This window comes from Chiloscyllium punctatum, chromosome 20 (assembly GCF_047496795.1).
Source record: "Chiloscyllium punctatum isolate Juve2018m chromosome 20, sChiPun1.3, whole genome shotgun sequence".
NCBI classification, from domain to species: domain Eukaryota; kingdom Metazoa; phylum Chordata; class Chondrichthyes; order Orectolobiformes; family Hemiscylliidae; genus Chiloscyllium; species Chiloscyllium punctatum.
The window spans coordinates 5,422,132-5,494,220 of NC_092758.1; the positions used below are offsets into that span (position 1 = coordinate 5,422,132).

Genomic DNA, 72,089 nt, shown 5'->3' on the forward strand with positions numbered 1-72,089 from the left:
GGTGAGATGGGAAACACTTAAAAGGGGCTTAAGGGATAACTTTTTTATGGAGAGGGTAGTGTGTGTATGGAATGAGCTGCCAGAGGAAGTGGTGGAAGCTGATACAATTGCAACATTTAAAGGCATCTGGATGGGTAAATGAATAGGAAGGATTTAGAGGGATAGGGGACAAATGCTGGCAAATGGGACTAGATTTATATAGGATATCTGGATTAGTGGTGCTGGAAGAGCACAGCAGTTCAGGCAGCATCCAAGTAGCTTTGAAATCGACGTTTCGGGCAAAAGCCCTTCATCAGGAATAAAGGCAGTGAGCCTGAAGCGTGGAGAGATAAGCTAGAGGAGGGTGGGCATGGGGAGAAAGTAGCATAGAGTACAATGGGTGAGTGGGGGAGGGGATGAAGGTGATAGGTCAAGGAGGAGAGGGTGGAGTGGATAGGTGGAAAAGGAGACAGGCAGGTAGGACAAGTCCGGACAAGTTATGGTGACAGTTACTGAGCTGGAAGTTTAGAACTAGGGTGAGGTGGGGGAAGGGGAAATGAGGAAACTGTTGAAGTCCACATTGATGCCCTGGGATTGAAGTGTTCCGAGGCGGAAGATGAGGCGTTCTTCCTCCAGGCGTCTGGTGGTGAGGGAGCGGCGGTGAAGGAGACCCAGGACCTCCATGTCCTCAGCAGAGTGGGAGGGGGAGTTGAAATGTTGGGCCACGGGGCGGTGTGGTTGATTGGTGCGGGTGTCCCGGAGATGTTCCCTAAAGCGCTCTGCTAGGAGGCGCCCAGTCTCCCCAATGTAGAGGAGACCGCATCGTTTCCAGCATCTGTAGTCATTGTTTTTACCTTATATAGGATATCTGGTTGGCATGGACAAGTTAGACTGAAGTGTATGTTTCTTGCTGTATATCTCTATAACTCTGGTGTTTTGTGTAGTTTCAACAAAAGCTTTTATACTCCATTCCCATTGAAATGACATTTAATTTGCCTTCTCCATTGTCTGCTGGACTTGCATACTAGCTTTTTGAGATTCATGGGTGAGCCCACTCCTGAATCTCTCTGATTCATAGCATTCTGTTGTGTGTCTTTATTTAAATAAGATTCAGGGTTAACATTTGGCCCTAGATAAAATAAACTGCATCTTGCACCAAACGGCAACACCAAACCAGTCAGCAACAGCATTCCAGATATGTTAAAAACCAATATAGCACAGTACAGAGCAAATTGGTAGTCATGCTCTCATAATCAAAAGAACAAACATTAACCCAATAATGGTGTTCACTTCCTGCAGCAGTTCCACTCCAGCCCCACTGAGCAAAGAACAAAGGACAGCAGAACAGACAAACAGACCCTTCACCCACAAGCTTTCACCAGTACATGATGCAGTTCTGAACTGAAAACCTTTTGCCTCTAAGCGCTTCATGTCCTTCTATTCCCTTTCTATTCTTGTATCTGTGGAGATGTGTCTTAGAAGTTGCTATTGCATCTGCTTCTGCCATCTCTGAGGGTGCAATCAAAGTATTTACGACCTTTCGTGTAAGAAATAACTTGCCTCTCACGTCTCCTTTAACCTTTCCCCCTTTTTCCTCGAGTAATTGACATTTCTACTCTGGGAAGAGCACTCCAATGATCCATTCTGTCCAACACTCTCATAATTTTGTAAACCTCTATTGGATAGCCCCTCAGCATAAATGTTGGCACTTTGGAACTGACCGTTGCTAATATTTGTCCTCTTCAGTTCTCTGAGCAAATGCAGGTCTGATACATAGCACTGCAACCTCATGGCAGGACTAGAATGCACCTCAACCAGATCAAGGTTCGATCCTCAAACTGCTTTTCATTCATACCAGGCATCCAGACAACTGCCCCAAAGGAGTCTGACCTGCTGCAATAACATCCACTTTACATCCATGCTTTAGTTGTTGTGGTTCTGTTCGCCGAGCTGGGAATTTGTGTTACAGACGTTGCGTCCCCTGTCCAGGTGACATCCTCAGTGCTTGGGACCCTCCTGTGAAGCGCTTCTGTGATCTTTCCTCCGGCATTTGTAGTGGTTTGAATCTGCCGCTTCCGGTTGTCAGTTCCAGCTGTCCGCTGTAGTGGCCGGTAATTTGGGTCCAGGTCGATGTGTTTGTTGATTGAATCAGTTGATGAGTGCCATGCCTCTAGGAATTCCCTGGCTGTTCTCTGTTTGGCTTGTCCTATAATAGTAGTGTTGTTCCAGTCGAACTCATGTTGCTTGTCATCTGTGTGTGTGGCTACTAAGGATAGCTGGTTGTGTCATTTCGTGGCTAGTTGTTTTCATGGATACGGATCGTTAGCTGTCTTCCTGTTTGTCCTATGTAGTGTTTTGTGCAGTCCTTGCATGGGATTTTTTACACTACATTGGTTTTGCTCATGCTGGGTATCAGGTCCTTCGTCCTGGTGAGTAGTTGTCTGAGAGTGGCTGTTGGTTTGTGTGCTGTTATGAGTCCTAGTGGTCGCAGTAGTTTGGCTGTCAGTTCAGAAATGCTCCTGATGTATGGTAGTGTGGCTAGTCCTTTGGGTTGTAGCATGTCCTCATTCCGTTGTCCTTCCCTTAGGCATCTGTTGATGAAATTGCGTGGGTATCCGTTTTGGCGAATACATTGTAGAGGTGTTCTTCTTCCTCTTTTTGCAGTTCTGGTGTACTGCAGTGTGTTGTGGCCCTTTTGAACAGTGTCTTGATGCAACTTCTTTTGTGTGTGTTGGGGTGGTGGCTTTCGTAGTTTAGGACTTGGTCTGTGTGTGTGGCTTTCCTGTATACCTTTGTGGTGAATTCTCCGTTTGGTGTTCTCTGTACCATCACGTCTAGGAATGGGAGTTGGTTGTCCTTTTCTTCCTCAACTCCCATTCCTAGACGTGATGGTATAGAGAACACCGAACGGAGAATTCACCACAAAGGTTTACAGGAAAGCCACACACACAGACCAAGTCCTAAACTACGAAAGCAACCACCCCAACACACACAAACGAAGTTGCATTAAGGCACTGTTCAAAAGGGCCACAACACACTGCAGCACACCAGAACTGCAAAAAGAGGAAGAGGAACACCTATACAATGTATTCGGCAAAAATGGATACCCTCGCAATTTCATCAACAGATGCCTCAGGGAAAGACAACGGAACGAGGACATGCCGCAACCCAAAGGACTAGCCACACTACCATACATCAGGAGCATTTCGAACTGACAGCCAGACTACTGCGACCACTAGGACTCATAACAGCACACAAACCAACAGCCACTCTCAGACAACAACTCACCAGAATGAAGGACCCGATACCCAGCATGAGCAAAACCAATGTAGTGTACAAAATCCCATGCAAGGACTGCAGAAAACACTACATAGGACAAACAGGAAGACAGCTAACGATCCGCATCCGTGAACACCAACTAGCCACGAAATGACACAACCAGCTATCCTTAGTAGCCACACACGCAGGTGACAAGCAACATGAGTTCGACTGGGACAACACTACTATTATAGGACAAGCCAAACAGAGAACAGCCAGGGAATTCCTAGAGGCATGGCACTCATTCACTGATTCAATCAATAAGCACATCGACCTGGACCCAATATACCGACCACTGCAGTGGGCAGCTGGAACTGACAACCGGAAGCAGCAGATTCAAACCACTACAAATGCCAGAGGAAAGATCACAGAAGCGCTTCACAGGAGGCTCCCAAGCACTGAGGATGTCACCTAGACAGGGACGAAACGTCTGCAGCACAAATTCCCAGCTCGGCGAACAGAACCACAACAACGAGCACCGAGCTACAAATCTTCTCATAAACTTTGAACATCCATGCTTTAGGTTAGTGACAGTATGAGGAAACTGAGATTGCTTTCTGCAAGTTTATGTTCTTGGATTTGTAAGTTGAACATATGGGGATTTCTTTGTGACCAAAAACAGAAATTACCAGAGAAACCCAGCAGATGTGGCAGCATCTCTGGAGAGAAATAAAGGCCACCAGACTTGAATTGTTATCTCTGTTTCTCACTCTACAGATGCTACCAGAGCTGCTGAGTTTCTCCAGCAATTTCTGCCTTTGTTTCAGATCTTCTGCATCTGCAGTGTTTTTATTTTTTTTTGGGTTTGTCTGCGTGTTTGCTGTTAACAATTAGCTTTTAAAAACTACATTGCCCACAAAAGTAATTGAGGAGAAGTTACCCAGAGTTCTAAGGAAACTATTTAACAATGACAGAACCAAATAGACTTGGACTTTCATCTCCAGTCTGTGCTGGGAAGTTGATCAAGAAAGTAGCACGTACTAAGCTATGAAGTGCTGAGAAGTCTTCCAACAGAGTAACCTATGCTAAGCATTCACCAGAAAAGGAATTTAAAACAATCAAATTATTTCGGTATTATCATGATCTTAATTATAAGGAGAATATTCTATTTTGAATCCCAAACCTGAGTGATGTAAAACAAATGAAGCGAGGTTTTTGAAGTTTTACAAAAAGGAAAATGAAGGAATTGAAGGCGCATTCGATACAAAATAAAACTGGAAGGAAGTTAATTCACAAGCACCAAAATAATAATTAAGAAAGATATATATGGTTCCAGCAGATGAACTAAAATTTTAATTACTTCAAGCTCATCAAAGTATTAAAATCAAAACAATCTCTCTCTCTTTCTCTCTCTTTCTCTCTCTTGGAAAAGAGCCACTCTGGGTTTCACGACAAACTACGCACGAGATGTTTCCAAAATTGTGACAATATTTGTAAAGCTGCAACAGAGTACACTGATGCCAAATCAAAGCTGTTTCTATGTAACCTACATACAGTGCTTGGTGTATTTCTTCTGTGTGTTTGAACTCTTTGAATCTGTGTTAAAAAGGAAATGTTACCTTGTTTATCTTCATTTCTATTGTTTATAATAAGCTTTAATTTTGCTGTTAAAAACTGCAACATTACTAATGTATCTTTTAATAAAATGTCACTTTAGTAAGAAAAATGAATATTTCACCCAGCCAGACCCCTGTCAAGAAATATTTACTGTACATTAACATAACATTAACACCAATGGATTGGAACAGAAGGGGGCTCATGTCTGGCATCTTATAAAAGTGATTCTGAGCCATAAAGTAGTTGTGTTGTGACAAAGTTTATTGCCTGACATTTAAAGATGGTTTTAAATGTTGTTAAGAGTTTTCTGGAAATGGATAGTATAACACTGAATTATTTAAAATCCTTAACTAAAGCTAAATTGATGGATTTAGCAGCTAACGTAAAATTAGAATGAAAAGTACGATCTCCTAAGCAGCATCACTTCAAGTGATTATGCGACATTCAGACATGAGAGAAAAGAAACAGAAATTGGATGTCACATCTGGAATTAGCTTCAATACAGTGAGAAATGTAAAGATTGGAATTAGTGGGGAGAGATAGAAATGTAAAACGGAGGATAATGGAACAAGAGGAAAGATACAGACTGAGACATGGAATAAAACTGGATTGAACTCCAAAGAGAACAGGGAATTAGAGAACATAAGTTAGCAAAAGAAAAGCTTAAAATAAAGAGTGAGGAAAAAGAAATGGTGATTTGGGTTCCAAGGAGGGATTTGATTAAAACCAAAAATCTACATTCAGTCCCCAAACAATGAGGATGTAGTTTATCAGTTTTTTTAACCCCATTTGAAAAGGTAGCCAACCAAATGAAATAGTCAAAAGAGTTTTGGGCTTTAATGTTACAGAGTCCACTGACAGACACAGCTATGACAGTGTATATCAGTTTGCCAGAAGAACAATTGACAATGTATGAGACTGTCATAGGTTTGCTCTCTCTGAGGGCTAGCATAGAACTCATCCCCAACTCCACCCAAACACTGTGTAACATCAGCTACGATGGAAGAAACACAACTTCAACATTAACTCCTTCAGAACTACAACCTTGTATAATATTCCTACAATTTGGAATGTACTGACTGCAAAACGAAAAGAAGGCAATGGACAAAAGGAAAAGGAAGCGTTCACTCAGGAAATTCTCTTTCAATATTCTGTCCTGTACGATTCAATCCGTATGGATGGTGGGTGAATCAGGCCATGTGCATCATTGCAGTGAAAGTGAAATACCACAATGTTGGAAATCTGATATTGCCGGAGAAACTCAGCAGGTCTGGCAGCACCTGTGCAGAGAGAAACAGAGATAATATTTGATCTCTTCTTCACCCAAATGCTTGTGAATCTATAGAATTCCCTGTCCAGTGAAACAGTTGAGGTTACATCATTGAATATTTTTAAGGCAGAGATAGATTTTTGAGCAGTAAAGGAATTCAGGGATATGGTGAGAGGATGAGTAAGTGGAGCTGAGTCCATAAAAAGATCAGTCATGATCTTATTGAATGGCAGAGCAGGCTCAATGGGCCAGCTACCTCCTCCTACTCTGAGGTCTTATGTTCTTACGTTGTCCTTATAAGGCCAATGTAACTCTTTCCAGAACTGAAGAGGTGCTTCCTTGAATAAGTTGTTAGTTTTATTCCGAGGATAATTCCAGGGAGGATAGAAATCTACTGTTTCCCCGAGTTGAAAGGTCAATTACAAGGGGACACAGTATAAAGATGAAAGGCAGGAGGTTGACCAGGGATTTGAGGAAACAATCTTTCACCCAGAGGGTGGTGGGGTATGTGGAACATGCTACCTGGAAGGGAGGGTTGAGGTGAGAAAACTTTTAAAAGTAACCTTCAAAATGTTCTTGGATGTGCACTTGAAGTGTCATAACATTGAAGGCTACAGACCTAATGAGGGAAAATGGGACTAGTGTAATTTGAATGTATTTTTGCTGGTGCGGACTCAATGGACCAATTTTGTACCATGTGATTCTGTGATCCTGTGATCTTCTGTTGTAACAGCTCGAAGCCACTAAGCTGCTAACTCAAAAATAATCTACCCCGCACAGTTTACTTTCAGGCAATGATATTTTACAGAATGTTTTCATTTGGAACCTGTGAGCTGATAATGTGAAATACTGTTCTCTTTATTATTGCATAATATTCACAAAGTGCTGGATTATTCTTCATGTATGACTGGTAATTTTGTAGCCAGCAGGGATTTTCTTTTGAATTAAAAACATTATTGAATTTTAATAATGAAGAAATATATAGTTCTGTTTCAACACTTACAGCGGTCTTATAAACACAGAAATGACAATCCCTATGGAAATATAAATTGCAATAATTTCTTATCAATATAATTATTTTTTTCCTCTTTAATTAAATCCAGTGGAACTAATCTAACTCCAATCTACTCTTGTACGAATTCAACAGAAAACTGAAGCAGAGATTATGCTTACACACCAAAAATGGACATTGTTCAAGATCCAGTCATTGTCCATGAAGTCCTGCCTAGCAGGCTTGATGGTCTAGTGGTCTTATCAGTCAGTTATTAATCTAGGGACCCAGATAATTGCTGGGAAGACCTAGGTTCATAATCCCACCATGACAGATGGTGGAATTTCAATTCAATAAAAATCTGAAGTTAAGAGTTTAATGATAATTGTCAAAATGAAAGGAAGCATCTGGCTCATTAACACTTTTCGGGGAAAGAACCTGTTGTCGTCTAGTCTACATGTGACTCCAGACCCACAGCAGTGTGGTTAACTCTTCACTGCCCTCAAATTCCAATCTGTTCAGCAGTAATTAATGCTGGACATTAACTGATGGTCTTATCAATAATGTCCACATTCCATGTCAAATACTATTGTTCAACAACCTGACTTTCCTGCAAACTTCCCTTCTCTAGTACACTCCAACCAACTCTGCCCTCATTCCCATCTAATTATCCTAATTTAAGTTATTTCCAACCCAGGTTCCTTATTCTTAAATACTGCATGCTAAATTCTACTTTGTAATGGTCACGTTCCCATTTACTCTGTTATCAGATCTAAAACACAGCATATTACACATCACCAACTCCAAAATAGCCTGATCCCTGGTTGGATCCACAATAGGAAACGATCCCAAAAATACTTTACAAATTTTCCTTGCAGCTACCTCTGCTACCTGTGACTCCAAACCCATAGCAATGTGGTTAACTTTTAACTTCCCTCTGGGCAATTAGGAATAGGAATGAATACCAGGCTATGATTTGGAGGTGCTGGTGATGCACTGGGGTGTACAAAGTTATAAATCACACATCACTAGGTTATAGTCCAACAGGTCCGAAAGCTAGCTCTTCCAAATAAACCTGTTGGACTATAACCTGATTTTTAACAATGTCAGGATAGCCTGTTATGCTCACATCTTGTGAATGAATTTTTAAAATATGTATCTGTGTCAGTGAGAAACACCCAGACTCCTGATCAGGTAGTCAGAATTCACATTCCTGAGATATGAACACAAAACTGAGGCAAAATCAGAAATTGCTGGAAAAAACTCAACAGGTCAGGCAGCATCTGTGGAGAGAAAGCAGAGTTAATGTCTCAGATCCAATGACCCTTCTTCAGAATGGGTCCATTTTGTTTCTGATTTCTGAAAATCACAAGAACATGATCTGATCCAACGTGTACTAAACCGACATTATAGCAGTGATGGTTAAAATGTTAAGCATTCTGAAAATAGAAGTCCTGTCCATTGAACAATAAAATTAAGATGACATTTTTGCAACTTTTTAAATGATTTCAGCGGGGTTATTTTGTTATTTTGTTTAATACAAATTGAACACTGTGGTGTTGTGGGGCTCATAACCAAGTCTGTACTTTCAAGTAAATGGCCCCATGACATTACTTTGAAGAGAAACAGAACAATTCTTCCCATGTCCTCATTCAATATCTTTCCCTCAAATAGCAGCACCTCAAAATATTTATTTCACCTTTTTCAAAATACCGGAGAAGCTCTGAAGAAGACTCACATTGGACTGGAAATGTTAACTCTGTTTCTCTCTCCAAAGGCATTGCCAGACCTGCTGAGTTTCTCCAGCATTCTGGGTTTGTTTATCACATTATTCTTGTGGAAGCTTACTGAAATCTCTTTTGCTGCTTTGTCTCCTACAGTGTATCAATCCTTAATTGGTTGCAAAGACATCATGAGGTCATGTAATGAACAACATAAAATGCTATTTTTATTTGGATGCAATTCTATGTTTTAACGTAAAGTTCTTTAAAGGGAATTGATAACCCCGCTGAAATCATTTAAAAAGTTGCAAAATGTCATCTTAATTTTATTGTTCAATGGGCAGGACTTCTATTTTCAGAATGCTTAACATTTTAACCATCACTGCTATAATGTCGGTTTAGTACACGTTGGATCAGATCATGTTCTTGTGATTTTCCAACTCCCAAGTTTGATTGAGGCTGATCATTCTCTCAACTCCCAGCAAATCTTGTTGTTTGCATCATTTCTGCATGGACGCTGTTGAGGTTTTATAAGCTGTAAGTTAACTTTACTCCCATAAATGTTGAATTTGAAGCATTTTCATTTTTCAGATTGCCAACAACTGCCCTGCATATCTTCTTGGGAATGTGACTTCCATAGAAATACCACTCATCTTTGACTGAAATAACTTAGCAGCAATATCTTTCTTTGAATGAGTCCAAACACCCATGTGATTTTTCGAGGTAGAGGAGCAACAATGGGTGAGTGTTAAGAAGTAGAGGTTCTCTTTTAGATTGTGTTATTTGAAACATTTCCTTTAAGAGATGAATATGTAAATGAGCCATGTACCTGGATGTGGCCACATGGCTACAGACATTCTGCTTCATAAGTCTCAATGCAGAGGCTGTGCTTAATAAATACTCTGTCACCTCCACATTAATTTGGCCTTAAAACTAACCCAGGGATTGGCTGGACAGCTGGTTTGCAATGCAGAGGATCCTTCCACATCCAAAAGAAATTAACCTGTACATCCACAAGTGTCATCTACTGTATCTGATGCACCCAATGTGGTCTCCTCTACATTGGGGAGTCAGGACGCCTACACGCGGATCGTTTCAGAGAACATCTCTGACACACTCGCACTAACCAACCCCACCGTCCTGTGACTGAATACTTCAACTCCCCCTCCCACTCCACCAAGGACATGCAGGTCCTTGGCCTCTTCCATTGCCAAACCCTGCCCATTCAGTGCCTGGAGTAAGAACACCTCATCTTCTGCCTTGGAACGTTACGGGATTAATGTAGATTTCCCCAGTTTCATCATTTCTGCTCCCCCACACCTTATCCCAGTCCCAAACCTCCAACTCAGCACCGCCCTCTTGACCATCCATCCGCTCCACCTCCTCTCTGACCTATCACCTTCTCCCCCCACCTCCACCTACCTATCGCATTCCCGGTTACATTCTCCCAACCCCACCCCCTCCTATGTATCTCTCTCCTGATGAAGGGTTTATGCCCGAAATGTCGATTCTCCTGCTCCTCGGATGCTGCCTGACCTGCTGAGCTTTTCCAGCAACACAGTCTTGACTATGTTCGAACAGTGTAGATCCAATTCTCACACTGTTTGAGGATGCTATGAAGGATTCTCTTCTTACTTGAAACATGATGTCCTTCAAGTTAAACCACCACCAGTCTCTCTCTCTCTCTAAAGAGAGAGTAGTCATCTCGAACTATGGCACTCCACTTGTAACCACTCCTTCAAGGAAATGTCATCCACATACCACACATGTGTTACATTTTGGGCAGGGCAAGAATACTTTTATACAATGTGAAGCTGGAATTTTTCTTCCCTTGAAACATTTATAAGCTTGAAAGTGGGGGAGCAGCAACAATTGATTTGTAAAAGCAATCAGGATGCTGCTACAGTTCAGAAAACAAAAGGAAAAAAGATTTCTTCCCAATTTGTGGATATCTCCAAGAAGTGTGGTGCTGGAAAAGGGCAGCAGGCCAGGCAGCATCTGAGGACCAGGTGAATCGACATTTCGAGAATAAGCCCTTCTTCAGGAATGAAGCAGGTGTGCCAAGCGGGCTGAGATAAAAGGTTGGGTGGGAGGAATTTGGGGGAGGGGCACTAGGAATACGATAGGTGGAAGGAGGTGAGGGGGATAGGCCGGAGAGGGGGTGGGGGCGGAGAGGTCAGGAAGATGATTGCAGGTCAAGAGGGTGGTGCTGAATCCAGGGGTTGGGACTGAGATAAGGTGGGGGGAGGGGAAATGAGGAAGCTGGAGAAATCTACATTCATCCCGTGTGGTTGGAGGGTTCCTAGGCGGAAGATGAGGCGCTTTTCCTCCAGGCGTCGTGTGGCCAGGGTCTGGCGATGGAGGAGGCCAAGGACCTGCATGTCATTGGCGGAGTGGGAGGGGGAGTTAAAGTGTTCAGCCACAGGGCGATTGGGTTGGTTGGTGCAGGTGACCCAGAGGTGTTCCCTGAAACATTCCGCAAGTAGGTGGCCTGTCTCCCCAATGTAGAGGAGACCACATTGGGTGCAGTGGATACAGTAAATGATGTGTGTGGAGGTGCAGCTGAATTTGCGACGGATATGGAAGGATCCATTGGGGAAGTGAGGGGTGAGGTGTGGATGCAAGTTTTGCACTTCTTGCGATTGCAGGGGAAGGTGCTGGGAGTGAAGGTTGGGTTGGTGGGGGGTGTGGACCTGAAGAGGGAGTCGTGGAGGGAATGGTCTCGCCAGAACGCTGATAGGGGTGGAGAGGGAAATATATCCCTGGTGGTGGAGTCTGTTTGGAGGTGGTGGAAATGACGGAGGATGATACGATGTATCCGGAGGTTGGTGGGGTGGAAGGTGAGGACCAGTGGGGTTCTGTCCTGGTGGCAATTGGAGGGGCGGGGTTCAAGGGTGGAGGTGCAGGAAGTGGAGGAGATGCAGTGGAGAGCATTGTCGACCACATCGGAGGGGAAATTGCGGTCTTTGAAGAAGGAGGCCATTTGGGTTGTTCGGTATTGGAATTGGTCCTCCTGGGAGCAGATCATGGAGGCGGAGGAATTGGGAATATGGGATGGCGTTTTTACAGGGGGCAGGGTGGGAGGAGGTGTAATCTAGGTAGCTGTGGGAGTCGGTCGGTTTTTAGTAAATGTCTGTGTTGAGTCGGTTGCCCGAGATAGAAATGGAGAGGTCTAGAAAGGGGAGGGAGGAGTCTGAGATGGTCCAGGTAAATTTGAGGTCGGGGTGGAAGGTGTTAGCAAAGTGGATGAACTGTTCAACTTCCTCGTGGGAGCACGAGGTAGTGCCAATACAATCATCGATGTAGCGGAGGAAAAGGGGGGGGGGTGGTGCCAGTGTAGCTGCGGAAGATGGACTGTTCCACATATCCAACGAAGAGGCAGGCATAGCTGGGGCCCATGAGGGTGCCCATGGCTACTCCTTTGGTTTGGAGGAAGTGGGAGGATTGGAAAGAGAAGTTGTTAAGAGTAAGGACCAGTTCAGTCAGTTGAAGGAGGGTGTCAGTGGAAGGGTACTGGTTGGGTCAACGGGAGGGGAAGAAGCGGAGGGCTTGGAGGCCTTCGTGATGGGGAGTGGAGGTGTACAGGGACTGGATGTCCATCGTGAAGATAAGGCGTTGGGGGCCGGGGTAGCCCCCCACGTCTATCTCTGCCCCCACGGCGATCTCCACCCCGCATCAATCTCTAACCCCACGGGCGTTCCGGAGAGACCACTCCCTCTGCGACTCCCTCGTCAGGTCCACACTCCCCAACAACCCAACCTCCACTCCCGGCACCTTCCACTGCAATCGCAAGGAATGCAAAACTTGCGCGCACACCTCCCCCCTCACCTCCCTCCAAGGCCCCAATGGATCCTTCCATATCCATCGCAAATTCACCTGCACCTCCACACACATCATTTACTGTATCCGTTGCACCCGATGTGGCCTCCTCTATATTGGGGAGACAGGCCGCCTACTTGCGGAATGTTTCAGGGAACACCTCTGGGTCACCCGCACCAACCAACCCAACCGCCCCATGGCTGAACACTTTAACTCCCCCTCCCACTCCGCCAAGGACATGCAGGTCCTTGGCCTCCTCTATCGCAAGACCCTGGCCACACGACACCTGGAGGAAGAGCGCCTCATCTTCCGCCTAGGAACCCTCCAAACGGGATGAAAGTAGGTTTCTCCAGCTTCCTCATTTTTCCTTCCCTCCACCTTATCTCAGTCCCAACCCCTAGATTCAGCACCGCCCTCTTGACCTGCAATCTTCCTCCCAACCTCTCCGCCCCCACCCCCTCTCCAGCCTATCACCCTCACCCTCACCTCCTTCCACCTATCGTATTCCCAGCATGCCTCCGCCAAATTTCCCCACCGCCCCCCCGCCCCCCACCACCTTTTATCTCAGCCCACTTGGCACACCAGCTTCATTCCTGAGGAAGGGCTTATGCCCGAAACGTTGATTCTCTTTCTCCTCAGATGTTGCCTGGCCTGCTACGCTTTTCCAGCACCACACTTTTCAACTCTGGTCTCCAGCATCTGCAGTTCTCACTTTCTCCTAGATATCTCCAAGAAGACCAGGTTTGTGCATTCAGCTGCTTTAAATCCATCACAACTGAAATCTGATTTTTAAGTGTGAATGGCCATCAGGGATCAGGCCCAAGGCTGAACTAAGAGAAAGTTCTACATCCAAGCAAGGAAGATAAAGGTTGGGGTTTTTCCAGCTATTTCTGTTTTTGGTTCTCTAACTCATCTCATTTACTCCAACTCAAATGAGCATCTCTGGGAGCTAACATGAATCCCAGTTATTGTCTCTTTGTGGGACATTTGGAACATTCCTTTTTCCAGTTTTACTCAAGCCCCCATCCACAACCCCCATTCACATGGGGCAGCATGGTGGCTCAGTAGCTGTGCGGGTTTCCTCCAGGTTCTCTGGTTTCCTCCCACAGCCCAATGTTGTGCAGGTTAGGTGAGTTGGCCATGCTAAATTGCCCATATTGTTCAGGGATGTGCAGGTTAAATGCATTAGTCAGGGATAAATAGGCAAAATGGGTCTGGGTGAGTTACTCTTTAGAAAGTCAGTATGGACTTGTTGGGCCAAAGGGACTGTTTCCACACTGTTTCTAAAAACTCTCCCTCCAATACATCAATGACATTATCAGTGCTGCTTCCTGCTCTTGTCTGGAACTGGTAAAAGAGAATCAATGTTGCTTCCAATTTCCATCCTTCTCTCACCTTCATCTGCTCCATCTCTGACTCTTCCCTTTTCTTCCTTGAATTTACTGTTTCCATTTCTGCGAATAGACTATCTAATGATATCCATTACAAAATATGCATTTGCTGCTCACTGTCCAGTCTCCCTTGAACACCTCTGCTCTATCCATCAGAATGACCCTGACCTCCTAGTTGCTTGCCATTTGGATCAGCCTCCTTGCTCTCATGCCCTGACCTTTCTGCAATATTCAAATGAAGTTCAACATCAACTGAAGGAATAAGACCTCATTTTCTACTTTGGAATTTTACAGCCTTAGGACTCAATGAGGGAGGTTAGCGTTTGACCTTTACACTCTATATTTCCAGCTGGGTCTTGTTTGTGGGATGATACTATGGCTTGAAGAGGTGTAGCTTGTCCTGTTTTTTTTATGGAGAGAGCTTGAGACAGAGGTGCCAAATGGTCTAGCGCCAGCCCATAGAATAAACAGCTAGTGAGGCCTTGGAGATTTTTTTAAAAATTTGGAACAATAGTAGCAGAATGAATGGGCCGGGTCAAGTTCCCACAGAATCAGGATTTTTAGTTTGACTTTCAATAGCTGTTGGGGTTTGGAAACTGCTATACACCTCTCCATGCTACAGAAAAATGCTTGAGTTCTCTTTCTCAGGATTTAGTCATGATGTTCTTTCCACCTGGACTGGCACATTGCATGTAAGGCAATCTATTTTACTGAATTTGCCTTTGCCAAGGGTTTGTTTAAGGGCTGTTGTTATATTGGAACAGTTGTTGTTCAGTAGTTAAATAATCTATTGTTCTGTTCAGTTTCCCAATAGGATTGCTTTTCCAATGCTTCCTTCTTTTGTTTGTATTTTGACTGTAGTGTAAGACTAAAGTGTGTTTTGCTTCAAGCCTAGTAGTTTGACCAATTGAGTTGCATCTGGAACACAGTAGCTTACACTTCCCTTTAAAAATAAGGAATGGTTGTGGTCTAGGTTATCTTCTTCATATTGTTTGAGGAGATTTAATATGGTCTATAATGTTTGTGCCATGCGTTGTCTTTGTTCACAGTGGAGCAAAACCATTTTTTTTTCCTTTCCCTCACACTCATCTCTTTTACATCTCAATCTTACCTTTACCTACATTATTGTTCCCTTCATCTTTTGTGCTAGGAATACTCTCTATCTGTTCCCCTCACTCTGATTCCCCCTTTGTCTAAGGCATAAAAGAAAACACCAGCTCCTCTAAGTTCTGAAAAAGAGTCACTGGACATGAAATGTTAATTTTGTTTCATTCTCCATAGTTGCTGCCAAACCTGCTGAGTTTCTCCAACACTTCATATTTGCATTTCAGATTTCCAGAATCTGCAATATTTTGCTTTTACAATGCCTGACACTCTCAGATGGTCTTATAGAGAGAGCTCAGTGTCTCTCAAGAGGCATTACCTTCAAAGGATAATAAACATTTGAGTGATGGTCTCTGCTAGTTTAATTACTGCACCAAAGAAATAATGAACAAAGAGTGAACAAAGCACCTGCCAAGCGTGAATTTTAAGCCAGTCTTTGCCGTTGACATTGAATTGTTTGTGAGGAGGTATGACACACACTGAGCCATCAGCCACACCCTCCTCCTGAGATTCCATTGGTCCTTTGGTGCAAAAGGATTCATCCAAAGGGGAAGTAGTTCATCCCCATCTCTGTTTTAAACCTTCCAGACCTTAGGCCTCTTGTTCTGGAAAGGAAAACTAGAGTATGGTACGCCAATAGTGTACCATGGAGACTAACAAAAACATCCAGATGACAATACCAGGACAACAATCAAAACACCGTGGGTGAAGCACATCCAAGGGTGCAATCCACACTCCCACATGGTTACACTCAAACACGTTGTGGAACAACTGTCACATCACTGCAATGATACATGAACTCTTACACTTCAGTACATATAAATTTCACAATCTCTACCTCTGCATAATAAATGCAGTTACTACTCAAAACTAATGATTTTAACATGTGACATACGAGACTTATGTTTGGCAAAATGGTGATGCATGATCACATCTGGAGTAATGTTGCATTAAAGATCAAAATACAATAAGCTAAAGTCCCAGATGCTGTCATGTGACTACAGGACACAGGCTGTCTGCATTGTTGCACTGGAGGCACAGGCCGTGTCTGGATGGTACTCTGTGCTGTTTATATTAGTTCAGCTGTAAAGAAACTCAGCAGAAATCCTCAAACAAACAGAAATAACACATATCATTTTTGGACCATTTAGATAACAAAAGAGTATTGCTACAATCTTAATAAAACATGGTTTATTGAAGGAGATGTAAGTTACATTAGCTAATGAGACATTATCATTAAGATCCTTAAGAGATGCAGATGACCCTTTGAGATAGAGAACCAATTCCCCTCCAAGACTCTATGACAGACACCATCAGATTGCCTGGAGCAGATGCCAATGTTAACTTTTATAGAACCATTACTTTGTGCAACATACTCTTTGAATTGGTGAAATGAATTCTGGATGCTCCCATTCATCACCTTGTCTGACATTAATTTGCCTCTCTATCTCCAACCACTTAAGGCTAAGGAGTTTAAAAATCAGACAAATCCAAATAATATGATGCTTGAGGTGTAGGTAATCCAGTTTGATTTGAGCTTATAATTATCATTTTTCAGTGTTACCTAATCCGTAATGTATGAGCTTGCAGCTTTAGGAGTTATTTTGACGCCCTTGAGCTCATTGGAAAATAAATTCACTATCACATCAAGATCTCTTACTGTCCATTGCTTAATATATTTGCAAATTAATGGGAGCATTAATTTGATGTTTATACACAAATGTAATGCTTCATGTTATGTCTCCATGCCACCCACAAAGTAAATGCTTTGAACTCTCATCTTCAGGGAATTGCAATGAGTCCACATTTGTTTCACAGCTGAATGAAACCGGGACATTAATTGCATTTGAAATGTCAGAATTGTACTCTGTACCACCTGGAGGCAATTCCCTCATTGTATTCAGGGGCACGACCGCTTCCATTTCTCACTGTGAAAAATGTTGTTGCAATAAATCTCTGTTCTGTTGGTACCTTTCCTTCTTTGATGATTTCTACAAGAAGAGAACTCCTAAAAGCATAGAGGCACAATGGTTTCAGTTCAACGAGAGACTTGAGTGTTGAAAGCCTTAAGGTTTGATCGAGTATATGCTTCAAGAATCTTTCCAAGCACCTGGAACATAGAACAGTACAGCACAGGAACAGGCCATTCAGCCCAACAAGCCTGTGCTGACCGTGATGCCATTCTAAGGTACTCCCATCTGCCTCTACAGGATCCATACACCTCTATTTCCTGCCTATTCATGTGTCTGTTTAAATAACTAAAACAGCTTGTATTTATTTAAATAAAAGCCAAACATACTGTGGATGTTGGAAATCAGAAATAACAACAGAAGTTGCTGGCACCCCAGCAAGTTTTGTTTTTGCATTTATAATATTCTTCTAATCTTCCCACTTTAGTTTTCTTTTATTTATTCAATTGTGAGATGTGGGCATCATTGATTGGCCAGAATTTATTGCCTATGCCGAGAGTCATCGAGTTTTATAGCACGGATACAGACCCTTCGGTCCAACTTATCCAAGTTGTCCAAACTAAACAAGTCCTATTTGCTGACAGAAACAAACTACAGATTACAGTTCGCATGCAAGGCTCTGAGGGGAGGTAGCAGCAAATCTGCAATGTGACTGGTAGTCAGGTGGCTGAGGCCAATGCTGTGGGAACATGGGTTCAAATCTCACCATAACAGCAGGCAAAGTTACATTCCACAAACTCTGGGATTAGAAACCATTTAGATAACATATATATGTGAATTCAGGCCCACAACTCGATCCAAATGGCTGATGGGTAATAAATAGCCTCCCCAGTGATGCCCATATCAAGTGAACAAATAAAGAAAAATGAGCTGGAATCAAAGTGTTAAACCCTTCAGTATTACATCACTGACATCTCATTGTTATGTTACAGGAGCCAAAATGTCCAACATCAGGTATACCGTAAACACCCTGCTGAAGATAAAAGATTCATCACTGTGTCTATGACTGATCCTGAGAGTAAAATGATTGGATCAAAGCAGTGGCTGTTTATCAAGAGACAATTCCCAGTTTCAGACTGATCCATCAGTTCAGATAATAAAACGTCCCAAGGCATTTCACAAGCTTGCAATAACACAGGATTTTACACAAAGCCACCCAAGGAGCTATTCAAACAGGTAAGAAAGAGACTTGGTGAAAGGGGTAAGTTTTAAGAAGTGCCTTAAATACTCAGAGAGAGGTGGAGAGGTTTAGGGAGGGAGTTTCAGAAGGGTCCAGGACAGATTGTCACCGTGGTAAACAAAAGAAAGACACCATAAGACGACAAGAATAGGAACAGAATTATGCCATTCGGCCCATTGATCCTGATCTGCAAGTCAGACCTTTCTCCTAGAGTGGAAATGTCAAATAGTGAGCAGTATAGGTTAAAGCTGAGAGGGGGTAAGTTGAAAAGGGGATGTGTGAATGGATTGTTTTACACAGAGAGTGGTAGGTACCTGGAACAGGCTGCCATTGGTGGTGGTACTGGATTAGTGGTGCTGGAAGATTGGTGGTGGTAGCAATGTTTAAGAGGCATTTAGACAGACACGTGAACAGGCAGGGAATAGAGGGATACAGACTATGTGCAGGCAGATGGGGTTAGCTTAAAATGGTATCATGGTCAGGATATACATGGTGGGTTGAAGGGCCTGGCCCTGTGTTGAACCGTTCTGCATTCTAAGTGTCCAAAACAGGTTGGTATCTCTGACAACACAACCTCCTCTTTATATTGCTCTTGATAATTTGCAAATCGAGCTTCTTTGAATAAAGCAACTTCCATACAGAAGGTATCACAGAGACTTAATTAAAATAATTACCATGTGCTGAACGAGTGGAGGAGGGTTCAGGGGAGCTGCACCAAGTGTTTCATTCATGAAATGTGTTTTTAAACATGTTTTAAATGGAGCTGAGGCAGTTAACAAGAAAGGGGGAGTTTAACCAGCCAGGTCCAGAGTGTGTTGTTTAAGTAGCGAAGGCAGAGTGACAATCTGAGTGACAGAGGGGAGTTTACGTTTACAAGGGGTGATAACCTTCGAAACACAGAACTCAGCTCAGGTTATAGGAATGGAGAAATGTATCAGGATAGATTTAAAATTAACGTGTATTTGTAGTCATCATAAAGACAAAAATCATTATGTTGAGCATGACTCATTGACTTGGAAGAAGTACAAAGGGTGTGAAGATGTCCCAAGAAAGAACTTTATGATTAAGGATTTTCACATGAAGTGTAGCAAATAGAAAACATGGCAGTGAATTAGGTCACCACCAACTCAATCTGAGATACAGTTGTGACAAGTAATGTGTCTTAATGTCCCTGATCTACTTGTACTTGAAGAATTGCTGACTCATACTGGAGAACAAGTAAGGCCTTGGTTTAACATTGAGTGGGTCAAGTATCATTTGACAAAAGTATGGAAGAATGAACATTCAGCTTCAAACATCCTTCTTTTGGATAACACGTGGAACAGAATCTCATCTCTCCCTGCAAATGACTGCGGAGAAGGGCATGGTTATTGAGCATGTGGTGCTGGCAAAGCACAGCAGGTCAGGCAACAACCGTGGAGCAAGTGAATTGACATTTCGGGCAAGAGCCCTGCATGGGGAATTCTCAGCATTGGCAGTCCTCACTTTCTCCCAGCATTTTCTAGTTAGTCTTGGCCTTCTCTTGGTGTGGCCAAACATCGAATGCTCAGCTCTCAAGCGTGTGGAAAGATTACATCACGTGAAGCATAATTACATGAGAATATTTCTGAAGATGTGTGAACTCCTCACAGTGCCACGTGATCAGCCCTCCCTCATCTCTGAAGGTCACTCCTGTTTGCCTTCATCTCATCCACTCAAGAGTGTGTACTCCTACTGCACCCTTGTCTTCCTCATTAGCAGGAGCGGCTCCCTCTCCCCACATCCTCTGCGCCCAAGCATTAGTCTCACACCTCAAATCCTTTAGCCAAGTATTTTAATAAAGCTTTTATTACATTTGGTAACATCAGTGTGATTATATATGGAAGTGTGAAAGCATTTGTTACAGATATTGAGAAATTTAATTTCAGCACTTCTCTTGCCTTTTTTTTAATCAAACTGTCCAGTGTTGATTGAACAGAGCAAAAGTATTCTTAAGCATGTCATTCTTTGTATTAATTTCAACAAAAAAAGGGAAAAACTTAGAGACAGAAGTATCAGCAGAAAATAGCAAGAGAATTAACATAACTGTGCAGCAATTATTTGAAGAAATATCTGATGAAGAGCTTGGCGTCTGTTGATGGTCAGTGGGTGATGAGATTCTGTAGATATTCCTGGGCTCAGATTAGAGATAATGATTTTTGACTGTGCTCTTTTGAAAATATCAGGTCTATTGGTAAAAGTAATTGGTCTCATTAAAGACTGAATCCAATGAATTTTAATCTGTCCCTCTTACTAAATACACTGTCACAGCCACTGACAGTGAATACTGTAATTAGACAACATCAACTCACAATTACGTGATAAAATACTTCTCATTTCACAGATGCTGCACATCCAAGTGTACTATACAGTAAACAATGTACTGAAAAAATTTGAATCCTTTTAAAACACTCCGGTTGCAGTAAATTATTCGAAGCAGACCTTGCTTTACCCTCTGGGACTTCATTTTGAACAGACCCATAATGTTGAAGTAAATCTGGGAGAGAGAGTGGGATCCAGCCCAGGCTTACATTGATTGTATTGTCTTATATCTACAGAAGGATAGAATATTAGGCATTAGAGAACATGCAGTTTTGAAGAGTTCAACAAGCATAACCCCGATTGAAGAGGCTGTTTAAATTATAATCTGGCATGCTGCGTAAAACTTCACTTTGTGCTTATGAATATTATCACTCATATCACCCACCAGAGATTTGGGACTCTTCAACATACACCATAGTGCCACCTGCTGCATATCTATTTCAGCAGTGTTTATTCCCATTGTTTTTTCCCTTACCCTGTTTCAAACTGGAATTCCTCAGGCACACGACAGCCTTCGAGTCTCTTGCCCACGTATCGAGATGAATGGTTTGAGCTGTTAGGCACTGAAGGATGTCAGAACCAATCCTTGATCTTATTGTCACCCACTCACCACTCCAACGAGATTGCTGCAAGTGAGACAGAAGGTTTGTTGATTGGAAATGCATTTGGTGGATAAAACACTGGATGGAAACGAGAAGACTTTCAAAAGGGAGATGAATAGGGTGCAAGCTAGGTCCAAAGGGAATAGCCAAAGCAAGAGTACCCTGGATAAGTAATGATGAGAAAATCAGGAAGAGAAAGAAGACATATGATACACACCAGAATAACAATAGCAATAGAAGTCAGGAAAGGTTTAGAGGAATACGGGTCAAATGCTGGAAAATGGAATGAGATTAATTTGAGGATATCTGGTTGGTATGGACAAGTTGGACTGAAGGGTCTCTTTCCATGCTGTATATCTCTATGAATCTGAGAGTGTCTCAAATGCAGGAGGGAGGTTAAGGCTGCAATGAGGAAGGTTCAGAGGAAAGATGAGGAAAGGATGGCAGTCTGGGCTAAAACAAATGTAAAATGTTCTTCAAACATATTAACAACAAAAGATTAGAGAAGGACTGAGTGGGTCCCATAGGGATTAAAAATGGTGTGCTGCTTACTGAAGTAATGGGTATGGAAGGGGTACAAAGTATTCATTGTTTCTATCTTTACTAAATTAGAAAATGGTGTCAATGGTCCAGATGAAAATGTGGGTGCTCAGCAACGGAGCAGTTTAACAATAAAGAGATGTTAAAAAGGCTGACAGCACTCCAGGTAGAGAGGTCACCAGGTTTGACTGGGATGCATCTTAGATTGCTAAGAGAGGTAAGGGAGCCAATTGTGGAGCCATTGACAGATATTTTTCAGGCATCTCTGAACACAGGAATAGTCCTGTGGGGACTAAAGGATTGCAAATGTAACACTGTTGTTTAAGTAAAGGACAACGGATAACCCTGAAAACTATAGACCTGTCAGCTTGACATCAACAGTACGAACACTGTGGCAGCCATAATACGGAATAAGATAAATATACACTTAGAGAAAAATAAGTTTATTCTAGGCAGTCAATATGGGTTTGTCAAGGGCAAAAAGTCATGTCTGACTAATTTAGTTAAGTCTTTTGACGAGGTGACACAGGCAGTGGACGAGAGTAGTGCTGTGGATGGTGTACATTGGGACTTTCAGAAAGTGTTTGATGCAGTGTCACATGGGAGGTTAGTTAGTGAATTAGAAATGTTTGGGATTGATGGGTCCTTGGCAACATGGATTAAAGTTTGGCTAAAAGACAGGAAATGGAGAGTGGGTAGAGACGGGAATTTCTCAGAGATCTGTTGAAAGTTGTGTTGGAACCCTTGCTTTTTCCGATTTATATAAGCAAATTGGAGATGGGTGTTGAGGGCAAAATTTCTAATCCTACAAATGATACTGACCTCGGGAGAATAGGGAGTTGGAGAATGATGGTGTGCAATTTCAGAGAGATATTGACAAGTTGACCAAATGGGCAGCCCTTCCTGATGAAGGGCTTTTGCCCGAAACATCGATTTCGAAGCTCCTTGGATGCTGCGTGAACTGCTGTGCTCTTTCAGCACCACTAATCCAGAATCTGGTTTCCAGCATCTGCAGTCATTGTTTTTACTAAATGGGCAGACACCTGGCAGATGAATTTCAATGCAGACTGGTGTGAGGGACTGCATGTTGGGTGAAGAAACAATTGTCTACAAGCCAAAGCCTCCCATGGATGGGATACATTGAAGTTCACCTAATGTTTTCTGGGTAACTTGCTTCTTAATCACTTCTTTACTCTTGAATGGATGTTGGTCTAATTTCCTGCTCATTCTGAATTTCCAGGACAGTACTAAAAGTCAACAACATCGCTGTAGGTCTGGTATCACATGCAGACTGGGTAGAGATGGTGGAATTCCTTTCATGAAGGGGATTTGAATCAACGCAATGTGGAACCAGACCATTATGTCAATCAAGTCCACATCGACCCTCTGAAGAGCATCCCACCCAGACTGTCACCTATCACTGTAACCCTCCTAGCCTGCGCACTATTGGCCATGCTAAATTGCCTACCTACCTTATCAGCACATCCTTAGACTGTGGAAGGAAACCGGAGTGCCAGGCAAAAACCCATACAAACACAAGAGAATGTACAAACTCCACACAGACAGTCACCTGAGACTGGAATTGAACCCAGGTCCCTGTAGCTATGCTGCAGCAGTGCTAAACACTAAGATGGGTTTGAAATGATAAACAATGTGGGAGTCGTTAGGCTAATCTTCATGGTTAGGTTTTAATAACTGCAAAATTTCATGCATTTGCCATAGTAGGTTTTGAACCCTGTCCCAAGACTTTAGTCTGGGCCTGTGGATTACAAGTACATTAACATTACCCCATGCCACAATCTTCCTGCCAGATTTCCCCTTCCCTCCCCAGCCAAGGACTTGGCATGCTTATGAAGTGCTTGTGCACCAATCACAATCAATATTTCTCTTTGTCCGGTTCCACAACTGGAGAGAGCACTCCCATTGGTTGGAAGAGGGGAGAAGGGAGCAATGGGGTGAGGGGGAAGCTGAGAGATATTTGAATCTACACTCCTTCTGAAAGAAGGGACCCACCAGCTGAGAGAGAATGTTGCTGGATCAGAATCCCAGCTTAATGCTCTAGGGGTGTTGGTTCAAATCCACTCAGGGCAGTTGTTGGAATCTAAATGAGATCGGTAAGTTTTGGAATTGAAAACTAATCAACTATCGATGGTTGTTAAAAGCCTGTTTGGTTCAACAATGTTTAATCAAGGCACAGGATTGCCTCCCAGCCTTGGGGTGCAGCGAGTTGTCCAAACCTTGGAGGACATCACTTCTATCAGGGAGTGGCAGATCCAATGCCACTTGCAGATGCGGTTCCTAGTCAATGCATCTCAAAGACATTGCCGAAGGCTGCCTGGATCCAGCACCCCCTTGCAGATTAGTCCACAGCCTGTACATATTGCTACACACCCTCTCTACTTCAACATTTGTTCTGTCTCAGCTGCAAGATGGCCAGGGTTGTATTGTTCCCTCATGCTGTCACTTAAGAGAAACCGATGATTATAATTTCATTAATCTTTTGTGGCATTCCTAACACAGAGCTACCATTTTCACATAGAACTGTGAAAAGACCTCACTTCAGTTCACTTGAAAATATGAGCTAGGTTTCTTCAGACAGAATGATGACAAAGAATCCAAAAGTCCATGTAACAATTCTCCCAGAATATTCTCTCTGAGGAATTTGAAGATTGATCGGTCTTTAGCTTGAGTAGTCTAGACCCAAGTGCTATCCTTGACATTTCATGGTTTGTATAGTTTGTTGGATAATTTATCTGTTGGATATCCTTCACTGAAGATGTTGTTCCTGCTAAACCAGGGAACCAAACCATAACTTTACCAGGAAGACCCTTAATCACATGGATTTCTTTTGCAGAGGGACCTCTCCCTATTGAGCTAGATTGTTACCCTAACACCATAAGGGAAGGCTTTAATCTCATGAGTTTCTTTTGTGCATATTCTGTTGAAAATAGCATTTGCCTGGATTTCTAAACCAATTTCTTTATGACAGTGTCATGAACCTTTGTGCTAGGTAATTTCTTCATGACCATATCGTGAATTAGAAGTAGAATTAGGTTTTATTGTCACATTACTCAAGTACAGGAATACATGAACATAGTGAAAAGTGTACAAAGTTGCCTTTGTTGGCACCATCTTAGGTACAAAGATACCAAGGTTCAAAATCTTAGGTATAAATTAGAAAAACTGAAAAAATATGTCAAAAGATCAGCATTACAGTCCTTATAAAGCTAGGTGCAAAGATATCTAGGTGAAAGATTTTTGGTATAAATTAGAAAATTAAAGAAATCTATGGAGATTGGTCATCACACGTCAGTGTTAGTTCCCATGGAGGTTTAGCAATCTGTAAGTAAATAGCTGTGCACTGCCTATGTCTATGTCTTGTTCCAAAGTGCGAGTGTTCTTATCGACTGTCTGTCCTAGTCTTTGGGTTGGCTTGTCACTTGTGTCTTTTAGGTTTTTTTAGATCTTATAAGTTGAATGGATTCTGTGGCACTCAAGATTTCTTTGTTTCACTGATTTCTACTTCCAGCACAATTTGAAAGACACTCTCCAATGTTAAGTCTATTTGAACTGTAATACATCAGACATCGATAACTTTAACAATGATTCTGTCCATTATAAGTTTGACTTTCAATGCTCCATGGTCAGCTTTCCCGCATTCTGTCAAGATTATTCATTAACTTTTCTCTAGCTTCCCTCAAGACTGAAATCTTCTGTTAAATATTTCACTGACAAGAGTCTGATTCTTTCTAAGATTGCCATAATTATCAAAACTTGCAGAACCTCATCAAAAAGTGTATTGCACAAAGAGTATTGCTGCCTTTTTTAAATGTCCTAGCAAAGTATTAAAAGATGAAGGCATGGCAGTCTTACCAGCCTATAGGGCTGCTCTCGTTCAGAAACACATGGTGGTGGCTTAATCATCATTGTGACCATATCTCAGGTAAGGAGAGAATTTGGGAAGAAAAGTTCTCCATGGTAACTTCAGCCGGTGCAGGAATTGAACCCAAAACGCTAGCATCATATTTCAACTGTCCAACTAACTGAGCTTCACTATAACATGCATAATTATAGGTTCTATTGAATACAACAATGTATTTATTTGTTCAGCTTGTGATTTATTATGTACCTCAGAAGCAATTCTGCACCTTAGCAACTGATTTTCTATGAAATGTCTTGTACTGTTTTCTTTCTAACTTATTTCAAAAATAAAATCTGCCAAACAATATTATTTTACTCCCTAATGTGATTATTTATTCTCAGTCCGAAGCCTTCTACTTCTGCAGCCTCTCAATTATGCTTTATTCTGTTTGTTTCAAAAGCATTTACTCAGCCACTAGCTTTATTGAAACATAAAATATTAAGCAGCTACTGAGAAAAGACAGGATGATAGGTTTTTCAGAAAAAAACCATCGGCAGAATTTGACCAAATAGCTTTTTTTAAAGTTATGTGCAAGTTTACAGTTCTATAAACTCACAGATCCAATAATAAATATTGTTAAAGGTTTTTCATCCAAATTCCAGCCTTTTACAATCGCTGACAATGATAAACACTGGCTTGACTTCATTAGTGGAAAACAGTGCATTTCCCTCACTATCGGTCAACTTAGATCAGTAGGAATGTTCTGGACTTCGGAACAAAAACAAGGGAACTTGGAGTTACATTTCGGAATCTGAGATATGACTCAGACTGACACGACAGTGCGGAAATACCCAACACAACCAAGAACAAAGCATCTGGCAATTCTCCACCTGCTGCTCCTGGAATCTTGCTGTGCATGAATTAGCTGCTGTGACTCCCTGTATTATGACAATGGCCACACTTCTACACCTACTTCTGTAAAGTGAGTTACTATGCACTGCGGATGTGCCAAGTGCCGTATCAATGTGAGTTATTTCTCGCGAATCCCTGTAATTGCGAATGATTTCAGGAGAAAAGCACACTATGTAGCTGGGCTTGTTTCATCAATTATTTCTGAAGCTAATTTTCAGAACTCTGCTGCATTCAATTTCTCGTGCAGCTGGAGAAAGTAATTGTTAAAAATGTTTAATTTCGCTCCCAGCAGTGCTCAGCTTTATGGTTGGAATGGGGAACGTTGCAGACAGAGGAGAGAAGATAGATGGGAATGAGCAAAGAAGTTGGTGAGGTGCAATTGCATTGATTCATTGTGTTCTAGCCTGTGATGGGACTACTGGTAATCAAAGATTGGCAGAATGTTTGGGAATCAATTTTACTGCCACCTTGTAAAAATGCTCACCTCTTCAGACTTAGTAGCCATGTAGGCCCAAGGTCGATAAAGTGTGGTGCTGGAAAAACCACAGCAGGCCAGCACCATCCAAGGAGCAAGAGAGTTGATGGTTCAGACTTAAGCCCTTCCTGAGGAATGGGGAGCGGAACATGGGCTGAAAGGTAAATTACATGGTGGGGTAGGGCAAGGGGAAAGGTAACTGGGATGGTGATTGGTGGGCGCAGGTAGGAAGTGATTGTGATAGGGTAGGTGGGGAGGGTGGAATGGATAGGTAGAAAGGAAGATGCACAGGTCAAGAGTGTAGTGCCATGTTGGAGGGTTGGAACTGGAATATAGACCCAAACCCAGAAAAGGACTGAGGAAATTCATTTCACTTGACTCTGCACAGCGACCTGTTTTGTTAAATCAAGTGATTTGTTGGCATACGATGAGCTTGATCGAGGAAAAGTCAAACTGAAGAATGACCATCAGGACTCAACATTAAATTCAATAATCTTCGACGCTGAATACTTTCCACATCTTTTACTCACCCTTACAGTCCAGGCCTAGTCATCCCATTGACACAGCCAAGCCATTATAGAGTCATACAGCAACGAGACAGACCCTTCGGTCCAGCCAGTCCATGCCAACCATAAACCCAAACCAAACTAGTCCCACCTGCTTGCATTTGGCCCATATCCCTCCAAACATTTCCTAGTCATGTTCTTATCCAAATGTCTTTTAAACATTGCAACTGTACCCACATCAATCACTTCCTCTGGAAGTTCATTTCACACACAAACCACATTCTGTGTAAAACAATTGCCTCTTATGTCTTTTTAAGTCTTTTTCCTCTCATCTCAAAAATATGCTCCCTCTTCTTGAAATCTGCCACCTGAGGGAAAGGATACCTACCACTCACCTTATTTTTGCCCCTGATAATTTTATTACCCTCTCTAAGGTTAGCCCTCAATGCTCCAGTGAAAATGATCCTAGCCTATGCAGCCTCTCCTTACAACTCAAACCCCCCAGTCCCAGCAACATCCTGGAAAATCTCTTCTGAATCCTCACCAGTTTAATAATATACTTCCTATATGATGGTGACCAGAACTGGACACAGTACTCCAGAAGAGGGTTCATCAACGTCCCATAGAACATAAAAATAACATTCCAACTCCTTTACTCAAATGCCTGAACAATGAAGACAAGCACGCTGAACATCTTTGCACCTCCTTTTCAGCTTTTCTTTCTCCCTAGCTTCCCAGTATCTATCCCTTGGTCTGCCAACTACCTTTCTGTCTCTCTGAGCTCCATTTCCACCTATCACTAACCCCTTCTGGCATCCACCCACCCACTCCACTCCCACTCCCTGTCTTTATCACAAATACCAACTTTCCCTCAGTTACCATTAGTTCTGAAAAAAGGGTCACTGGACTTGAACTGTTAACTCTTCTTTCTCACCACAGTTGCTGTCAGACCTGCTGACTTTCTCCAACAATTTCTGTTTTTGCTCAAAAACTGGCTTCCAAGTGACACTGATTTTATGTTCATTGGGGGTACGTGGGCTTCACTGGATGTGCTAGTATTTGCTGACCATCATTAATTACCCTTGAACGTGTTAAACTGTTACATTGAAACATTGAATAAATACCAAAAGAACTGCAGAAGCTGGAAATCAGAAACATAAGTTCTCATGAAGGGTCACTAGACCCAAAATGTTAACTCTGATTTCTCTCCACAGATGCTGCCAGACCTGCTGAGCTTTCCCAACAATTTCTGTTTTTGTTCGGGACAGTTTTGCCCATTCACTTAGTCTATCAATATCCCTTTGTAATGTTATGCTGCCAGCTGCACTGATTGTAATGCCTTCAATCACTGATCTGTCATCAGCAGATAAGGATGTATGACTTTCGATGCGATTACCTGAGTTGTTAATCAATAATGTGAATAAGTGAGGTACTAATCTGTGTTAGGAAGGAGATGCTGTTATGTTTTCTGTGTCTGTTGTTAGCAAATGGTGGAGGCAAATGTCTGAGAGAAACATGTCCATCACCTTGACTGATGGCCATTGATAACCATGGCCAGTGTGTGCTTACATTGAACAGCAACAGGGGGACAGTATTACTTGGAGCCTCTTAGCTCTGACTGAGTTGGATGGGGGTGCAAAAGGCAAGGCAAGGCAAGGCAAAATAGGGAAGTTGCAAATATCCAAGGAAGCACAAAGTGGGAGAATGCAAAAGAAGAGCACGAGGAGTCCTGAGCTGAACTCTGGTCCAATCCATGCTTGACCCTGTGTATAAACTGATCTAGTAGCAGCATGACAATGAGGCTGGTACTTGTCTGATGCCAGTATCTATGCATTTGATATTGCCAGTGTTCTATGTTTGTAATTCCTGTTAGGTTCCTTAGGTAGGAGGGTGATTTGGTGACAGAGTTTTCAAAATCATAAGCATTCAGCTCTGACTGCCTCTCTTGGTGTCCCTGGAGATGGAGCACACGGTGTCTCCTGGTCAACACTAAGCTTGTACAGGGAAGTGATCACTACAGGGGCTGCTTGCATTATTCCACCACCAACAAGATATCGACTTAATCCTCCATCCATTTGTTCTTCCCACGTGTTTTTTGCCTTACTCCTTCCTTATTTTCCTACTTTTTTCCCCTTTTTTGCCTCACTGCACCTAATGGACAGTGTTTTTAACTGGTTCATTGGGGGATTTGTTCATTTGGCATTGTGTACATAAAAACTTTTTTAAAAATGAAAAAAAAGTTGAGTTCTGTCCACTCTCTTGATTTGTCCCTTTCTTGTTTCATTTTTTTTGTCACCTTGTCTGTGACAGTCTTTAGTACTAATCATTTGAGTTCTTTGTGAATAAGTTCTGCAGATGAAGTCTGCAACAGGAGTTTAGAGAGTTAAGTAGTATATTAAGAGAAAAATTAATCAGACTATAATCTCTGGATTAATTAGATTTCAGTGACTCACCTCACTGAGTACGGGAATAGGAAGATATAAAGTCATGGCTCAAGGCATGGATTAAGGGGGACGGCTTTAGATTTTTGAATCATTGGGATGATTACTGGGTCAGTGCGACCTGTACAAACTGGACGTGTTTCACCTGAACTGGAATGGGCCCAAATGTGGTGTCACAATCGTAGAGTCATAGAGTATGAAAACTGACCATTGGTCCAACACGTCAGTGCCAACCAGACATCCCAATCTGACCTAGGCCCAATTGCCAAAATATCCTGACACAGGCGAAAGTGAGGACTGCAGATGCTGGAGCTCAGAGTCGAGTGTGCGGTGCTGGAAAAACACAGCAGATCAGGCAGGATCCGAGGAGCAGGAGAATCGACATTTTGGGCATAAGCCCTTCATCAGGAATTTTGATGCAAGTTTAATTGAGTTACCCAAAAGGAGCACAGAATGATTGTTTGGGTAGAAATGGAGTGGAGAGAAATGGGGAAAGGGCAGGAGATACAGAACCAGTGCTGGCACGAGGAGCCAAGTTGTTGCCTTCTACATTGCAATAATTCTGTGATTCTGTGAAGTTGAATTTGGAAGCCCACAGATCAGTCACAAGGCAGCTTTTGAGAAGGAAGCAAGTAAACAGGCAAATATCAAATCCCAATATCTTCGAAAATAGAATGCAAATTTTGTTTGGAAACCCTTTCCCTGAAGCACAAAAGAAATTAGATTTCAGACTTAAACCTGCGGCAAATTGTACCTTGGCTAAGATTTGCTTACTGGGAATCTTTATCAGAAATTTGTTTGTGGATGTTTTGCTTTGGAAAAGTTATTATTTTTTAAATGTGCTCATCATCTCACTGCACTCCAAACTTCGACTTTCCATCACAACCCCTTCAAATTCTATGCTGGTTATTTATTCCTCTAATCTTTCTTTAACAAGGACAAAACAGAAAAACACTGCGTTGATGAAGTGCCTCTCACAATCCCAGGATGTACCAAAGTACTCTGCGAGCATTTAAACTGCAGCTGCTTCTGTGATGTAGGAAAAATTAAATACAAAGTAATGAGCATGAAAGAGTTAACCAAGGAGCTAAACTGAAAGTCCACCAACTCTGATATGTAACACAGGCATCGGGGAACATTGGGTCTTTGGCAATTCCAGTTAGGTGGCCACAGATTGAGCAAGTCACTGTTGGACACAGTCTCCTCATAGAATGTTAGTGTTTTACCTCCCACCAGCTAGTAAATGTTACTATGTGTCAGAGATCAAAGTCAGCTGACTTACATGTGACTTCAGTTCCAATGTGGTTGTTTCTTGACAATCACCTGGGATATTAGGGATAGGCAATAAATATTGAAACCCATGTTCCATCAACAAGTGAAATAAACTCCCCATTACACATGCAGACAGGAAAAAAAAAGCATGGGTGTCAGGAAAGAGGCAAAACTGGGAAAGCAATTCCGTGGTTTTTGTTCGCAAGATTGGCTGAACCAGACCCATAGGAATGTGGTTGGCACTTAACTGCCCTCTGAAGAGGCCTAATAAGCCATTCAGTTGTACCCAAGGCAACTAAGGATGCACAATACATGCTGGCCCCGTCAGTGAATACCCATTATTGAATAACAAAATACTTGTATATAGTCACTTCTGTAGTAAACCTTATTTTATTATCCAATGTCCAATTGGTTGGGGGGGGGGGGGGTATTGTCAGGGGGAGTGTTGGGTCCTCAAGCCCAGATCTATGAAATAGGCTAATTTTTCATGTTTTGAAATGTCTTTTCTTTATTATACAATCGTGAAGGCATTCTTATTCATAGGTTTTATTTCTTTATTTCTCTAATTAATTTCAGTAATTTTGTAGTTTTGAAGGTTCGTGATGCTGGACATTTTCTTTATTTTCTACATTTTTTTCTGAATAATTTGTACTCAAGAATCTGTACTTGGATGTCTTTGTACCGAAAATGTCGCCATAAGTGGTGACTTGTAAACTTTTCACTTTACTCAATTGAGTACATGTGACAATAAAGATAATTCAATTCAATATAAAAGCCTCTTCAACTGAAAATTATTTGCGTTAAGATTAGAGTGGTGCTAGAAAAGTACAGCAGGTCAGGCAGCATCTGAGGAGCAGGGAAATCGACATTTTGGGCAAAAGCCCTTCATCAGGAAAGGAGAAGTATTTGTGATCCCTCCACCACCACCGATTACTGAGTAGTCTGTTGGATTTACATGGGATGGAGAGTTGGTGTCAGCTTCCAACCCAATTACAAACCACCAGCTTTTGGAGCCCCCTGGATAGAATATGAAATGCGGCTGCCATTTTGTGTTCATTCAGTGCCTTGTGACCATGGAACCATTGCCAATTGTTGACAAAACCCATCTAGGCCACTAACATCCTTTAGAGAAGGAAATCTATCATCCTTACCTGGTCTGGCCTACATGTGACTCCAGACCACAGCAATGTATTTAACTCTTAACTGGGCTCTGGGCAATTACGGATGGGCAATAAATGTTGGCCTAGCCAGTGACGCCACATCCCACCAAGTAACAAAGACCTCTCACAGACAGAAGCATTCAGTTGTTGTTGCATTCGAGAGTGTGGTGCTGGAAAAGTACAGCAGGTCAGGCAGCATCCAAGAAGCAAGAGAATTGATGTTTCAGGCAGAAGTCTTTCATCAGGAATGAGGCTTGTGGGCCAAGGGGGCTGAGAGATAAATGAGAGGAATGGGGCTAGGGGTAAGGTTGTTGGGAATGTGACAGTTCGATTAAGGTGCAGGTGGAAGTGATAGGTTGGGATAGGAGGGTGGAGCAGATGGGTGGGAAAGAAGGAAGATGGACAGGTAGGGTTGGTCAAGGGAGAGGTGCCAAGTTGGAGGCTTGGGACTGGGATATTGTGGGGGGAGGGGAAATGAGGAAACTGGTGAAATCCACTTTGATCCCATTTGGTTGCGGGGGTTCCAATGTTGAGGAATTCTTCCTCAAGATGCCTGGTGGTAAGGGTTTGGCAATGGAGGAGGCCCAGGACCTGCATATCCTTGGGGGAGTGGGAGGGGGACTTAAATTGTTCAGCCATGGGGCAGTGGGGTTGGTTGGTGCGAGTGTCCCAGAGATGTCCTCTGAAACGATTAGCAAGTTAGTGTCCTGTCTAACCAATGTAAAGAAGACCACATCGGAAGCAAAGAAAATAGCAGATAACTTGCATGGAAGTACAGGTAACTTTCTGTCAGATATGGAAAGATCCTTTGGGGCCTTAGATGGAGGTGAGGGGGAAGATGTGAGCACAGTTTTTGCACTTCTTGCATTGGCAGGGGAAGGTGCCAGGGTGGAGCTTGAGCCAGTGAGTCCAGTGGATCCGCCAAGGAGGTTGCTGAGGGAATGGTCTCTCTGAAATGAAGATAGGAGTGAGGAGGGAACTATATCACTGGTGGTGGGGTCCATTTGTAGGTGATGGAAGTGACAGAAGATGATGTGATGTATCCAAAGATTTGTGTGGTGGAAGGTGCGGACGGGGGGGGGGGGGGGGGGGGGGGGGTGGAGGGGTGGGGGTTCTGTCTTTGTTGTGATTGGATGGGTGGGATTCAAGGGCGGAGGTGCGGGAAGTGGAGGAGATACGCTGGAGGACATCGTCAACCATGTGGGAGTGGAAATTGCAGTCTTTGAAGAAGGATGACATCTGGGATGTTTTATGGTGCAATTGGTCCTCCTGGGAGCAGATGCAGCTGAGAAGGAGGAATTGGGAGTAAGGGATAGTATTTTTACAGGAGGCAGGGTGGGAGGAAGTGTAGTTCGGGTAGCTGTGGGAGTTGGTGGGTTTGTAGTAAATGTCTGTGGTTAGTCTGTTGCTGGAGATGGAGATGGAGAGGTCCAGGAAAGGAAGTTCTGAGATTATCCAGGTGAATTTGAGGTCAGGGTGGAATGTGTTGTTGAAATTGATGAATTGTTCAACCTCCTCGTGGCAGCATGAGGTAGCACCAATACAGCGGAGGAAAAGGTGGGGGGTGGGGCCAGTGTAGCTGCGGAAGATGGACTGTTCCAGGTACCGATGAAGAGGCAGGCATAGCTGAGTCCCATATGGTTGCCCATAGCTACCCCTTTGGTCTGAAGGAAGTGGGAGGATTGGAAGGCTAAGTTGTTGACGGTCAAGACCAGTTCAGCCAGGTGGATGAGGGTGTCATTGGAAGGGTACTGGCTGGGTACTGAGAAAGAAACGGAGGGCTTGGAGGCCTTCATCATGGTAGATGGACGCGTACAGGGATTGGATGTCCATGGTGAAGATAAGGCATCAGGGCCAGGAAAACGAAAGTCTTGGAGGAGGTGGAGGGCATGGGTGGTGTAGGTGGGTAGTTCCCAGACTAAGGGATCAGGACGGTGTCAGAGTACACAGAGATAGGTTCAGTGGGGCAAGAGCAAGCTGAGACAATGGATTGACCGGGGCAGTGAAATTTGTGAATCTTGGGTAGGAGGTAAATCTGGGCGGTGCAGGATTCCCAGACTATTAGGTTGAAGACCCCCAGAGGTGATGAGGTTGTGTATCGTCTGGGAGATGATAGTTTGGAGATGGAATGTGAGGTCATGGACAAGGGGAGAGTGTCTACAAGTTGGCGTTTGGCTTCGGCGGTGTAGAGGTCGGTGCGCCACACTACCACTGCGCCACCCCCCTTTTCTGCAGGTTTGATGATGAGGTCAAGGTTGGAGTGGAGGGAGTGGGGGGGCTGAGCTTTGTGAGGGTGAGAGGTTGGAGTGGGTGAGAGGGGTGGACAGGATGAGGTGGTCTGTGCTGCAGCGGCAGTTGGAAATGAAGAGATCACGGGCAGGTAACAGACTGGCTCCAGGGTGTGTTGGAGGTGGGAGAAGGAGTCCTCAGAGGATGGGTGGGAATCCTGATGACAAAAGTGGGCTCAGAGGCAGAAGCAGAGGAAGAAACAACCAATGCTGCAACACGTGATGAACTCATTAATCTGGGACCATAGTGGGATGAAGGTTGTTGTCAGATACACTCTTTGAGATGTTCTTAGAGGAATAAATATAGGCCAATACACTTGCACTTCTTCAGAGCAGGGCCATCACATCAACTTGAGCGGCCATTGGGACCTCAGTTTGACACCAAACCCAAAAAACAGCACCTGTGAGATTGCAGTGCTCCATCAGTAGCACACTGGGAAGTCAGTCTGGAGTGTGCACCTCAGTCTCTGGAGCAGGACAACAAACATAAGTTTCATTCTGTAAATGATTGGGATAAGAATGCAGGAAGCATGGTTAGTAAGTTTGCAGGTGACACCAAAGTTGGTGACACAGTAGACAGTGAAGAAAGTTATCTAAGAGTACAACAGAATCTTGATTGGCTGAGCCAGTGGGCTGAAGAATGACAGATGGAGTGTAATTTAGATAAATGTGAGATGTTACATTTTGGTAAGACAAACCAGATGGGACTTACACAGTTAATAGTAGGGTCCTGGGAAGTGTGGTCAAACAGAGAGACCTAGGGGTTCAGGTGCACCATTCCTTGAAATTGGAGTCACAGGTAGACAGGATGGCGAAGAAGACACTTGCCCTCATTGGTCAGAGGATTGAGGATAGACATTGGGATGTCATGTTGCAGCTGTACAGAGTTCACTTTTGGGAGACTGCATACAGTTCTGGTCACCCTGCTGTAGGAAGGATCACCTTCACCTGTATGACTCCATCACTTTTACCAACTGGTGAAGCTAAATTGTCCGTAGTGTTAGGTGAAGGGGTAAATGTAGGGGTATGGGTGGGTTGCGCTTCAGCGGGTCGGTGTGGACTTGTTGGGCCGAAGGGCCTGTCTCCACACTGTAAGTAATCTAATCTAATCTAAATAAATCCAATGTTCCTCAGACTAGAGGGTTAAATTATATGGAGAGCTTGGATAGGCTGGGTTTTTTTGTCCCTGGAATTTAGAAAGTTGAGATGTGATATTATAGAGGTTTATACAATTGTGAGGTGCATAGATAAGGTGAATGGCAAAGATTTTTTTTTTCTCCAGGGTAAAGGAGTTCAAAACTAGGAGGCATAGGTTTAAGGTTAGAGGGGAAAAAAATTAAAAGGGACCTAAGGGGCAACTTTTTCACACAGAAGGTGATGCGTGTATGAAACAAGCTGCTTGAGGAAGTGATTAAGGTGTGTACAATTACACCATTTAGAAGACATTTAGACAGATACGTGAATAGGAAAGGTTTACAGGGGTTTGGGCCAAATGCAGGGAAATGGAACTAAATTTGTTTGGGAAACGTAGTCAGTATGGATGAGTTAGACCAAAGGGTCTGTTTCAATGCTGTATGACTCTACATTGTCCAAGTCTTTATAATTTTAGCTTGAAGCTTAAATCAGCGACGGATGATGTATTTGTCCACATTCAATCTTCATTTATATGTTCTCTTTCTGCATATCTGTGCTTCACCAGTTGGTAAAAGTGATGGAGTCCAGGTGAAGGTGACCTGGGAATATGTGAGAGCTGAACTGACAACAGTACAGTTAACAAGAGTGAATTAGAGACAAGATAAAAGTGAAGACATGGCCTTTACCACAATGAGACATCTCGGAAAGGAAGGGTCAAAGAGGATCTCCATCTCTCATCAGGACAAAAAAAATAACTAATTCTATGGAAATATTACATTCATGAACTCACTTTTGAAGCATATTCAGCAAGGAAGAGGTAGATTCTAAATCAGGAGACACTCCACTCAGAGGGATCTGTTCTTGGAATTGACTTCCTTATGGAGTACTAAAAATCTGGGATCATTTACAGATACAGCAGACTTATTCAGAATTGACTGTGAAGTGCTGAGATGCAGTAGTCTGGCTTTACTACAGTCAGCTTATCAGTGAATGCTTCTAATTCATACGCTCAACCCTTCATGCCAGCTGCACCATTTAATTAAATGATTTGATTTCATTACTGATCTGATTACTTCACATTCCCATCTACTCTTAATAAATCCTTACCCCGACCCCACCACCTCAGCTTGAAAGAAATGCAAACATTCCACTCCCATCCTGTTTCAGGAAAATCATCTTGGAGTCTCATGATCCACTGAGAGAAAAATAGTCGATTAATCTCTGTTTTAAAAGGAGGATCCCCAATTGTTTTCTTAAACAGTGATTCCTCATTCTGCGATTCTCCCACAAGAGGAAACATCTTCTCTGTATCTACACTGTGAGGTATTATACCGACATGTTCCCACAATATAATCCAACTGCTGGATTTAACTGATCTATAAGGACCTGCATCCTTGTATCTGCTTTCACAAATTAGTTTCCAAACTATCTTGGTACAAAGTTAAAAATCACACAACACCAGGTTATAGTCCAACAGGTTTAATTGGAAGCACACTAGCTTTCGGAGTGACACTCCTTCATCAGGTGATAGTGGAGGGCTCAATCCTCTGTGATTTTTAACTTTGTACCAGTCCAACACCGGCATTTCCAAATCATGTCCACAAAGTTAGCCATCATACCTCAATCACCTCATTTATATTATTGAAATAAATGGTGAAAAGTGAAGCGTTAGCACAGGTCTTTATTGGACCCACTTATTGTATTCTGCCCCTCTGAAAAAGGTTAATGTTTTCTGATTGTCAGCCATACTTCCCCCCACACTAGGATGTGACCCCTATATTGCAAACATCCTTCCTTTAGAAATAGAATTTTATGTGGAACTTTGTCAAATGCCTTCTGGGAATGTAGCCACAGCGTATCCACAACCCACACTAATCTTTCAAAGCAAGAGAAAGTGAGGACTGCAGATGCTGGAGTACCAGTGCTGAAAAATGTGGTGCTGGAAAAACACAGCAGGCCAGGCAGCATCCGAAGAGCAGGAGAATCGACGTTTCAGGCATAAACCCTTCTTCAGGAATGAGGCTGGTGTGCCAAACGGGCTGAGATAAAAGGTGGGTGGGGAGGGGTGGAATTTGGGGGAGAGGCGCTAGGAATACGATAGGTGGAAGGAGGTGAGGGTGCGGGTGATAGGCTGGAGAGGGAGTGGGGGCGGAGAGGTTGGAAGACGATTGCAGGTCAAGAGGACGGTGCTGAATCCAAGGGTTGGGACTGAGATAAGGTGGGGGGAGGGGAAATGAGGAAGCTGGAGAAATCTACATTCATCCCGTGTGGTTGGAGGGTTCCTAGGCAGAAGGTGAGGCGCTCTTCCTCCAGGCGTTGTGTGGCCAGGGTCTGGCGATGGAGGAGGCCAAGAACCTGCATGTCATTGGCGGAGTGGGAGGGGGAGTTAAAGTGTTCAGCCACAGGGTGGTTGGGTTGGTTGGTCCAGGTGTCCCAGAGGTGTTCTCTGAAACGTTCCGCAAGTAGGCGGCCTGTCTCCCCAATATAGAGGAGACCACATCAGGTGCAGTGGATACAGTAAATGATGTGTGTGGAGGTGCAGGTGAATTTGACTGCCTCAACCTGTCCACCCCACTCACCCACTCCAACCTCTCACCCTCGGAACATGCAGCCCTCCACTTCCTCCGCTCCAACCCCAACCTCACCATCAAACCGGCAGACAAGGGAGGCGCAGTGGTAGTTTGACGCACCTATCTTTATACCGCTGAAGCTAGACGCCAACTCGCGGACACCTCCTCCTACTGCCCCCTTGACCATGACCCCACCTCACACCACCAAAACATCATCTCCCAGACCATCCATAACCCCATCACCTCAGGGGATCTCCCATCCACCCCCTCCAACCTCATAGTCCCACAACCCCACACCGCCCGTTTCTACCTCCTGCCCAAAATCCACAAACCTGACTGCCCCGGCCGACCCATTGTCTCAGCCTGCTCCTGCCCCACCGAACTCATCTCTGCATACCTTGACACGGTCCTGTCCCCCTTAGTCCAAGAACTCCCCACCTACGTTCGGGACACAACCCACGCCCTCCACCTCCTCCATGATTTTCTCTTCCCCGGGCCCCTACGCCTTATCTTCATGATGGACATCCAATCCCTATACACTTCCATTCCCCATCACGAAGGCCTCCAAGCCCTCTGCTTCTTCCCCTCCCGTTGACCCAACCAGTACCCTTCCATTGACAACCTCTTTCGACTGACTGAACTGGTCCTTACTCTTAACAACATTTCCTTCCGATCCTCCCACTTCCTCCAAACCAAAGGAGTAGCCATGGGCACCCGCATGGGCCCCAGCTATGCCTGCCTCTTCGTAGGATATGTGGAACAGTCCATCTTCTGCAGCTACACTGGCACCACACCCCACCTTTTCCTCCGCTACATCGATGATTGTATTGGTGCTACCTCGTGCTCCCACGAGGAAGTTGAACAGTTCATCCACTTTACTAACACCTTCCACCCCGACCTCAAATTTACCTGGACCATCTCAGACTCCTCCCTCCCCTTCCTAGACCTCTCCATTTCTATCTCTGGCGACCGAATCAACACGGACATTTACTATAAACCGACCGACTCCCACAGCTACCTAGACTACACCTCCTCCCACCCTGCCCCCTGTAAAAACACCATCCCATATTCCCAATTCCTCCGCCTCCGCCGATCTGCTCCCAGGAGGACCAATTCCAATACCGAACAACCCAGATGGCCTCCTTCTTCAAAGACCACAATTTCCCCTCAGACGTGGTTGACGATGCTCTCCACCGCATCTCCTCCATTTCCCGCACCTTCGCCCTTGAACCCCGCCCCTCCAATCGCCACCAGGACAGAACCCCACTGGTCCTCACCTTCCACCCACCAACCTCTGGATGCATCATATCATCCTCCATCATTTCCACCACCTCCAAACAGACCCCCCACCAGGGATATATTTCCCTCTCCACCCCTATCAGTGATCAGGAGAGACCACTCCATCCGCGACTCCCTCACCAGGTCCACACTCCCCACCAACCCAACCTCCACTCCCGGCACCCTCCCCAGCAACCGCAAGAAGTGCAAAACTTGCGTCCACACCTCCGCCCTCACCTCCCTCCAAAGCCCCAATGAATTCTTCTATACCTATCGTAAATTCACCTGCACCTCCACACACATCATTTACTGTATCCGCTGCACCCGATGTGGTCTCCTCTACATTGGGGAGACAGGCCACCTACTTGAGGAATGTTTCAGGGAACACCTCTGGGACACCCACACCAACCAACCCAACTGCCCCATGGCCAAACACTTTAACTGCCCCTCCCACTCCACCAAGGATATGCTGGTCCTTGGCCTCCTCCATCGCCAGACCCTGGCCACACGACGCCTGGAGGAAGAGCGCCTCATCATCCGCCTAGGAACCCTCCAACCACACGGGATGAATGTAGATTTCTCCAGCTTCCTCATTTCCCCTCCCCCCACCTTATCTCAGTCCCAACCCCCGGATTCAGCACCGCCCTCTTGACCTGCAATCATCTTCCTGACCTCTCCGCCCCCACCCCCTCTCCGGTCTATCACCCTCACCCTCACCTCCTTCTACCTATCGTATTCCCAGCACCCCTCCCCCAAATTCCATCTCCCCCACCTTTTATCTCAGCCTGCTTGGCACACCAGCCTCATTCCTGAAGAAGGGTATATGCCCGAAATGTCGATTCTCCTGCTCTTCGGATGCTGCCTGGCCTGCTGTGTTTTTCCAGCACCACATTACTCCTTCAAAGCATCTCAGTGTCAATTGCTTACCCAAGACTGAAAGAAGCTACAGAGAAGAGCGTTGTGAACACAGCCCAGTCCATCCCACAAACCAGCCTTCCATCCATTGACTCCGTCTACACCCCCTCTGCCTTGGGAAAACAACCAACATAATCAAAGACCCCTCTCACCCGGTTATACCCTCTTCTGTCAGGCCAAAGATATAAAAGTTTGAATACATGTGCGAACAACTTCAAGAACAGCTTCTTCCCCGCTGCTATCAGATGTTTCAATGAACCTCTTTAATGTTCATGCTGATCCCTCTCTCTGCACCTTCTCAGTAGCGGTAACACTGTACCCTGTGCTCTGTTCTGTTACCCTGCTTCCCTATAGAGTGCAATCAGACTGTAAAGCACATAAGGCAACACTTTTCACCATACCTACTACATGTAACAGTAAGAAATTACATTTAAAAATGTGTCAGGTATGCCTCCCAATGACTGGAGAGATTTCCCCTGATTCACATTGGCTCCAGTGTTACACGAGGAGAAAGTGAGGACTGCAGATGCTGGAGATCAGAGCTGAAAATGTGTTGCTGGAAAAGCGCAGCAGGTCAGGCAGCATCCAAGGAGCAGGAGAATCGACATTTTGGGCATTTTGGGCTCATGCCCGAAACGTCAATTCTCCTGCTCCTTGGATGCTGCCTGACCTGCTGCGCTTTTCCAGCAACACATTTTCAGCTCCAGCGTTACACGGTCTCTTTAATTCAGCCTTGATGCCAATGGCAGTAATTCTCATCTTGTCCGTTAGTACAGGTTATCCTCTCACACTGTAATGTATTGTCCATTTAGTTGCTTCATCATTGTCTGCTACTCTTTGTATTCTGACCAGTCACCTTTGCACAATTGCATGATTTTTCCATTAGCTTGGTCCATTCTAGGTGGTGATCCTCCACCTTTCGATTTTTCTTTATGGTCGGACTGTCCTTATTCTGATTATTCTGAAATATCCCTTTTAAAGTCTGTCACTGCTTCTCTACTCATCTGTCCCAAATCAATGTCGATAGCTCAACTTTCGTGTCCACATTTTGCCCTTTTCCTAGTTTTAAGACATTAATCTTTGACCCATTCAAGCTGGATGTAAAGTTCAATTACATTATGATCACTGTTATTGAGAGAAGCTTGTAACAACGGAAAGAACTGTGAATGCTGTAAATCTGAAACAAGAACAGAAATTGCTGGAAAAGCTCAGCAGTTCTGGCAGCATCTGTGATGAGAAATTAGAGAAAGTATTTTGGGTCCTTCCTCAGCACTGAGGAGAGAAGCTTGTAGTCTGAGATCATTTATACCTGAAAGCCTAAACTGCTAAATTTAACAAGCATGTTAAAACCAATAAATTATTGAAGGAATTGTTCATTCTTAGGGCTTGAGTGATTGAAAAAGACAAAAGAAAGAGAAATCGGGGGCAGGGGCGGGGGTGGGGGGGGGGGGGTGGGAGGTGGGTGGTGGTATGATCAGCTGAATGATCAGCTGTGACCATACTGAGTGACAGAGCAGAATTTCAGCACCAAATGACCTAATCCTGCTCCTATTTTAAAACTCAGCCAATTAAAGGAAACACAAGCTGTGATCCACAACTGGATTATGGTCACCTCAGATAGATAACTAGTTAAAAGGAATTGTGGGATTGTGTTGGTGGAGTTAAAGCTGGGAGTTTGTGACAGCTGAATTAACATCAACACCATTAATAGGAGCGAATTATAGAAGCGGACGTGTGGCCTTTAGAACATGTTTCTCTTCAACATTCTCTCAGCTGAACTAATGAATCCTTTTAAGTTGCATTAAAATATAACACACTTTTTCCTGAATATGGAACAATTCTGTGCTCTAATGAGCTGAACTTTCATGTGTATCAATATTAGCACAGAAAGTACAACCTATACCCATCATAGCAGCAGGAGTCAGGCTTATGAGGCAATTATTAATGAAGACAGTGAGACACTAATGCTCCTGAAATAACCAAGACTTCATGATTCTTTCCTGCTCTGGTTTGTAATACTTTCCAATCAACATGATCAGGGAGGTTATGACACACCCTCTGAAGTAGGTGGGTTTTGAACCTGGATCTCCTGGCTCAGAAGTAGGGATACCGCCTCTGCATCACCAGAGCCCCCTCCAAATCTGCTTAGTTTCTCTGGCATATTTCACAAGTGAGGCCAAAAGCAGTCAGAAAATCTGACCCAGAATAAGAAGAGTGACACAGAGTCAAAAGAAACCTTTGAAAGCGCATGGTCCGTGAGGGAAAGGATTTGCCCATTGTCCACTTTTGTTTCATTCCAGCCATTTTAACATTTTTTCAATGAATCAAGACCAAAACTTTCTTTAAACAAATGCTTTAAAAGTGGCTTCAAAGTACCCACCTGCCACATAGGCCCCTGAATTCTAATATCTCCCTCCCCCATCATCACCACCTTGTCCCCCACCACTACCACATCAACAGACTCCCAGCACTGGGGATGAAAGCAATTGCATTATTTGACTTTCCATTGATTGTCTGCTGCAGTCACCAGAAGGGATCTGTTAAAGCGCTTGTGTTGTGCCATCACTTTTATCAAATCAACTGCACACAAAGTGCCGTAATTTCTGTTTGTTTTCTGCGTTTGATGTCTTGACAACTCCTGTCACTTCCCCGACTTGCGCAAACTCCTCCTGACGAGCTCTCTTGATTCTGGCAGGTTGTAAACATAGAATCGTTCAGAGCGGTGTAATTGAATTTGTCAGAGTGAGCAGCAAAGTACAGCACTAATCTCAGAGCAGTTAGACACTGCAGATGCTGGGAATCTGATATTAGAGGAGAAAGTGAGAGGAACTCTCAGATTTGTCAGCAACGGCGAAGATATGATGTGGAGGTACCAGTATTGGACTGTGGTGGACAAAGGCAGAAGTCACACAACACCAGGTTAGAGTCCAACTGATTTATTTGAAATCACTTGGTGAAGGAGCAATGCTCTAAAAAGCTTGTGAGTGCAAATAAACCTGTTGGACTATAACCTGATGTTGTTTGACTTCTGGCTCTGTGAAGAGAGAGAGAGAGAGAGAGAGAGAGATCCATTAGCACAGATTGTCATGTTTCAATGACTGCCCACAATCATTTTCTGAAGGCCAACTGAAAATGGATAATAAATACTCATATCACTGTCAAAACTCTGAACACATCAATAAAATGTTTTGCGATCTTTCATCAGAACTGAATATGAATAAAGCAATGAGTAAACTCTTAGACCAAGCCTAGTCTTATGCTGAGCTCATTGCTTGAGTCTTCCCATTACAGTGCAGCCCTATTGAATAGTTATCATTTCTTTCTCCTCCCTCTCTTCCCTCGCTCACGGGCATTGAAACCAATGAGATGCCTCCCAGATTCATCCCTTGCAATGTCATTAATTTAAGGAGGTGAAGATGAGAAAATGAATGAGAAATTCTAAAGCAAATCCACATTTGGGTGGCACGGTGACACAGTGGTTAGCACTGCTGCCTCACAGCGCCAGAGACCCGGGTTCAATTCCTGACTCAGGCGACTGACTGTGTGGAGTTTGCACATTCTCCCCGTGTCGGCGTGGGTTTGCTCCAGTTTCCTCCCACAGTCCAAAAATGTGCAGGTCAGGTGAATTGGCCATGCTAAATTGCCCGTAGTGTTAGGTAAGGGGTAAATGCAGGGGTATGGGTGGGTTGCGCTTCGGCGGGGCGGTGTGGACTTGTTGGGCTGAAGGGCCTGTTTCCACACTGTAAGTAATCTAATCTAATCTAATCTTGAGAGCAACATGATCATGATAAATAAGAACAGGAGTAGGCCATGCAACCCCTCGAACCTGCTCCACCATTGTACAGGACTGAGCTGACCACTTTCATGCCCACTTTCCTGCCTTTTTCCGGTAATCCTTGATTCCCTGACTGACCAAGAATCTATCTGTCTCAAACTTAGACATACACACAGACTCTGCTTCCACAGCTCTCTGTGGCCAGGAGTTCCAAAGACTCACAGTACCCTGAGAGAAGAGATTCCTCCTCATCTCAGTCTGAATTTGGCACCCCTTTATTCTGAGATGATGTTCTCTGATTCTCAACTCTCCAATGAGGGGAAACATCCTCTCAACATTGACCCTGTCAAGCCCCTCAAGGATCCAATAAGTTTCAATGAGATCATCTTTCAGTCTTCTAAACTCCACTGAGTAGAGTCCCAACCTGTTTAATCTTTGTTCATAAGACAATCCCTCCGTATCAGGGATCATGTGGCACTTGTTGTTACCTAGAATGAATTGCTGGCTGCGGGTTGGAAACGTGTCTGTTGAAATACCTGATTCATTCTCAAACCTCTTCTGAATTATTTATGAATCTGTTCTCGTTGGCATTATTTGTGGTGTCACAGTTAAATTTTCAATTTGCCGGTGCGCTTGTCATCAAGCAGTGATCATCAGCATAATCTGCATCTTGTATAAATATATGCTGCTTGTTCCCGGGAGGGAGCTGCGTCATTTATATTAATGGCAGGAGCGGTACTGTATGCCATCCTGTTTTACACCTGCCTCCACCTGCAATCATGTTTTTGCTTCATTATTAATTGTGACATTGAAAACCAGTGGTTCAAAGATTTACTCATTATATTGACAAAGTTGCATAGCAGCAAGGTCTTGTTTTATCGGGACTGTGCAGCGTGCACTGTCAAAGAAATCTTCAGAGCCCATAAAATTAGACATGTTTGAGGATTCTGAAATTCAGCTGATGGTTAATTTGAGAAATTTCATTAAATTCAACTGATAAATAATTCCAGACATACAAATCACTCCGCTGTGTTTTTTTTTAATGGCTGTCATGTTGAATTTGAAAAAACCACACCAGTGTATAAATCTGGTGCTATGTCAAAAAGGTTGCTCACCGTTGTTTCATCAGCACGTGGGATCAAAGCCAGAGATCTCAGGACTTTACTGCTGCTGGTGCTGGTTATTGGCAGCTGTGTCCCAGCTGTTGAAAGGGAAAACCCAATTGATCTGAAGCTGATGGGAGCCAGCAATCAGTGGGAGAGAGAGGTGAGGGTAAAGGTTTTGTGAAAACCGACATACCCTGGGAGCTGCATTTGAGTCTGAACTTATTGTGATAAAGTGTGACAATGGAGTGGGTGTGTTGTTGAACTGAGGAAGAGGCCATTAATAAGAAATGGGGGCAGGAGTCAGCCATCCAGAGCATTGAGCCTGTTCCATCATTTAGTGCAATCTTGGCTGACCTTCTCCCTTGAGGTAGCTGCCAGGTGTACACCCTGTGTCCTTGGTCACTGACATCCAGCACAGGTCAACCTTGAAGAACCCTCGTTGTACAGCTCGGATCCACATACAGGATGTTTCTTCAATACTGACCCTCAAGCTGTCCTGGTAACTCTCATTGTAAACCTGCAGCTCGGACACTGTGTGGTCAGTCACACACACACACACACACGCCTGCCCCCAGTTCAGGGGCTACACCAGGTTGTGTCTTCAGGATTTTCACCTGTTCTTATAGTCTTTACTCACTGTTATAGTGTTCTCTCAGTCTGAGTCTACTTGGATACCCAGAGCATCCCTGCTTGCCTTATGTTTGTGCAGTTTCCCCCTCAGCCAGGGCTACCAGACTTATATTACTGCCTTAAGAGCAGACACAAAGCTCACTGTTAACTGTCAGCAGACCTCAGCTGGACTATTACTGTTAATGCAGAGATCCAGGTAATATATTGAGGACCCAGATTCAAATCATAGCAGATGATGGAATTTGAATTCAATAAAAATTTGGAACTATGAGTATAACAATGGCCACAATTCCAATGTTGATTGCCAGGAAAACTCAAGTGGTTCACTTTGGGGAAAGAAAGTGCCTCCCTTACCTGGAGTACAAACCACAGAAATGGGTTTGATTCTTAACTGCTCTCTGGGATGGTCAATGAATGCGAGCCTAGTCAGTGATAGTCTCTTCCTGTGAATGAATACAAACAATTTGCCCTTGTTATTCTATCAATTGTCTTCCTCTAGTTTAAAGAATTTAATTATAAACCAGCCGTCTTACCTTATTCTTAATGCTTGATACTTCCTTAATTTAAACTAAAGGTGAATTATTTCTTTGAAGACTAGACAATAGAATTACTCACCTGGTCCGTTTTACCAAGACACCCTTTTGTCCCAAAGTAGATGTCAGTCTCAATTGATGAGCTTATATTTTGTCAACAATGTCAGTCTTGAATCCTTTCAAACCTTGTCCCTCTTGTACATCACTTCAACCCTCATCTCTTTGAGGCTGAATTTGGAGAAAGTTAAGAGATAGACCTTTCTCGCTAAACTCACTCTGCATCAGAGCACACCATGGCAGAACATTTAACCTCGGTTCTTTGTACCACTGGGATTCAGATCCCTTTCCTAACAGACAACTGCAGAACTCAGGTCAGCCACTTATTTAAATAGGTGATCTCTCCTGCAATATAGCAGAAAACCTGCCTTACAGACGTTAGACTTAAAAGGCCAACTATGTGTAAAATGCTAAATTGCAGTCCTAAATCTTATACAACACTAACACTTAAAATGTAAAAAAAAATCACACAACACCAGGTTATTGTCCAGCATCGATATAATGTGATTATGTTGCTCATTTAACAAGGTTAGGTTGTGCTTGGTTCTTTTTCAGGAAGTAATAAAGATACAGACTACGAAATGTTTGGGTTGATCTACTTGGGGAAGCTTTGAAGTTTGAAAAAAATACACTTGTACAATGAAAGGGAAGTGGCTGGTTCTCCCAGCTCAGGTTTTCTCTGGTTTGGTTTGGTTTGGGTTCAGCAGTCTGGCTGTTCAAACCAAGCAGTCAGTCGTTTCGAGGTTGCTGATCAAAGAACAGCATCTGTATTTCGTTCTCTTTTGTTTGTGTTTCATTCAGTAATCTTGCAAATAAATTCTGTTTTGTTTAAAACTGAGTGGTTGGGCCAGCTGCATCACTCCCGGAATATCCACTTTACACCTGCTTAAAACCACGAGCAAAGTTCGGGTCTGGGCTACGGTTTTGAAATGTTTTAAGGAGGTCTGGCCTGGACCAGAACATAATACCCTTCCCTTCCCTTCCACTAGTTTTCAGTGTTAACACTCTGTACCAGATGTCCAGTCTTTCAGGAAGATGTTTGTGGCAGAGTAGAAGAGCTGAAGGTATGACTGAAATAAACTAGAGACAGTTTGCTTTCTCAGCTTCTTGAGAAGGAAAGTGCATGAAACTGTTTGAAGAGAATCGGTAACATTCAGATGTTTAGAGTGAGTGAATATTCACTATTGCTGATGTAACAAGATGCCAATAACCACAGTCTCAGGTTAAAGCATTGTTTGGTTTAAGGACATCATAAGACTGAAAACTGTATCCTCCTTTCAAACTGCACCCTATCCCTTTTCATCTCTGTAACTGTCTGCATTTTGAACAGACATTGCATCTTTGCAATTATTTTTTTTCTTCGGGTTAGCAGATAATAAAATAGCACATTCATTCACTCAAATTAGCTTTGTAATTGGCTCCTCTTGCTGGTGAACTACTTAACAACACTTTAATTGGACAGAGGTATATGTTAGTACTAAATAGAACATGTCAGTTTCTTTTATAGCCAATAAAAGAATTAAAAAGAGAAGAATTGATTCATCCCTCCTCACTTATCACCTTGTCCCATTCTATCCCTGGAACCTCCTCCAGCCATACAAATCTGACACATAATTCTGACACCTAATGTGCCATCACCAAATCTGTCAGTCTATCATTGGTGCCTGTATCGTTAATTGCCAAGGCTCGAAGCTCCAGACTTCTCCCAAACCTTTTCACCACTCAGCCCTTCTCTCTTCTTACTCCATCTAGCTACTCCTTATTGTGTAATTCAATGACCAAGCTTTTTATTACTTGTCTTAAGACTGTCTTGATTGGCACCATGTACACAACATTCACTCCCTCCACCACTAACACGCAGCAGTACTATCTGATTGATGCACTGCAGAAATTCACCATAGATCCTCAGACAGCACCTTCCAAACCCATCTCAAAGGACATGGGAATACCATCACTCACCATACTGACTTTGAAATATATTGCCTTTCCTTTACTGTCACTGGGTCAAAATCCTGGAAGTCCTTCCCTCAGGGCATTGTGGGTCAACCTACACAGGTGGACTGCAGCGGAACAAGATGGCAGCTCACCCCCACCTTTGCAAGGGGCAACTAGGGACAGTCAATAAATGCTGGGCCCAGCCAGCAACACCCACACCCCTTGAGTGAAAAGCAAAAATTTGCTCATGGTGTTCCTTACTCACTATCTATATTTCAATAAATGCTTTCTGGTTTTTTTTATAAATTGTTAAAATGCCTGATTATGCTAGTCTAATTAACAGAGTAAGAGGTTTTTTTTACCTGCGGATGTGAGTTGTGTAGATCTGCCATCTTCTGCAGATTGATGAAAAACACTCGTTAATCACATGGTATTTTGAGGACAGTACAGACTCACGCCGACAATTCCAACTAGAATTAGTGTCGAAATGGCTGTGCAATGTCTGGGATTTCTCTCGTTTTGAAAAGTAATCCATGGAATTGCCTCCTTAAAACTGGAAGCCCTTTCAGATACACATTAGGAGGTAAAATTGTCAAATAGACATGAAGGAAAGATGATGTAAATACATGTGAGGAAAATAACTTTTAAGATTTATAAGAAACAGAAATTGAAGTAAATATAAAAGCTCGCCACATCTCCCAAAATGCTCAGTAGAGGTGTGTTAGTGAAAGCAACTGAAGTGAAATATGAGCGTAGCTAAGCAACAATGAATGAGGCAAATTATACACAATTTCACACCAAAGGGTTAGTCATTAGGAACAAAGCAAAAAGGTTACCTGTGAACAAACTGCACCACTTCACGGCTGTTACAAATAGACAAGCATTTTGTGTAACTAAAGGTCTATCTCCTTTATCAATGTATGATGAATAAGGTCATGGCAGGACTTTTGGGAGGAGTTTTGTATAGTGGTGCCAACCCACATGAAGTGGGAATTGTTAAATGTTGTACTTAATCAGTCAACACAAGATTCTTTGTGTATATAATTAAGGAGGTTCAGGGAGAATTAGCTGCATCACTTATACAATCGGAGAATTCACAAGAGACTGAGCCCAGTGCGAAGTTTTCACTCAAAATTCAGGAAGCTAGTAGTTCATCACAGAGAACAGTCGCTGGTAGATGCCAGGAGATGTTGGTGTTAGAACTGAGGCTCCCAATGAACAAAAGGGATCAACAGTAACCTACTCCCAGATATAGATTAACCAATACCCAGATTCGCTTCATCAATTCCCGATATCGTGTAACTCTCAGATATAGTCGGAGGTTTCAAAGGGCAACATTGCCTCAATCCTCTCTCTATTCAGTTGAGAAGGAGGACATACAGAGAAAAGCTGACGTAGTGATCGTAATGCCATATGAGTTTCCTGATTGGGGCTGTTAATCTGTTCCAATCAGGGAGCCCTGGCTGACAGGTATAAACAGGAGTGTCATAGGTTCTGTTCACTCTGAAAGCTGGCTCTGAGGGAGCTGGATCAGTGTCAAGAACTCTCTACGTGGAAATAAAGAATGACTTGGTGATGGAATACCAGACTCTGTGGAGTTATTTCAGGTATTTGAGAGGGCAGTGATGCAGCCAATATGGCGAAGGAAGGGAGCCCCTGAATTTTGACTCACTGGGGGGATAGGGCATGAACAGAATGATCTGGCGGCAACCAGCTCCCTCTTTTTTTAATGCATTAAGTGAATCTGATCTAGATGCCCATCATTAATTGCTCAGAGAGAGGTTAAGAGTCAACCGCATTACTGTAGGTCTTAGAGTCACATGTAGGCCAGATCAGATAAAGGAGGCAGATTTCCATATTTAAAGGACGTCAGTGAGTCAGGTTGGTTGTTCTAATAATCAACAATGGATTCATGATCATCATTAATATCCAGATTTTTATTGAATTCAAATCCCACCATCTGTCATAACGGGATTCCAGGTCACCAGAACATTACTAGGGTTGCTGGATTAATAACCTAGTGAGAAAAATCACTGGGCCATCAACTCCCCTTGATAGTGAGGACTAATATGTGTGAGGTAATAGCATGGGGGGCCTTAGCAAATTGTCACACTGCAATCAGAGGGAATACACAGCTTCAAGGCACCTGGGCAGACATCTTCATGTACGGCTTGTAGGGTCTGGCTGTGCACAAATTACTGCTAAACAAGATAGTGTTCTTAGATATAATGGAGCTTGGACTGTCCTGATGCTGCCAAAATTGCTTTTAGAAAGCTAGTCTTCATTCCCTTTCATGTATGTAGACCATCCGCTAATGTTAAAAGACCATTAAAAAGCAACTTCTGCAAGAATTATGGAGATTAGATGACTATACAGGGAGTCTGAGATTTGAAATAAATTGGACTAAGTCTCAGGACATGCCCATTTTCAAATATTCCACAATGACTGTTGTAAATTTGATGCTTCATTTAAAAGACTGACAGGATAAAGTAAGTCGACATCTGGAATAACTGAAGCTTCGGGAATACGACAACCATTAATTAAAATAAGGAGCTTGGAAAAATTAATTCGCAATGATGGTACACTGGCAGCAGGTCAGGGCAGACCAAATAAGGGGATTATAATACACAGTGTCAGCTGTCGAAATATAGTCAAAAAACAAACAAAACAGGAGAGAAATTAGAAAATAAAGCCAAACGGCAAAGGAAAATGAAACAAAGTAGGGGCAGAGGTCACAAGCAGCAATTTTCAATTTTAATACTAAGTCTAGACTTTTTTTCTTTTATGAATTCATGGGGTGTTGGCATTGTAGGCAAGGCCAGCATTTGTTATCCATCTCTAATTGCCCCTGAACTTTCCGGGCCACTTGATTCAACTTGATTTGATTAATTCCTGTCTCATGTACCGAGATACAGTGAAAAGTGTTGCCTTACATGCTTTACATACTGGATTAGTGGTGCTGGAAGAGCACAGCAATTCAGGCAGCATCCAACGAGCAGCGAAATCAACGTTTCGGGCAAAAGCCCTTCATCAGATTGCCCGAAACGTTGATTTCGCTGCTCGTTGGATGCTGCCTGAACTGCTGTGCTCTTCCAGCACCACTAATCCAGTATTTGATTTTCAGCATCTGCAGTCATTGTTTTTACCTTACATGCTTTACAGTCTGATCGTACTATACAAGTACATCAGGGTAACAGAACAGAGCGCAGCGTACAGTGCTGCAGCTGCCAAGAAAGTTCAGACAGAGAGATCAATATTAACTTTAAGAGGTCCATTCAAAACTCTGATAAAAGTGGGGAAGACGTTGTTCTTGAAGCTGTTCATATGTGAATTCAAACCTTTGTATCTTCTGCCCAATGGAAGAGGGTGGAGGGGAATATAGCCGGTGTGGGAAGGGGTCTTCGATTATGTTGGCTGCTTTCTCGAAGCAGCGGGAAGTGTTGGTGGAGTTAATGGATGGGAGGCTGCTCTGTGAGATGGCCTGGGCAGTGTTCGCAACTCTCTGCAGTTTCAATCAGTGTTGGGAAAAGCAGATGCCATACCACGCTGTGAGGCATCCGGATGGGATGCTCTCTATGGTGCACCTGTAAAGGTTTGTAGGAATTTTTATGGACATGCCCAATTTCCTTGGACTCCTGAGGAATTAGAGACATTGTTGTGCTTTCTTGACCATCGTGTCGATGTGGTTAGACCAGGACAGAGTGTCAGTGATTATTACTCTCAGGAATCTGGTGCTCCTGACCACCTTCACCTCAGCACCATTGGTTTCAGATCTGGAGTCACATGTTGGCCAGACCAGCTAAGGAGGACAGACTTCCCTTTCTTAAAGATGTCAAAGACTTCCCATTCATTTGGCCAGGTGCTTAAGATGGCACGACAGATTTGTACAATGTTCTGTACACATACAGCTGTAATAAGGAAGCCAGATGGAATTTGGGTATGCAAAGAAAACCATGACTTATGGATGCTGGAAATCAGAAACAAAAACAGAAATTTCTCAAAAAACTCAGCAGGTCTGGCAGCATCTGTGGAGAGGAAGTAGAGTTAACCTTTCAGGTCCAGTGACCTATCTTCAGAACTGAAATTTTGGCATTGTTTGCGAAAAGAGTGAAGTATAAAGCTAAGAACATAGAACAGAGAACAATACAGAGCAGAACAGGCCCTCGATGTTGCTCCAGCCTGTGAACTATTCTCAGCTTGTCCCCCTACACTATCCCAAAATCACCCATGTGCTTATCTAAGGATTGTTTAAATCTCCCGAATGTGGCTGAGAAGCATTGTGTAACTGTACAAAGCACACGTGAGCCTATATCTGGAAAACACTTGTACAGTTTTGGTCCCCTTACTTCAGCAAGCATCTAATTAGATTGGAGTCAGCTTAGAGAAGGCTAATGAGATTAATTCAAGAGATAAAATGCTTACCTTATGAGGAGAGATTGAACAGTTTAGATCTATACTCGCTTGAGTCTAGAAACGTGACAGGCAATCTAATTGAAGTATATAAAATGCTGAAGGGAGTTGATGACTTAGCTGTTTCCCCTTTAAGGGCAATCTAGAATGAGAGATCATTGCTTGAAGTTAAGGAGTAACAGATTGAAATAGGAGATGAGGAGGGATCACTTCTCTCAAAGGGTCATGAATCTGTGGAATTCACTCCCCTGGAGTTCAGTGGATACTAGAACACTGAATACATTTTGGTAAAAGTAGGCAGATTTTTAATTAGGGTTATGGGGAAAGGGCAGGAAAGTGAAGTTGAGACTGGGATGAGATGAGCCATGATCGGGGGCTGCCAGGAAGGTAAATTCCTCCTTTAAAAACTGACCTTGTGAATCAGTAGAGTGCACGCTGAGCAGGAGCGGACAGGGGACGGCTGAGTAATTGAGGTCATATATTTGGGCGTTTGCTTTACCCGAAACACTACTCAGGTAATGTCTCCCACCCAACCTCCTCCTCTAACCCAAATAAAAACATTCTGTGCTCAAATTCAGTAAGGTTATGAGATTTTTCAATAGTCTCTTTGCAAATTCAGAACAGTGGGAATGGATCTTACGGTAGTTGCATGCTCCTCCTGTCGGATGTGAGAGGTAAGGGTCACCACTAGTGTCCCCGCTGACTCCATCTGTGGGAAGTGCACCCAACTCCAGCTCCTCGGAAACCACGTTAGGGAACTGGAACTGGAGATGGATGAAATTCGGATCATTCGGGTGGTAGTTTCTCCTTAGGAACGGGAAAAATGTAGAAGAGTTACAGTCAAGGGACAGAAAGGGGACAGGCAGATAGTACAGGGATCCCCTGTGGCCATTCCCCTCAATAATAAATATACCACTTTGGATACTGTTGGAGAGAACGACCTACAAGGGGAAATCCATAGTTGTCAGGTGTCTGGCATTGAACCTGGCTCTGTGGCTCAGAAGGGAAGGGGACAAAATAGAAGGGAGAGGGTGAGCAGCCAGAAACCATGGTGCACATTGGCACCAATGACATAGGAAAAGGGATGAGGATCTAAAAAGTGGTTTTCGTGAGTTAGGTTGGAAGCTAAGAAGCAGGAAGAGCAGAGTAGTAATCTCAGGATTACTACTGGTGCCATGTGCTACCCATGGGAGGAACAGGAAGCGAGTGCAGCTAAACATGTGACTACAGTGCTGGTGCAGGAGGGAGGGCTTCAGGTACGTAGTCATTGGGGTACGTTCTGGGGAAGGTGGGATCTGGACATGAAGGACGGGTTGCATTTAAACTGGAGGGGCACCAATGTCCTGAGCAGGAGATTTGCTAGGGCACTTCTGGAGGGTTTAAATTAGTTTGGCAGGGGGATGGAAGCCAGAGCCACAGATCATAGGAGAGGGTTGTTGTTGAACAGGCAGAAATAGAATGCAGAGAGTCGGTCAGGAAGGATACACAGTTGATAGGGCAAGAGAACAGGTTTAAGTGTGTCTGTTTCAATACAAGGAGTGTCAGGAAGAAGATGATGAACTTAGACCATGGATCAGCACTCGGAACTACGATGTTGCGGTAATAATAGATTTCACAAGAACAGGAATAGTTGTTCGATGTTCCAGGGTTTAGATCTTTTAAAAAGAATAGGATGGGGGGTGGTGGGAAGCAAAAGAGGATGGGGAGTAGCATTATTAATTAGAAAGTGCATCACAGCACAGAAAAGGCGGTTGTTGAGGAGAGTTTGTCTACTGAGTCAGTATGGGTGTAAGTCAGTAACAGAAAAGGAGCAGTTACTTTATTGGGTGTTTTCTATAGACCCCACCACCCCACCTCAATAGCAGCAGAGAGATGGAACAGAGAGATGGACAACAAACCTTGGAAAGGTGCAGATGTAACAGAGTTGTTGTTATTGGATGACTTGAACTTCCCCAATATTGGTTGGAACCTCCTGAGTGCAGATGGTCTGGATGGAGCTGATTTTGTCAGGTGTATCCAAGAAGGATTCCTGACTCAATCTATAGATAGGCTGACAACTGGGGAGACCATATTGGATTTGGTGCTAGGCAATGAGCCAGGTCAGATGTCAGATCTCTCAGTGGGAGAGCATTTTCATGACAGTGACAACAACTACCTCACCTTTACCATACCCATGGAGAGGGATAGGAACAGACAGTATGGGAAGGTATTTAATTGAGGGAGGAGACATTATACTGCTGTTAGACAGGAAGTGTGGAGTATAAGTTGGGAAGGATTGTTCTCCAGGGAAGGCAAAACAGAAATGTGGAGGCTGATTAAGGAGCGCTTGTTGCGAGTGTTGGATAACTTTGTCCCACTGAGACAGGCAAGGAATGGTAAGGTGAAGGAGCCTTGGATGACAAGAGAAGAAGAACTTCCATCAAGAGGAAGAAGGAAGCTTACTTAAGGTTGAGGAAGGATCTGGCACAGCTTTAGAGGATTACAGGGTAGCTAGGAAAGAACTAAAAAATGGTCGGAGACGAGCAAGAAGGGGGCACAAAAATGTCTTGGTGGGAAGAATGAGGGAAAACCCAAAGGCATTCTACACCAATGTGAGGAATAAGAGAATGATCAGAGAGAGGGTGGGGCCAATCAGGGAGAGTGGAGGGAGCTTGTGTCTGGAGTCTGAGTTTTTTGCTTCAGTATTCTCTAGAGAGATGGACCTTGTTGATAGTGAGAACACCATGGACCAGGTTAATAGGCTTGAACAGATTGCTATTAAGATTTGGATGTGCTGAAAATTCTGGGAAGCATCATGATAGATAAGTCCCCAGGGCCAGACCAGATATATCCAAGGCTACTACGGGGAAGTGAGGAATGAAATTGCTGCACCACTGGCAATGATCTTTGCATCCTCACTCTCCACAGGAATAGCACCAGATGATTGGAGGGAGGAAAATGCTATTCCTCTGTTCAAGAAAGGGAATAGGGAAATCCCTGGGAATTACAGACCAGTCAGTCTTCCATCTGTGAAATGCAAGGTACTGGAAAGGATTCTGAGAGATAGGATTTATGACTATTTGGAAAAACATAGTCTGATTAAAGATAGTCACCATGGCTTTGTGAGGGGCAGGTCATGCCTCACAAACCTTATTGAGTTCTTTGAAGATGTGACAAGACATGCTGACAAAGGTCGAGCAGTGGATGTGATGTGTATGGAATTTAGTAAGGCATTTGAGAAGGTTCCCAATGGTCAGAAGGGATGGGATACAGGGAAATATGGCTCTCTGGTTACAGAATTGGCTGGCCGAAAGAACACAGCTAGTGGTAATGGTTGGAAAGTATTCCGCCTGGAGGTCAGTTATCAGTGGTCTCCCACAGGGATCTGTTCTTGGGCCTCAACTCTTTGTAGTTTTTATAAAAGACTTGGATGAAGAAGTGGAAGGGTTGGTTGGGAGGTTTGCCGATGACACAATGGTCAGTGGTGGTGTAGATAGTATCAAGGGCTGTTGTAGGCTACAATAAGACATTGACAGGATGAAGAGCTGGACTGAGAAGCGGCAGATGGAGTCCAACCTGGAAAAATGCAAAGTGGTTCATTTTGGAAGGTTAAATTTCAATGTTGAATATAAGGTTAAAGACAGGATTCTTGGCAGTGTAGAGGAACAGAGAGATCTTGGGATCCATATTCATAGCTCCCTCAAAGTTGCCAGCCAAATTGATAGGGTTGTTAAGAGGGTGTATGGTGTTCTGCCTTTCATTACTGGGGGATTGAGTTTAAGAGCCATGAGGTTATGCTGCAGCTCCATAAAACCCTGGCTAGACCACACTTGGAATATTGTGTCTAGTTCTGGTCGCCTTATTATAGGAAGAATGTAGATGCTTTAGAGATGGTGCAGAGGAGATTTAACCAGGAAGCTGCTTGGATTGGAGGGCTTGTCTTTTGAAGAGAGGTTGAGTGAGCTGGGGCTTTTCACACAGGAGAGAAGAAGGAAGAGAGCTGACTTGATAGAGGTGTACAAGTTAATGAGAGGCATAGATAGAGTAGATAGCCAGAGGCATTTGCCCAGGGCAGAAATAGCTGTCACAAGGGGGTCATAATTTCATGGCGACTGGAGGAAGGTACAGGAGAGATGTCAGAGGTAGGTTTTTTACACAGAGAGTGGTGGGTGTGTGGAATGCATTACCAGCAGTGGTAGTAGAGTCAGAGACATTAGGGGCATTTAAGCAACTGCTGGACCAGCACATGGATGGCAGTAAATTGAGAGAGGTGTACGTTAGGGTTGATCTTAGATTAAGATAAATGCTCGGCACAACATCATGGGCTGAAGGGCCTGTATTGTGCTGTACTGTTCTATGATCTATATATGAAATGGAGGAGAAAACTGAAGAGGTTGAATGGCACACTCCTATCCCTATTTCTTGTGCTCTGTGTTACTCAGATAATGGACATTGCAACAACCTCTAGTGGCAATACTTCACAGATGTTTAGCTGTATTTTTGGGATTCCATCTGGTATAGGGCTGGTTGTTACCTTTATTGCAATGTTTCCATATTTTGGGCATTTTGCAGTTAATCATTGGAGGAATTGAAGAGAAAAGGTTCTCACCTCATTAGGAGATTAACATTCAGCTGGATTTTCCTGTGGACTTCATAGAACCCCTCCAGCATGGAAACAGACCATTTGGCCCAACAAGTCCACACCAATCCTCCGAAAAGCATCCCACTCAAACTCACTTCCCTACCCTGTAAACCTGCATTTCCCATGGCCAATCCAGCCTAAACTGCACATCTTTGGATTTTGGATTGTGGGAAGAAACTGGAGCACCCGGAGGAAACCCATGCAGACGCGGGGAGAATGTGTAAACTCCATATGGAAGACATCCAGGGGTGGAATCAAACCCTGATCCCTGGCACTGTGAGGCAGCACTGACCCACCATGGCACCGAATGACGTGGGTTCCCTTCAAAAATTCCTGGAATATTTGATGAGGCAAATAAGATACTATTGAACTCCATTTACCCTCACAATGTTTCTGGTGGTATGGGGTGCTCAGTTCAATAATACATTCATTGTTTGCTATTGCATCAGCAAATTTAATATCATTTTATCAAATTAATCATTTTATTGTGTGCTTTCAATCTTCATATAATCTAACGATGTTTCCCAATACAAATGCTCAACTTGGTGCAGAAACTATTATGGAAGTTAAAAAGAGTTTTTTTTAGAAAAGACTTGCAGCCATTCACTTACTTTCCTCTCTTTATCTTATTGTTAAACAGAATATTGGTGCTTCGGGCGAGACCACAATTTGATGCCCACGAGTGTAGTGGTTTACTTGGCTATTTCAGAGGGCAGTTAGGAGTCCACCATATTGCTGTGCATTTGGAATCACAGGTAGACCCGACCAGGTAAAGATGGAAGATTTCCTTCCCTGAAGGACATTAGCAAACTAGATGAGATTTTATGATTACATAAACAAAGAACTGCAGATGCTGGCAAAGTGGAGAATAAAAAGAGAAATTTCTAGACCTTTCAGTTCTGGAGAAGGGACACTGGACCCAAAACATTCACTCTATTTTCTTTCTCTCCACAGACAGTACCAGACCCGCTAAGTTTCTCCAGCTATTTCTGTTTTTGTTTGTCAGTTATAGAGACATAGAGTCAGAGAGATGTACAGCATGGAAGCAGACCCTTCAGTCCAACCCGTCCATGCCGACCAGATATCCCAATCCAATCTAGTCCCACCAACCAGCACCCGGCCAATATCTCTCCAAACTCTTCCTATTCATATACCCATCCAAATGCCTCTTAAATGTTGCAATTGTACCAGCCTCAGCCTCTGATGCTCCAGAGAAAACAGACCCAGCCTATTCAGTCTCTCCCTGTAGCTCAAATCCTCCAACCCTGGCAACATTCTTTTAAGTCTTTTCTGAACCCTTTCAAGTTTCACAGCATCTTTCCAATAGGAAGGAGACCAGAATTGCATGCAATATTCCAACAGTGGCCAAACCAATGTCCTGTACAGCCGCAACATGACCTCCCAACTCCTGTACTCAATACTCTGACCAATAAAGGAAAGCATACCAAACACCTTCTTCACTATCCTATCTACCTGTGACTCCACTTTCAGGGAGCTATGAACCTGCACTCCAAGGTCTCTGTTCAGCAAAACTCCCTAGCATCTTACCATTAAGTGTATAAGTCCTGCTAAGATTTGCTTACCCAAAATGCAGCACCTCGCATTTATCTGAATTAAACTCCATCTGCCACTTCTCAGCCCTTTGGCCCATCTGGTCCAGATCCTGTTGTAATCTGAGGTAACCTTCTTCACTGTTGACTACGCCTCCAATTTTGGTGTCACCTACAAACTTACTAACTTACCATAAAAACTCAAACAATGTTCAGATGGTTTCAATCAGGCTAGCTTCTGATTAAATCCCAGGCATCTTTTGTCATTATATTCAGATTTTATAATGATTGTGAATTGAATTGAACTCACAATCCCTGAATATTAGTGTGGGTGCTTCATTGCCAATTCAGGAAAGGTTTATTCGGTTGATTTCAGACCTGAAAGGCTCATCTTACGAAGAGAAATTCAACAGTTCAGTCCCAGACTTGCTGGAGTCTGAACAAATGGGAGGAGATCTCATTGAGGTATGTGAAGTGTAAAAAGAATTGACAGAGTAGTTATCGAGCAGGTATCTCTCCTTTTGGGGCATTCTAGATTGAAAGTATTCCCAAGACATTACCAATGCACCACCAATTCCCCAAACTGACTTTTAACAAATTTTGCTAACTGACTTTTTTTGTTTCCTTTGGCAATTTCACATATTCCTAAACAATTCTCACTTGAGCTTATCCTAATGAGTGGATTTGTCTCTGTACGATCTTTGAATAGTTGGTTAATTTAATTTAATTCCTATGGGTCTGGTAGCCATGAGAGGTTTGCAGTTATGCAGTTGCAATGAAGGGTGTGACAGATGGATGAAAGGTGCTAGATTCACACAGATTCATTTTCTGCTTCTGTGTTCTTACTTGATAATCCTTCCAATTGATGGTAGCATGCTAACAATAAATGAATTCTTAATATGTGTAAGCTGTATAGACAGAGAACATTGTTGCTAAAGGTTTAATATTAATTCTGATCATCTGTGGAATCGCTGACAATCAGATAAATGGTATGCTGCTCCTTGCAGGTTGTCACATTTAATATATTTTTAGGCAAGTTCTACTGAAAAACTAACATTATGTAACACACTCGCAACTTTTCTAATGCACAAATCTGTCAATAAGTTCATTGTGAGTTATGAATCTCCAAATTGGATGTCATTTTGCACTACTCCAATTTGTACAGCAAACATTTGAGCTTAGTCTCCCTCTTTCTTTGGAGGTTTTGCTGAACTTACACATTATACTCACTGCAGGAAGCTGGGGCTGGAAGTTATATCAATCAAATGGTGAAAAAGAGACAGGGCTGTTGAAGCTTTCTCTCTCCAACTCATTAGGACATGTGCAAGAATTCCAAATTTCAAAGGGATTAATAATTTACATGGAATGAGAGAAGGATGCTGATTCATTGGCATATGAACATTGATAGGTTGAGGTGTTGCCATGGAGAATGTACCAGGGAACCAAAGCTCTGTTTAACTTCATAACAATCTTGTTGACTATGATTGGTCATGTCATACCGTGGATAATGCATCTGGAAACAGTAGTTCCAAAAGTTTTTGTTTAATCGAAAATAACAATTGCCTGAGAAAATACCTTTTACATGTGGAACAGTTGCTTATGAATGTGTATATAAAACCTATTGGGACTATTATGATCTGAGCTGGCCATAAAGAAATAAGCTAGATCTCAGAAAGAAATCTGGTGTGATATATCATGTGTTTATTTTTTACGTTTTTGTTCCTAAATGACCACCAAAGAGGAACAGATAGGAAAGCTGATCATGGAAAGAATCAAAACCAACAGGGTTGTGCAAGGTTTGTAGCTCAGGTTGAGATTTAGGGTGTAGGTTTGCTCGCTGATCTGTAGGTTTGATATCCAGACGTTTCGTTACCTGGCTAGGTAACATCATCAGTGGCGACCTTCACTTGGAGGTCACCACTGATGATGTTACCTAGCCAGGTAATGAAACGTCTGGATATCAAACCTACAGATCAGCGAGCAAACCTACACCCTAAACCAACAGGGTTGTTTTATAATTGGTGATTTTAACTTCCTCAATATTGACTGAGACTCATTTAGTGGCAGGAGCTGAGATGGGGCAGAATTTGTGCCTCCGTGAGGGTTTCTTGAAATGCTTGATTTGGAGATGCTGGTGTTGGACTAGGATGGAGAAAGTTAAAAATCACACAACGCCAGGTTAAAGTCCAACAGGTTTGTTTGGAAGCATTAGCGACCAGAGCGCTGCTCCTTCATCAGGTGCTGGTGGAGTATTGGAGGCTGAGGGGCAGCCCGATAGAAATAAATAACATTATAAGCGGCATGGAGAGTGTGAATTAGGCTGAAATCTTTTTCCCAGGGTGAAAATGTCAAATACTAAAGGGCATCGTTTTAAGGTGAGAGGGGAAATGTTTAATGGAAATGCATGGGGCATTACACAGAAGGTGATTGATAGGTTCGGGTTAAGTTTAGGGTGAACGTAGAATGTGTTGGCAGGGGAAGTGACAGAAACAGATAGGATAGCAATCTTTAAGAATCATTTAGACAGGCACATGGACAGGAAAGAAATAGAAAGATACAGATCATCTGCCGGCAGATGGGATTAGTTTAGAATAGCACCATGGTCAGCACAGACTTGTTGGGCTGAAGGGTCTGTTCCTGTGCCGTACTGTTCTATGTTCTTCATCATTGCTGTTAATCATTGAAGCATTTACAAGAAGATGCAGATATTCTTTAACAGCAGAGCCGTGGGTTTATTACAGGAAAGAGGAAGCGGAAGAAGAAGGCTTATATTTGGGTGAGATGCAAAGGCTCAGTTAGGGAGCTTTAGAGTTACAAGGTAGCCAGGAAAGACCAAAAGAGAGAGCTAAGAAGAACCAGGAGTGGATATGAGAAGTCATTGGCAGATAGGATCAAGGAAAACCTTAAAGCTTTCTATAGATATGTCAGGAATAAAGAATGGCTAGAGAAAGATTCGAGTCAATCAAGGACAGTAGAGGGAAGTTGTGCGTGGAGTCCGAGGAGATAGGAGAAGCACTAAATGAATATTTTTCATCAGTCTTCACATTAGAAAAAGACAATGTTGTCGAAGAGAATACTGAAATACAGACTATTAGACTAGATGGGATTGAGGTGCACAAGGAGGAGGTGTTAGCAATTTGGGAAAGTGTGAAAATAGATAAGTCCCCTGGGCTGGATGAGATTTATCCTAGGATTCTCTGGGAAGCCAGGGAGGAGATGATAGAGCCTTTGGCTTTGATCATTTTGTCACCATTGTCTACAGGAAAAGTGTGAGAAGGCCAGCCCTGGTAATTATAGATGAGCGAGTCTCACTTCAGTTGTGGGTAAAATGTTGAAAAAGGTTATAAGAGATAGGATGTATAATCACCTGGAGAGGAACAAGTTGATTAGGGTAGATAGTTGATAGTCAACATGGTTTTGTGAAGGGTAGGTCATACCTCACAAACCTTATTGAATTTATTGAGATAGTGACCAAGCATGTGGATGAAGGTAAAGTGGTTGATGTGGTGTATATAGATTTCAGTAAGGCATTTGATAAGGTTCCTCACTGTAGGCTATTGCACAAAATATGGAAGTATGGGATTAAGGGTGATTTTGCACTTTGGATCAAACATTGGCTAGCTCTAAGAAGAGAGAGGGTTGTGGTTGATGTGAAATATTCATCCTGGAGTTCAGTTACTGATGGTAAACTGCAAGGATCTGTTTTGAGGTTACTGCTGTTTGTCATTTTTATAAATCACCTTGATGAGGGCGTAGAAGTATGAATTAGTAAACTTGTGGATGACACTAAGGTCAATGGAGTTGTGGATAGTGCTGAAGGATGTTGCAGGGTACAGAGGGACTTAGATAAGCTGCAAAGCTGGACAGAGAGGTGGCAAATGGAGTTTAATGTGGAAAGGTGTGAGGTGATTCACTTTGGAAGGAGTAATAGGAATGCAGAGTACTGGGCTAATGGTAAGATTCTTGGATGAGGAGAGACATCTTGGTGTCCATATACGTAGATCTCTTAAAGTTGCCACACAGGTTGACAGAGTTGTTAAGAAGGTAAATGGTGTGTTAGCTTTTATTGGTAAAGGGATTGAGTTTTGGAGCCACAGGTCATGCTGCTGCTGTACAAAACTCTGGTGTGGCCACATTTGGAGTATTGCATACATTTCTGGTCACTGCACTATAGGAAGGATGTGGAAACTTTGGAAAGAGTGCAGAGGAGATTTACTAGGATGTTGTCTGGTATGGAGGGAAGGTCTTATGAGGAAAAGCTGAGGAACTTGAGACTACTTTTGTCAGAGAGAAGCAAGTTGAGAGGCAATTTAATTGAGACATGTAAGATAATCAGAGGGTTAGATAGGGTGGACAGTGAGAGCCTTTTTCGATGGCTAGCACGAGGGGGCATAGAGGTAGACAATAGCAGACTCGACAATATTAAAGGTATTTAATTGGTCATTGGATAGTCATATGGATGAAAATGGAATAGTGTAGGTTAGAAGGGCTTCAGATTGGCCCCACAGGTTGGAAACATCAAGGGCCGAAGGGCCTATACTGCACTGTAATGCTCTATGTTCTAAAAGAGAAATAAACACAGGAAAAAAACTACATACATCTAAGAGAAAGGTTAGAAAGACCTTAACATAAGCAACTAGACACAAGACCAGAGGAAGTTCACCTCTACCATAACTCTGCAGCTTTTGGTTTAACCGATTCCTTTCAGGACCCCTTCTGTAGATTGGTGAGCCTACTTCATTATTTCTTTCTAAGTGTACAACCAGGAAGTTAAAATAACTGCACAAAGGCCAGTATCCTGTCACCAAGTCACACTTTATTTACATGTGCTTAGTACATTGGCTCTGAACAGCCAGCTCTGATCCAGCCCCTAGAGTGAGGAGACTGTCTACATCACCTGTTGATAACTGTCAGCCAGAGCTCCCCGATTGGCTCAGATTAACAGTCCCAATCAGGGAACTCATAATCAGTGAAATGGACCTGGCCAAGGTTACAATCACTGCAGAAGTATTCTCAGATCGGAGGGTCTCATTTTCCCAACTCTAATAACTTGCAATTTTTACATCCAAATTCTTCAGGGTTTGAAGCTTCACAAAATCAACCATTCTGGCTTCTCTGAATTGGAAAAACTAAGAGGAAAAATAAACCTTACTTCTGCACTCAACTGTTGCTTTGTCTCAACTAAACCCTGGAATTTTCTAGGCTGAGAGAAAGGATAACCAATGGAGCCTGAAATCATTTCCTCGACTTGGTATAAACCCATTAGTATAAACATCTTTTTATTCATGCCATGTGGATTGTCCAAGGTCTGGCTTAGTTAGAGTTACATGTTGTTGAAAGTGGTTGGTGCATTTAGGTTACTTCTCTGGAATAATTCTTGCACTTTTTAGAAAACTATTTACAGCACAAATACAATAGTTATTTCCATATAATCATGTTTACATCTGAAATAGGAGATTCCCAAACCACTCAGCCCCTCCAACCTGCTGAAGAATTGAACAAGATCATGATTGATTTGTTTGTGCTTTATGATCTGCACTTCCTCATGATTATCTATGTTTTAAAAATGACTTAAATTCCAAAAATGGCAATGCACGAATGATTTTACATACCTTTAACCACAGAGCAAATAATCTGCAGAGAAAGCTCTCTGTCAGGTCTTCAAATGCAAGAGGAAACAAAATTCCCAGGCTGTTCAATGTCTCTGGTCTGACGAATGTGGACAAAGACTGCAAAATAGGGGGTATAAGTGTTCAGGGTATGTAAGAATAGAAGGATCACTGCATTGATTATTGAAAGTGGCAGGACAGCTTAGCAGAGCAGAAACTAAAGCATGCAGTGGTCTTGGCTTTATTAATAAAGCAGAGAATATAAGAGCAAGGAGGTGATGTTGAACTTGTACAAGGCACTCATTAGACCTCAGCTGATATATTGTGTCGATTTGTGGGTGCAAAATAAGAAAGCATTGGAGAGAGTGCAGGAGCAATTTGTAAGCATGGTTCCAGGAATGACAAATTTCAGTTGAGAGGATAGTTTGAAGAGGTTGGAAGTGTTCCCCTTGAAGGGAAGAAGGTTGGCAGGCTATCTGATTAAGTTTTGGTGTCATAGAGGATAGAAACTCTTCTTTGGCCCACCACACCTACACTAGCCAACAAACACCAAACTACATCAATCTCATTTACCTGCACTTGGTCCATAGCCTACTGTGCCCTGACATTTTATGTGCTCATCCAGATGCTTCTTAAGTGTTGCAGGAGTACCTGCCTTCACCACCCTCTCAGGCAGCACGTTCCATATTTCTACCACCCTCTGGGTAAAAACCATTTTTTCTCAGATCTCCAGGAAACAGTTTGTTTCTCACCTTGAACGTACGCCCTCTGGTCTTAGACATATCTGCCATGGGAACAAAGATTCTCACAATCTACCCTGACTATGCCTTTCCTAATTTTGTATATCATTTTCTCCAGTGGCTCTATCTCTTTCTGTGCAGAGACCACAACCATTCTGAATATAAACGAACAGTTTCTCCAATCTGGGGAAGACAAGGTATAATTGGAGGGTCAGCCTAATGACTCTTATAATCACTATCGAGATGTGTATTGTAAGGGGCCAACCAGTTGTTTGTTCCTGGAGTCGTAACTCTGTGGATTGCAATAAACTCCAATTGCTTTTTCTGTTGTTTTTAGCAATTATCAGAGATTTATTTTATTAACCTGAGAATATGCTATTGCAAACACAGATATCTCTGTTCATTTCTAGGGTAGTCTCTATGGATTTTTTTTGTCTGAAAACAACATTTCTCTGCGCAATTTAAGATTTACTTTTCACAGTTACATAATTATTGTCAGAATGACAGTGAATGCAAGAGGAATGCAAGAGGACTAGATGGATATCGTTGTTCGGATATTAACTTACCTTTGCTCTGACTGGGTGCATTTTAGCATATGAAGTAAAGGTAACGTCACCATTGTCTGACCATACCATAGGGATGCTCTTTCAATAGAGAGAGGTCATGTCTGATCTGAAAATCCTCAAATCTAATTTATACCCTTTCCCCTTCATTCTTTTACAGATTTGTCTATCTCAGGATTTATTTTATGACTCAGCCTCGATGACCGTCTACAGCAAAACAAAGCCACAAATTTGCTATTCTGAGAGAAGAAATTCTTCCCCATCTCTGTCTTTACATATGTGACACATTATTCTGAGATTATGCCTCTGATTCTGGATTATGTCACCGGGGAAGCACGTGGAATTTTGTGTTCAAGTCCTGGAGTGCATGTGAACCAATTATTTTCTGTCTCAGAGGCAAGAGAGAGCCAACACTGAACCATCGGGGATGCAGATGAGATGTATAGTAAGGAAACAATGTGCATTAAAGCTCATGGAATTAAGGGTAGTGTACAGAGATGGATAAACAAGTGTCTGAGACAGTCGGACATAAAGAGGATGTTATCTGAGTGGGAGCCAGTGACTAATGGGGTACTTCAGGGGTCAGTGCTCACACCCCAGCGATTCACATTATACATTAACAATTACAATGAGAAAATTCAAAATCTCCAAAATTTGCAGATGGCACAAAGCTGGGGGGAATAGGATCTGTTAGAAGCTTGCAGAGATGCTTTAGTGTGATTTGAACAGATTGAGTGAGTTGAACAAATGCATGGTGGATGCAACATAATGTGGAAGGCAGATTACTATTCGAAAGGGGCTGGATTGGGAAGGGGGAAGTACAACAGACCCATATAGCAATTGCTGAATGTTAGCCTTGAAGGTACAGCAGGCAACTCCCTATGTCCATTACCATCTCAGGCCTGTGTCCAGAGTCTGTGGTCCAGACTACAATATTGTTTCTCCTTCCTTGGAACAAGAGTATTGTGGCTTTAGGTCTCTTTAAAGGTAATATGTCTGCAGAATCTGGACCTTCTTACCCTCTCCTTGAAAATCTGGCCTTGGGTATGTCCACTGATATTCCTGTGAAAATGCCTTGGAATATTTTCCTTCTGTAACGGTGCTATATAAATACAGATAGCAATTGGTGTAGCCAGAGTCTATTCAATACATCATCAATTATGAGAAAGCTTCAATGAGCTCCTAATTGACCAATAAATCTTTGAACTGAAATTTACAATAGTCTATTTTGGAAATTCTCAATTCCTTTCTTTTGGCATTGACTCAACCCTTTTCTCTAACAACTGTTTGAGTCTTAAACTACTTGTTTATAACTTTGGGGACTGACTTGACCTCAGAATCCAATCACATAGCAGCATTATCACTGAGAGACCTATTTTCATTATTGTAACATTGCCTTGATTATACTGTTTAACTCATCTGCTTGTAAAACCCCTATATTGACTATTCTAGTGCTTTCTGTCTGGTCTCCCACACTTGACAGGTCATTTATAATTCCAATGCTCTCAACATGCACAAAATCCACTCCAAGGCAATGATGAATAATGGAGTTCCAGTCAAAGATAACACACTTGTATATTTACTTACAGAGTTACACATGACAAACACGCAACCCTCAACCTGACAGTCATGGGTCCAGATATTTTGAAGCTTCCTCTTCAGAGATATTATCACACATCTCTGGAGCAGAACACATTTCAACCTGGGCCTCCTAGTTCAGACGTAAGGACATTACCACCGCCCCACAAGAATCCTGCTACAGGAAGGATATTTCTAAATTGGAGTGGGTTCTGAAAAGATTTACCAGGATGTTTCTGGGAATGGAGGGTTTGAACTATAAGGGGAGGCTAGGGCTTTTTTCACTGGAGCGTAGGAGGTTGAGAGATGACTTTATACAGGGTTATAAAATCATGAGCGGCATAGATGAATAGCAAAGGTCTTTTTTCTAGTATGGCATAGTTCAAAACTTGGGGGCATATTTTTAAGATGAGAGGACAAAGATTTAAAGGGACCTGAGGGGCAACATTTTCACACAGAGTGTGGTTCATGTTTAGAATGAATTGCCAGAGATAGTAGATACAGGTCCAGTTTCAACAGATACATGAAGAGGGAGCATTTAGATTCGATTCCCTACAGTGTGAAAACAGGCCCTTCAGCCCAAAAGGTCCACACCAACCCTCCGAAGAGTAACCCACCGAGACCCATTTCCCTCTTACTAATGCACCTAACACTATGGGCAATTTTAACATGGCCAATTCACCCGCCCTGCACATCTTTGGACTGTGGGAGGAAACCCACACAGACACTTGGAGAATGTGCAAACTCCACACAGACAATCACCTAAGGCTAGAGTTGAATCTGGGACCCTGGTGCTGTGAGGCAGCAGTGCTAACCACTGAGCCACCGTGCCACCATTTAGAGGGTTATGGGCTAAATGCAGGCAAATAAGATGAGTTTAGTTTGGGAAACTCATTTGACATGGACGAGTTGGACCAAAACTTCTGTTTCTGTGTTGTATGAATGTATAACCCCATTCCCCCCCCCCCCCCCCAACTCTTGTGCATAGGTTTTGATTTGTTTTAAAAGTTGATCTAATCTAACGATAGATATATTCAATGATCCAGCCCGCATTGATCTCTGGAGAAGTGAATGGATTTTTTTTAGAGTGAGCAGAGCAATTACTAAGGTGTCAATTTTGTAATTCCCTGTCAAGTGAAATAATCTGAGTTTGTTCAGTGTTTCAAGAACCTTCCAACACCCTGTTCGCTTGTCACAATGAAGGTCCCCATCATTTGTTAATGTCAAAACCAAAGACACACGTCTGAAATTTGCATTTGCTAAAATAATTAACCTAATAATACTTTCCCGAAACTGCTTTCCATGTTAAGGTTTAATTACTGTTTTGCAAGTATCTGAATGTTCACTGCACCAAAATATTTCAAACTCACAAGTTTCAAATTACCTGCTGCCTCTTGACATTTTCAGTGGGACTCCACTGTGGGAACAAGGGGGAGATATTGGTTATTGGTGTTATCTCTGGGACAGTAATTCTGGGAACATTAGTTCGAATCCTGATAGATTGGGAAATTTGAATTCAGTTATTCATTCTAATGTATGATAGTCACCAGAAAGAAACTGTTCTAAAGATCTGGCTAGTTCCCTGAAGAGAGACTGGGTGGCATAGTGGCTCAGTGGCTAGCACTGCTGCCTCACAGTGTCAGGGATCCAGGTTCGATTCTACCCTTGGGTAACTGTCTGAGTGGAGTTTGCACATTCTCCTCTGGGTGTTTCATTTCCTTCTGCAGATGTGCGGTTAAGTGGATTGGCCATGGGAAATGTAATATTGTAACTTGGGGAGAGGGTCTGGATGAAATGCTCTTCAGAGGGTTGGCATGGGCTGAATGGCCTGCTTCACACTGTAGGGATTCTATGATCCACTGGTCAACATAGTCTTGCCAGACCATAGGGCTGTTCTCCCACTAGAGAAAGAGGAAACAACTGGTTTGTGGTTTTACCTGAGGGCTACCATGCTTCAGGCAAGGGGAGAAATTGAGAAGGTGAGTCCTCAGGAAGAATTGAACCTGTATTGTTGGTGTCACTCTGCATTGCTAAGCAGCCTTGTTCAGGCCACATAGTTGACCCTTAAACTCTCTCTGAAAGGGCTGAGCCATCCATTCAACTCCAAGGACAATCAGGGACTGCCAAGTACACCTGCTCTCCCATTAAAGAAGAAAAATAAATTAATTACTGTTGTTGTGAAGTATTTGTAGGTGCTGCATAAATGTAAGCAATACTTTCTGTGAGGAAAGTGGAGCAGGGGTAGAGGTAGGCAGTGGTCCCTTGAAGGGGTGATGGATCAGACACTGATGTTCCTCTGAGATCCCGTGCACACCGTCTGCACACAGACTCTGCCTTCAGGAATTGATGTCATACCAAAACAAACCCAGTGGGAGTGTTGCCTGTCGCCCTGCCACACTGCTCCACTCTTCAGTAAAGGCCATGGCTGATCTCTTATCATAACTTCACCTTTCTGCCCAATCCCTGGATTCTCATATTATCCAAAAACCAATAATCCTTTTCTTGAATAAACTTTACAATTCGCTTCCACAACCATCTCGGGTACAGAGTTCCAAAGTTTCATAATTCTCAAACTACCATCTCCAAATGTCAGTCCTAAATCATCAACAGCCACTCACAAAAAACCTGTTCTGGGAGGATCTGTGATTTATAATGGAAAGGACACACTTGCGTTTCCGTATCTTAAAACAGCATCCAAAGAACTGCTTTGATTGTGCAAACTCAGTTAGGTTGGTAACCATTTTCATCCGACATGAAGCAATGGGACAGCATGATGTGCATTTGGCTGGTTTGTTGGTGAAATCCGTTTTCACTCATGGCATCTGGGCGTCGCTGGCTGGACCAGCCTTTATTTCCCATCTCTTAGTTGCCCTGGAGAAGATGGTGGTGAGCTGCCTTCTTGAACTCCTGCAGTCCCTGCCCTGTGCTATTGGTAGATCTACAACACCCATAGGGAGGGAATTCCAGAACTCTGACACAGTGGCAGTGAAGGAACAACGATATATTTCCAAGTCAGGACGGTGAGTGGTTAGGAGGGGAATTTGAAGGTGGTGGTGTTGCCATGCATCTAGAACATAGAACATAGAACATTACAGCACAGAACAGGCCTTTCCGCTCTCGATGTTGCGCCGACCTGTGAACTATTCTCAGCTCACCACATTCACCCCCCAACACACTATCCCATCATCATCCATGTGCTTATTTAAGGATTGTTTAGATCTCCCTAAAGTGGCTGAGTTGACTACATTAGCAGGTATGGCATTCCACACCCTTACCACTCTGCGTAAAGAACCTGCCTCTGACATCTGTCTTAAATCTATCACCCCTCAATTTGTAATTATGCCCCCTCATACAAGCTGACATCATCATCCTAGGAAAAAGACTTTCACTGTCTACCCTATCGAATTCTCTGATCATCTTGTATGTCTACATCAAATCCCCCCTTAGCCTTCTCCTTGCCAATGAGAACAGACCCAAGTCTGTCAGCCTTTCCTCATAAGACCTTCCCTCCAGACCAGGCAACATCCTGGTAAATCTCCTCTGCACCTTTCCAATTCTTCAACATCCTTCCTGAAATATGGGGACCAGAACTCTACACAATATTCCAAGTGTGATCACACCAGCATTTTGCAGCATGATATTGCGGCTCCGGAACTCAATCCCACTATGGATGAAACCTAATACCGTTGCCTTCTTAACAGCACTATCCACCTGGGTGGCAACTTTCTGGAATCCATGCACATGGACTCCAAGATCCCTCTGCACATCCACACTACCAGGAATCTTTCCATTAACCCAGTGCTCTGCCTTCCTGTTATTCTTCCCAAAGTGCATCACCTCACATTTAGCTGCATTGAACTCCATTTGCCACCTCTCAGCCCAATTCTGCAGTTTATCCAAGTCCCCCTGCAACCTGTAACATTCTTCCAAACTGTCCACTACTCCACTGACTTTAGTGTCGTCCGCAAATTTACTAATCCATCCACCTGTGCCTGCGTCTAAGTCATTTATAAAAATGACAAATGGCAGTGGTCCCAGACCAGATCCTTGTGGCACACCACTAGTAACCAGACTCCAGGCTGAATATTTTCCAACAACCACCACTCGCTGCCTTCTTTCAGAAAGCCAGTTTCTAATCCAAACTGCTAAATCACCCTCAATCCCATACCTCTGCATTTTCTCCAGCAGCCTACCATGTAGAACCTTATCAAAGGCTTTACTGAAGTCCATGTATACCACGTCAACTGCCCTGCCCTCATCTACATGCTTGGTCACCTTCTCAAAAAACTCAATGAGGTTTGTGAGACATGACTTGCCCTTAACAAAACCATGTTGACTATCTGAAATTAAATTGTTGCTTGCAAGATGACTATAAATCTTATCTCTT

The 72,089-nt window shown here is 43.2% G+C and overlaps 1 long non-coding RNA gene across 1 annotated transcript; it reads right to left on the reverse strand.

Moving 5' to 3' along the window:
• Nucleotides 1-20,117: 20,117 nt before the first annotated feature.
• On the reverse strand, nt 20,118-49,284 carry LOC140491766 (uncharacterized). The gene is made up of 3 exons (XR_011963421.1): nt 48,994-49,284; nt 21,116-21,266; nt 20,118-20,870 (listed from the first exon to the last, which is right to left on the reverse strand). It is a non-coding gene; the product is annotated as an uncharacterized lncRNA (long non-coding RNA).
• Between the last annotated feature and the right edge of the window lie 22,805 nt (nt 49,285-72,089).